This window comes from Phragmites australis, chromosome 4 (genome assembly GCF_958298935.1).
Source record: "Phragmites australis chromosome 4, lpPhrAust1.1, whole genome shotgun sequence".
Lineage (NCBI taxonomy): Eukaryota > Viridiplantae > Streptophyta > Magnoliopsida > Poales > Poaceae > Phragmites > Phragmites australis.
In genome coordinates, this window is record NC_084924.1 from 43,628,513 (window position 1) to 43,681,798 (window position 53,286).

The 53,286-nt window shown below is 46.3% G+C and overlaps 6 protein-coding genes across 13 annotated transcripts in view; 3 read left to right on the forward strand and 3 right to left on the reverse strand.

The window, feature by feature from the left end:
• Positions 1–722, reverse strand: part of LOC133916671 (uncharacterized) — a 2,912-nt gene extending 2,190 nt beyond the window's left edge. Inside the window, exons 1-2 of one of the 4 annotated variants that reach the window (XM_062360451.1) lie at positions 546–722; positions 347–440 (exon numbers count right to left, since the gene is read on the reverse strand). In XM_062360451.1, the coding sequence (XP_062216435.1) occupies positions 347–392 (46 nt within the window). In that variant the 5' untranslated portion in view covers positions 393–440; positions 546–722. Of the gene's footprint in view, positions 1–77; positions 461–545 lie in introns of all 4 variants that reach the window. The other 3 variants (XM_062360450.1, XM_062360453.1, XM_062360452.1) reach the window with 3 other exon arrangements.
• Positions 723–1,987: 1,265 nt separating this feature from the next.
• LOC133916673 (uncharacterized) lies at positions 1,988–2,831 on the reverse strand. The gene is made up of 2 exons (XM_062360454.1): positions 2,454–2,831; positions 1,988–2,344 (listed from the first exon to the last, which is right to left on the reverse strand). The coding sequence occupies exons 1-2, from the start codon at positions 2,696–2,698 to the stop codon at positions 2,212–2,214; spliced, it is 378 nt and encodes a 125-aa protein (XP_062216438.1). The 5' UTR covers positions 2,699–2,831; the 3' UTR covers positions 1,988–2,211.
• A 15,505-nt stretch (positions 2,832–18,336) lies between these two features.
• Positions 18,337–29,689, forward strand: LOC133916674 (uncharacterized). 5 transcript variants are annotated; one of them, XM_062360457.1, is made up of 10 exons: positions 18,848–18,984; positions 19,250–19,316; positions 21,158–21,346; positions 21,848–21,940; positions 22,136–22,318; positions 22,392–22,494; positions 22,581–22,766; positions 24,186–26,545; positions 27,991–28,607; positions 29,400–29,689. In XM_062360457.1, the coding sequence occupies exons 2-10, from the start codon at positions 19,278–19,280 to the stop codon at positions 29,401–29,403; spliced, it is 3,774 nt and encodes a 1,257-aa protein (XP_062216441.1). In that variant the 5' UTR covers positions 18,848–18,984; positions 19,250–19,277; the 3' UTR covers positions 29,404–29,689. The 5 variants fall into 5 exon arrangements, with proteins under 5 accessions (XP_062216442.1, XP_062216443.1, XP_062216440.1 ...); XM_062360456.1 differs by lacking the exon at positions 19,250–19,316 and having other exon boundaries at positions 18,341–18,984; positions 27,994–28,607; XM_062360455.1 differs by lacking the exon at positions 19,250–19,316 and having other exon boundaries at positions 18,343–18,984.
• An 869-nt stretch (positions 29,690–30,558) lies between these two features.
• On the forward strand, positions 30,559–32,182 carry LOC133916676 (uncharacterized protein At5g39570-like). Its single transcript, XM_062360460.1, has one exon. The coding sequence runs from the start codon at positions 30,705–30,707 to the stop codon at positions 31,938–31,940; it is 1,236 nt and encodes a 411-aa protein (XP_062216444.1). The 5' UTR covers positions 30,559–30,704; the 3' UTR covers positions 31,941–32,182.
• A 2,734-nt stretch (positions 32,183–34,916) lies between these two features.
• Positions 34,917–37,514, reverse strand: LOC133916677 (uncharacterized protein At5g01610-like). The gene is made up of 3 exons (XM_062360461.1): positions 37,261–37,514; positions 36,723–36,777; positions 34,917–35,607 (listed from the first exon to the last, which is right to left on the reverse strand). Exons 1-3 carry the CDS (start codon positions 37,345–37,347, stop codon positions 35,231–35,233), a joined length of 519 nt encoding a protein of 172 aa, XP_062216445.1. The 5' UTR covers positions 37,348–37,514; the 3' UTR covers positions 34,917–35,230.
• A 4,155-nt stretch (positions 37,515–41,669) lies between these two features.
• LOC133914438 (indole-2-monooxygenase-like) lies at positions 41,670–43,723 on the forward strand. The gene is made up of 2 exons (XM_062357542.1): positions 41,670–42,745; positions 42,848–43,723. Exons 1-2 carry the CDS (start codon positions 41,774–41,776, stop codon positions 43,478–43,480), a joined length of 1,605 nt encoding a protein of 534 aa, XP_062213526.1. The 5' UTR covers positions 41,670–41,773; the 3' UTR covers positions 43,481–43,723.
• Positions 43,724–53,286: the final 9,563 nt, after the last annotated feature.

The following is a 53,286-nucleotide window of genomic DNA, read 5'->3' on the forward strand; positions in this document are numbered from 1 at the left end:
GGAAAGGATCCATAACATATTCGAGCACGCAATCCCCATGGGATTACAACATATACAACACAAGTTCACAACATTACCATGTCTATCGGTTGCACCCAGACTTCCATCAGCAGCAGCGGTAAAATTTGCCAGTCACTGGCTGACAGATGACCACCAATCCCACTGCTACCACTCCAACCAAAACTTGAACCAACCCTAACCTCCCTTTCCTGTGCAAAACAACAAGGTATCCGGTTCCTGGCTTCCTTGAGCCGCCCTCAATGGCAACTAGATTATCTACGATGCGATTCTTCATCCTTTCTCGTGGTGCAAGGTGGAGATGTTGAGGTCGTGGGGTGTATCTAACCTTTTTGTACGAAACCAATCCAAGCCCCAAAACCTTCCGTATCCATACAGTCAAACACTTGCCATGATTCGACTGGAGCAAGAGCGCGTGCAGTCTGGTAACCAGAAACCCCAACTGGCACGAACGGCCCCGCGAAGAAATTAGACGCGAATCATGCGGATTACTCGAGGATTAAGTGAAGTTGGAGGTGGCGGCTTACCAAGGAGAGCCCAGATCTCTCTCTAGCAGAGCCTAGAGAGGGGTACGGGCGGGCAAGGGGAGGTGTCACGGGAGATCGCGTCCGGGTGCCGGGGAGGTGGTCATCTCGGCGAAGGCCGTCGCCCGCCGCGTCGAGGGGTCGCAGCCGAACGATGGTGGGGGGAGGAAAGGAAGGGGTAGGGGAAGAGGAAGGGGAGGAAGACCACGCCCCTGCGGCAGGAAGAGTGTTCTCGTGTATGTTCACGCAGCTCTGCTGACGTCAGATCATTGCCAATTTGCCATTGAAAAATGTCATTGTCGGAATCATGTAAAGGCTCACCTTAATTAGTTAATTGACAGTTGATGCGGCAAGAAAGCAAGTCATTAATTGTACTTGTTGTTTCTTCAGCATCATAGTACTAAGACCACCCTGGCCTCCATTCGCGAGTTCCGTTATTTTTAATATTTTAACAAATTTTTTTTACAGTTCTCTTCATCTTATGATTTACCGTGGATAGATTAAGAGTCTTTGATTGAGATATATTATTCTTATTTTTTATTAAAAATATATATTTAAATCACTTTATTTTATCGTATAAACTCTAAATCATATTTAGATTTCGAAGTTAGAGCTATACAAAATAAGACCTTAGTTGAGATATGGTGCTCACGACAAACGAAGCAGATCCAAGGGTTGGGGACTCTAACCACCTACTACTTCATAGTCAATAGAAGTATCTCGGAGCCTCTAAATAATTTTTTTGTCATGAATGAAAAAGAGGATAAAAGAAAAAAAAACGAAGAAGAGTGAGAGAGAGGTTGATGATCCTTTTTAGCTCCTCCGCATTTGCCAATGACGACAAGAGTATGGTCAATAGGCGATGGACCATCGGTGATGAGCGTGACCGTGACCTGTAGCGAGATTCTGCTGTATTGGCAGGTGCGTTGTCTTTTTTTTAAAGAGTTTTATTAATTCTCATCATTACATCAAATTAATATAACTGTATAAGGATTTACTTTTAGTTTCTACATAAATATAATGTAGCCACATGCGCGCTGTCTTGCTTCATGAACCAGAAAGGAGAGCAACGGCAAACGCTGGGTCGGGTCAGCTGGTCACAGATTAAATAGACAGGCTATCAATTCTGAATCATCACCTCACTCGGATCGTTTAGTACAATGTAAAGGTGGCTGCGGTGCTGCCGCCTCGTGATGCTATAAGCAGGAGCGGCCACGGTGGCAAACTACAAGTCAGGCACATCACAACACCAACGAATTGTGCCAAGTATGTCTGGTGCTTCCAGACAAAAGATGAGACAGTTACAAGAGAGCTCAGGTGTGGCCTGAGACTTCGGCCACTCCATGTCTCGACTGTTAACACACCTGGGCCTGAACCCAACCAAATCGGATAGCATTTCACTGAAGTACTGGTACGTTTTATCTTCAGAAAACTGACACCTCCTGGATCCCTCCAATCCAAATGTATTGCAAACTGCCGCTTATTTACTTGCGCTCACGTGTTTTCTCTTCAGAAAGAAAAACTGATAAAATCACAGAAACACATTCTGGTTTTATTCCAGGACACCGGTAGCACAGAGCACGAGAACCGATCCAGCACAAGTCTACAACCCCCTTTCTTGAGTGCTACGAACGACGATATGCAGTTCGCTCTTGCCAGATCCTAAGATTTACCTGCTACTGTCTTGGGATAACGAAAATACGAGGGCCACAGAGAGCGGAACGACGACGTAGGCGCCCAACTTGAGCCGCTCCTCGGTGTCCTTGGAGATGGCGCCGATGCGAGACCAGTCTCCGCTGTACCTGCAAGCGCCACGAGCTACCGTAAGGCCAGGGCAGGCAGATGCAATGGCCAATGGCGCGATACAGACAGCAAAATTCCGTTATCGACGAGTCGCAGCTTGCAGCTCACCCGGCGTCGACGAAGCCGAGGGCGAAGAGCGCGACGGCGGACCGCAGCAGGACGCTCTTGGAGAGCGCGCTACCTCTGGCTCGCTCCTCGTTCGCGGGCTTCTTCGCCCTGCACGGCCGGAGGCGGTAGGACCTGCGGCTGCGCGCTGCCCGCGGGGGCGCGTGCCGGCGCGGCAGCTGCAGCGCCGGTGTGGGCGGAGGCGGCGTGGGAGCGACGATCCTGGGGCCGTCGCACCACCGCAGCATGCCGTGCAGCCGTGCGGTGTACCCTGAAGTGCTGATTTTCTTGATCTTCTTTTCTCGTCCACACGTGTGTTTGCACTTATCAGCTCTGATATGCTGAAAGCACCTTGCGGCCAAACTACGGTTACTCAATCTATCTTTCTATCTATTCAATCTCAACGCCGTCACGTTCGCCTCTTCCTAGCCACTCCACGTCAGCATCAAAGAGTGAGCCGTCTGATCTCGCCACGAAGGAATAGAGACAATCGGATCTCTCTCATATGACATTTGCATCGGGTCCTTCTAGAAGCGTTGAATCATAGGCACCACAATCGAGTCCTCTCTTTAAAAAAAAACTTCCTTGCCATGCGTCACCCGGCCGCTCAGATCCGCCTTCCCACACCTCTCCCGCGTCCTCCGCTTCCCCGGCTGGCACCTCCATTGCATGCACACTCCTCTTCTGCCCATGACAGCCACTGCCACCGCGTCGTCTGCCCATATTCGACACGCCATCACCGTTGTTTTTTTGGTTTCTCACGCATGACAAACGTTTCTGCCTCCACATCCTCTCTTTCGCGGTCGCCTTTTGGCCCCCCAGGATCGAATGGGGGGAGCTCAACGTCAGTGTCAGTGTCATTGTCTCACTTGTACCACGAGACTTCTCGTAGGTCCACTTAATTTCTCAATTGCAATTGGCTCCTTCAAGCTTATTTAAGCAATCAATTTGACTATTTGAGTTTCGCATATCGCAAAGCTACAATGTAACATAGTTTCCACAAACAAAGCAGTTAAATTGTTTGAAATAGGATCGAGGCATTCGGTGAATCGAAAGATGTCAGAAAGTGGTGCTCAGGAGGATTGGCAGGACAAAGCGAGGTCCTGATATCAACGCTACTCTTATTGATGCTACCTTGAAAGAAGATGTGTTGGCCAAATCCTGTCACGTGGTTGTTTGTCAGTCAGTCAGGTAGTTTGTTAATTTGTTGTTGAGTCCCGTAAGTCCCATATGAGCCCACGTCTGCATGTGTGTGAGCAATGCAATAGAGTCCACGACGACCATGAGCGCATGTCCGAGTCCGTGGGATGGCACAACACATCCGAATTGATGCACAAAGCTTAGGCACGCTCGTCTTTCCATTTTTCGAGTTCGTGTGAATAAAAGGAAGAAGATCAGAAAAGGATGCGGCACTATTGCAGCGCAAATCGACCTCCCTCTCTCTCTATTCACGTGAGTTCTATTATTAGCTTCCAACAATTGGTATTCAAAGCGAGGTGAGAGATCCTAGTGACATGTCTGCATCGGTGCATGGTGCTTCGTGCACTCCTCCTTTGCAGCGAGTCCAACGTTCTCCTTCTCCACCACTGCGCTGACCTCGGTTCCACGACGATGGGCATCATGATGTGGTTGTGCAGTATGTGATGTGGGAAGTTGGTGGAAACCTCAAGCTATCCAACGCTCATGCACACAAACTACGCTGACTGGGCGGTGTTGATGCAGGTGATGCTCGAGGCACAAGGGTTGTGGATCGCTGTTAGTGGCGGTGTCGACTTCTAGGAAGACATAATGGCATTTAAGGTCATTCTCCTGGCAATGCCATCATACATGATGGGCATGCTCGCCACTAAGGGAAGCGCCAAGGCTGCTTGGGACGCGATCCGCATGATGCATGTCAGTATTGATCGTGTTCGCAAGGCCCAAGCCCAAACGTTGCATCGGGAGATTCACGCACCGGCGTTCTGCGATGGTGAGACTGTCGACAAGTTCACCATGCACATCAACGCAATCACCGCCGACCTGAACACACTCAGTGAACCCCATGAACAGGAAGCGGTGGTATGTAAGATTTTGTAGGACGTTCCATCAAAGTACAAGCAGATCACGCTCTCGATCGAAACACTGCTTGATTTGAAAACCCTCTCAGTCGAGGAACTCGTTGAGCGGCATAAGGCGGTGGAGCATCACCACGACGTTACGATCGTGCCTCCTTCTAGCACCACCAAGCTCCTCCTCACAGAAGAGGAGTGGCTTGCCCGTATGAAGTCGAGGTAGCAGGGCGAGGACCCTAAATTCAGTAGCGTGACACGACATCGCGGCAAGGAAGGCGGTGCGCGTGACACCAAGCCTGACAAGGACGATGGCGCGGGCGACAACAGCAACTCCATTGATAAGAACAAGTGTCACTATTGTGGCAAAAAGGGTCACTAGGCCCATCACTGTTGCAAAAAGAAGAGGGACATGGCTCACCTGGTGCAGGTTGAGAACGATGAGCTCGTGCTTCTATTGGTGGTAGCGCTAGCACCATCACCTGAACCTCAACATGGCGAGCATGTTTTCCTCAACGAGAAATGCATCGTCTTCAACCTCAGCAACGAACAAGGGGCGCATGACACAATTTGGTACCTTTACATTGGGGCCTCGAACCACATGACGACGATGCAACGACATTCTCGGACCTGGACCGTGCTGTCGGTGGTTCGGTTAAGTTCGGTGATGGATCAATTGTTGAGATCCATGGGCATGGTACGATCATCTTCGAGTCCAAAAATGGCCATCACCGTGCGCTGACAAATGTCTACCACATCCCACGTCTCCATAGAAACATACTTAGCATGGGCCAACTCGAAGAAGTTGGGTTCAAGGTTCTCACTCAGTGACAGCTACTCGCCAAGGTAAAAAGGACATCGCATAGTTCTATCGCTCACACCCGCACATCATGTCTGTATGTCCATTATCTATGGTGATGACTCGTGGCGCTGGCATGCCCAATTTGGACATCTTGGTTTTAGGCTCTCTAGAAGCTCTCTCGCGATGCCATGGTACGAGGGCTACCACACATCAGCCACGATGAGCAGATGTGCGACACATGCCTCGCCAGAAGTAAAGACGTGTGCCTTTGCCCCATCAAGCCAAGTACCATGCAGGCAAGCCACTGGACCTAGTGCATGGTGATCTCTATGGCCCGGTCGCTCCGGCCACGCCTGGCAGGAAGAAGTGCATCATACTCATCGTCAACGACATGTCCCACTACATGTGGGTCACTCTACTGGTGTCAAAGGATGAGGCGGGGATAGCGATCAAACAATTCTAGGCCGCCGTCTGAAGCATCTAGGCTCCTAATTCATGTTTTGGTAATTAATGATAATAAGACATTAGTGGACTAACATGTTTATTTAAGTTATAAAAAAGTTAGTCACAAAGGTGATGCGAAGCTAGAAGAAGCATGTGTGGAAAACATGAAAATGGCTAGCTCAAGGCAAAGTTATAATTGTAGGGTTTTTTTTTTGCTGGTCAAAGGAGATTAGAGAATAAAATTAACCGGATTGATAGGATAAGTGATGTACTATTAAGAGGGTTTGGTTTGCGTTTAATTGAGACATCTATAGTGACACAATTACTCAAACTTGCATTTCATATAGAGTGAGAAATATAGTTTAAGAGAAACCAAAGAAAGACGGTCTTTGGGGTGTTTCTGAGTTATGGTGGTCTGACCGCTGTATAACAAAGGTTGTTCTGTTCAAATTCAAGTGTCAAAGTCTGATCGAAGGGCTTTACCAGTCTGACCGCTGTATAACCATGTTTCAGATGTGTCCGGACCTCAGTCCTGGTCTAATTGTGGTGCGGCCCGGTCTGACCACCATGGAACAGAGGGGTTCAGACCCTCCGCTCTAGCTGGCGGTCTGACCATCGGGCATGGCCGGTCTGACTGCCCGGCAACATAGAGTTTTGACACTTTGTTCCCTGCTCGCGGTCTGACTGAGAGGGTTAGCGGTCTGATCGCCAGCCTGCGTCAGAAGTCATCATCATGACTTTATAGCCATTGAACGCCTGGTAGTCTGACCGCCAGTTGACCTGCGGTCTGCCCGCTAGTGTCGTAGATGCGTCAAATCAACAGAAATGGTCATATTTTGGAGTGTGGTCTATATATAGTCGCTTGGCTGGTTCAAGGGAGGTCTCTAGCACTTCAACACAATATATTTGAGCTCTTGTCCTCATTCTTTCCCTCGGCTTAGTTGTTGCATACTTTAGGGTGTGAGAGCATCTAATGCATAACTTTGAAGAGTTTGAGCATTAAGGAACTAATCATCCTTCAAACGAGTGTCATCGACATGTTACTCTTGGAGGTTGCACCTCCTAGATGATTTGGAGGTTGTTGCGTTGTTGAACCCTTCAAAGAAGATTGTGAAGAAGCCACAACGGTGATTGTGAGAGGCTTTGAGTATGCCTTACCGGAGTGGTAAAGTGCTACTCTACTAGAGTCAAGGTATTGAGTAGTTCATTGCTCTATTCCGGCTTAAGATCAAGTTGTTTGGTGTGAGCTCTTTCTCCATATGAGAATTGGATACTTGATAGAGAAACAGTTAGAAGCTTGAACTCACTTCAACGTGGATTAGGGGTGATCGATAAATCACCGATACAACGGGATAAACTTCGAGTGTCATCTCTTGAGCTATTTACTTTATTGTTGAGCTATTTAATTTCATGTAATTTATCTTATGCAATTTATCTCCATGGAATATAAATTGTTGTATGTCATCCTAGGATTGCAAACCTTGACATAACTCTTAGTTATTTCTTATTATTTTAGTGATATTTAGTTTGTTTCCGTAAGTTCTCTTGATCGCTTAGCAATTAGTTTTATAACCTCCTATTCACCACCCTCTAGTGGGTATCCTAGATCCTACACCGTTGAGCGGGAGTTGAACCACAAATTGTGCACATTTCGTACCAATCAGGGCGACGAGTTCACGTCAACAAGCTTCCTCAAGTAATGCGTCAACCAGGGAGTCAAGAGGTATATGACGACGCCATATTCCCCGTAGCAGAATAGCATCGTCGAGAGGCAGAACCAAACGGTGCTGTCAATGGCGCGGAGTATGATGGCAGCGCGAAAGTTATGATGGCAAATCTTTGGGGGGGGGGGGCGCAACCACGTCTGTGTGAAAGTGCATCTAGGCCCCCTAAGTGGGTTTTGGCTTATTGATGATAAAATGATTAAGGAACTAATATGTTTATCTAAGTTATGAACAGGTTTAAGTCTTAGTTGAGAAGACATATGACGTTTGACGCCTGTTGAAACGAAAGGAGAAGCAACTAAGAGTACTCAATAGGATTTAAATTCTTTTATTTTTTGAAATTGAGTCTAGGATAGCCGCTCTATTAAGAGGGTTGCATTTGATTGCTTGATTAGTGTCTCAATGCTCAAGATATCCTTTAGAACCAACAAGTTGAGAGACACACTCACCCACGGACACCGGGTTAGTTCTGCAAAAGTTCACTGAGTCCGGATACTCCGGTATTCACCGGATACTCCGGTACTCAGTGTTTAGTCTGGAGTCTCCGATGTAGACTCCGGCAGAGGGTGCTCGGTTCTGATTTATTTTTGGTTGAAAAAGACCAGAGTCTCCGGTGTTCACCGGATACTCCGGTAGTTGGTGGGTTTTGAGGCCGGAGTCTCCGAGGGAGACTCCGCCAGAGAGTCTCGGTTAAGTCTTTATTTTTATTGAAAAAGACCGGTAGGAGAAAAAGTTTTAACCGGAGTTTCCGAGGGAGACTCCGGTAGGGGTGTCTCAGTTAGCATTTATTCTTTTTGATAAAAGACCGGAGTCTCCAGTGTTCACCGGATACTTCGGTACCTGGAGAGGCCGGAGGGTCCGGCAAGTCTTCGGACTTAGTCTTTTTGAAAGCCCTGTCAGGACCGGAGACTCCGGTGTTCATCGAAGACTCCGGTAACTTAACAGAATTGTAACGGCTAGTTCTGACACGTTCTGTGACCGTTCTGACGCCGCTTTTGGATTTGGGGCCGGATACTCCGGTCAGGTCTGACAGAACAGTAACGTCTAGTTTTTTAAAGTGAGTTATAAATACTCCCACACCCCATGGAATTTAAGGCTTGCCATTGCTGGTGAACTCTAGACTCCTTGAGCACTTTAAGAGCATTCAAAGTCTCTCCAACCACCTCTAGTGCAAATTTTACAAAATTTAGTGAGTTTGGGTTTGGAGAGGGTTTAAGCCACTTAAGCATTGAGTTCTTCCTCGAGTATTCGCTGTGATCATTACTCTTGAAGCTTCGTGCTTATAGACGGCAATGCGTCGCCCGAAGAGCACCCAAACTTTGTGGAGTGCCACAGGAAATTTGTAATCAACTTCGAATTGAGTAAGGAAATTCTAGCTTGATCTTTGTGATCGCTAGAAGAGGATAGGGTTGGAAAAGACCCGGCTTTTTTGAGCTCCTCAACGGAGACGTAGACACTTCTTTGTGAGGTGGCAGAACTCCGGGATAATCTCTCGCGTTCTTATTTGTGCAATTTGCTTAATCGTGTGAATTTGTGATTCTTCATATAAATTGCCCTAGTGATCATCTTACTAGTATTAATTGTTATTTTAGCTCTGTGATAACTAGTAGACCTAGCTTCATCTATAGATTCTAGCTACTTGCTTTAATTCGTAGTTGTTCTTGATTTCCTGTATACACCGGAGACTCCGGACTAGACCGGATACTCCAGACCAAACCGGAGTATCCGACCTTCACCGGAGTATCCGGCAGATTTAATCCGCTGTTTTAGTTTTAATTTTCAGAAAAGCCTATTCACCCCCTCCCCCTCTAGGCACTTTCACTATGTTTCTCCTCAATAGAGCTCCAACGAATAGCCTTGAAGGGAAAACTCCCTATGAGGCTTGGCATGGTAAGAAGCCCACCGTGCACTTCTTGTGTGTCTTCGTTTGTGTCACTCATGTCAAGCCGACACGACTGAACACGGGCAAGCTAGACAACATGATCATCCCTATGGTCTTCATCGACTACGAGACATCCATGAAAGCATACCACGTGTTCGACCCCATCGCTAAGCGAGCTCATGTCATGCATGACGTCGTCTTCGATGAAGCGGCAAGCTAGGATTGGAGCACATCCAGCAACAAGTACACGATGCCAAACGATGACGCGTTCACCGTGGAGTGCACGATGCAGGACATGCCACAAGCAGGGTTTGCTTCCTCAGAGCAGGCAGTCGAGCCAGTGACTCTGACTCTTGCCTTGTCACACCCCATAGAAAGCGCACCAGCCACACCATAGGGCACTCCATGCGTCATGAACCAAGTGCCCGTGACTTGGCCAAGTGGGCGATGCTGAACGGAGCGACTGAAAGTGCATCTAGGCCCCTATGTGGGTTTTAGATAATTGATGATAAACAACTAAGGGACTAATAAGCTTACTAAAGTTATAAATAGGTTTTAGTCCCATCAAAGAAGTTAAATGACATTGGTGTCTTTCAAAAAGAAAAGAGAAGCGGCATGTAGTCACTCAATAGATTTAAATTGACTTTATTTTTGAATTTGAGTATAGGTATGTCGTACCATCAAGAGGGATGCGCATAAATAGACTTGAAAATGTCTCAGTGCTCAAGATACTCATTTAGACCAAAGAAGGGAGACACAAATCACCCTACAAACACCAAAAAATTCTTAGTCTGTATCTGGAGCCTCCGGTCTGACCCAGATACTCCATATTTTGGTGTGTCAAAACGGAGTCTTTGAGTCCAGATTCTGGTGTTTTACCCGGAGTCTTCAGGTCTCGGATACACCAGGATCTGTTAGTCATCCGGACCCTCTGAGTTGGGTTCTAGATAGGCCTCTCGGCTACGCGTTAAAGTGCTAACCCGGAGTCTCCGATTGAACCCAGATACTCCAGGTAAGTACAAAAAATACTGTAACAGCTAATTTTTTTTAACATAAGGGTATAAATACCCCCCCTTCCATTTATATGTTGTTGCTGCTGAACCAACTTGAGACAAACACAGTCATAGCCATTCAATAGCCCTCATAACTCCTCTAGTGCATCAAATCTTACAAGATTTTGATAGTTGGGTGGGGAAAGTGAAATTGAGTGCTAGTGAGCATAAATCCATCTTTTGAGCGCTTGAGTTCATCATCAAAGTCATCGATTCACGTTCGCTACTCTTGGGGGTTGGAGCTCCTAGACAGCTAGGCGTTACCCGGAGAGTACCTAAGCTTGTGGAGTGCCCCGAGAAGTTTGTGAATGTAATCCTCACCTCCGCAAGGGAAGATGAAGCTTTGAGTAAGTCCAAACTCGATCTTCGTGGTGGCTTGGTGAGGATAATGGTTGAAAGAGACCCGATTTTTTGTAAGCATCTCCATGGAGACATAGAATTGTTTGATCCGAACTTCAGGAAATAATTTTTTGTCTCCTTTACCTTCTTGCATACTTTCTCTTTCTAGTTGATCTTTGGGGAAAATTGTTCGATCTATATATTTACGAGTTTGTAGTTACAGGTGGTTAGTGAAAATGTCCTTAAGCTTGCATTGAAATCTGTGGTAATCCTTAGATTCAACTAGACTTGCTTAGGTGTTCTTAGTTTTTGATTTCCTGTTCCATCTGAACTATCCTGGTTAAGTTTGAAACCTCCGGACCCCAGAGTCTCAGGATTGACCTGATGTATCCAAAATCTGTAATCCGCTGTGAAGTTTTAATTTTCAGGAAACACCTATTCACCCCCTCACTATAGGTGACATCACATACATTTAGTATTAGAGCCTAATCTCCTATAAAGCTTCACCGCTTGGAGAAATTGAGGATGTTGGCGTTTGGAGAGAAAAGTCCAAAAAGCCCGAAGAGTCCAAAGGATGTTCTTTCAACTTCAGGTAATGGTAAAAGTAAGTGAGTTGCAATTGAATTCAATTATGATAAATTGAATACATCTAATTCTTATATATCCGTGTCATCCGAACATGCGCCATATTTTGATGGCACACACTATGCCACTTGGAGGCACAAAATAAAATTACATCTAATCTCTCTTCATCCAAGTATTTGTAAGATTGTTTGCATAGATTTTGAGCTACCGGATGAGGACAAAGAGCTTACTTTTGAGCAAGAACAAAATCTTCACCGCAATGCACAAGCCGTAAGTGTATTGCTTTGCGTCTTGAGCCCCGAAGAGTTCAACAAGGTGATGGGCTTGAGGAAGCCAAAGTGATATAGGATACACTCTAAAACGCATATGAAAGCACCACAAGCGTGAGAAAGTTTAAGATAGAATTGCTTGAAGGCAAATTGAGAAGATTTGTTATGGAAGATGATGACCCCCCCCCCCAAGCAATGTATGATCGTATGATGGTGCTAGTGAACAAGATTAGAGGGATTAGAAGTGAAGAGATAGATGATCACAAGGTGGTGCGAAGATTGCTAAGAGCTTTTGCATCAAAAAATTCCACATTGGTCACTCTTATCCAAGAAAGAAGAGACTACACAAGGCTCATACTAAGTGATGTGCTCGATAGAATTCTTGCTCATGAGCTCATGAAGGAGGAAGCTAATAAAATCAAGAACTTAGTCAAACAAAGCTCAACCTCCAAGAACAAAGAAGTACCATTCAAGGCAAATAAGAGCAAGTAAGTTGAAAATTCGAGCTTTAAGTGAATATGAGAGCTCCGATGATGAAGGGATTGTTTTCTTTGTAAGAAAATTCAAAAAATTCATGAAGAATGGTGGCTATAGCAAGCATAAAAGAGACATGTCCAAAAGAAGAACATCCAAGAGAGCTTGCGATGAGTGTAGCAAAGTTGATCACTTCATCACCGAATGTCCTAACAAGAAGAAGAACAATGATAAAGAAGAAAAGAAGAACAAGTCTTTCAAGAAGGATAAGTACAAGACCCACAAGAAGAAATATTCGGGTCAAGCTCATATTAGTGAGGAGTGGGACTCCAACTCTGACTCCGACTTCGATGATGAAGGGGTCGCCACCATTGTCATTCGCTCCTCTACACCGATAAAGTCACTTTTTGGTAACATGAGTGACGACGACAACACTCTTAAGTATCTCATGGCAAAAGGGCGCAAGATAAAATCATAACCCAAGCTCCTAGATAGTGATAATGATAGTGATTATGAATCTTTGCTTAAAAGTTTAAGTAAAAACGCCCGTATTTGCATGAGAAACTTGTCTAAAGTTCTAAAAGGAAAGTACATCCTAGGACTAACAAATGTTTCTTTTGAAAAAGATAGAATTTATAGTGCATGTCAAGCATGCAAGCAAATTAGAGCTCCTTATCCCATCAAGAATGTGATGACGACCATAAGGACCATACTTGATGAGTACAAGATCTCAGATCAATTTTGGGCGGGGGCCGTCAACAACTCATGCCATGCCATCAACCAGTTATATCTCCACAAGATCTTGAAGAAGACCATCTACGAGCTTCTATCCGGTAACAAGCCTAATGTATCTTACTTTAGAGTTTTTGGTAGTAAATACTTTATTCTAAACAAGAAAGTCAAATGTTCTAAGTTTACTCCTAAGGTAGATGAAAGTTTTTGCTTGGTTATGGATCAAATACCTATGCTTACCGTGTTTTCAACAAAACCACCTATTATATTAAAATCGCACATGACGTGATATTTGATGAATCTAACGGCTCCCAAGTGGAGCAAGTTGATTCTAATATTTTAGGTGATGAAGAAAATCCAAGTAAGGAAATTAAAAAGATGACCATTGGTGAAATCAAGTCTCAAGAACCTCAAGAGCAACAAGTGGCTAATAATGATCAAGCTCATCCATCTTCATCAACTCAAGTGGAGCCACCAACATCAATTCAAGATTAAGACCAAAGTCAAGATCAAGATCAAGCTCCTGATGAGTCCAACAAATTCCTTGATGATGATGAAGTGGATGACATTGAACCACAATCCTAAATGCCACATCCAAGAGTTCATCAAAGTATTTAAAGAGATCATCCGGTTGATAACATCCTTGGTGATATACAAAAGGGGGTAACCACTTGTTCTAGAATTGCATTTTTTGTGAATATTACTCTTTTATTTCCTCTTTGTAACATTTAAAGGTACAAAATGCACTTGGAGATCCGGATTGGGTGATGATTACGCAAGAAGAGCTCAACAATTTTAAGAGAAATGAAGTTTGGTCATTGGTGAAAAGACCCAATCAAAATATGATTGGTACCAAATGGGTCTTCTGCAACAAATAAGATGAGAATGAGATTGTGACTAGAAACAAGGCAATGTTGGTTGCTCAAGGCTTCATGTAAATAGAAGGTTTAGATTTTGGTGAGACTTATGCTCCTATGGCTAGGATTGAATCAATTCATATATTACTTGTCTATGCTACTCACCGTGATTTCAATTCTCTTTATATTAACGGTGTCATTTGATCCCATTAATATTTAGGTGGTGTTTGGTTAGACTAAGTAAACGCAAACCTAAAGGGAATATGGAAACAATGCTAATCCAAATGGTTTGAGCAAAATACTTGATTTGTTTGGTTGAACTTGGTAATGTTTTCCATTTCCACCACACTGTTTGATTGAGAAGAACTAACAGCACAACAGTGTAAATCAACCAGAAGAAGGATAAAAAATCATTAATTTCCATCAAAAGCAAGAAAATCTCTCGTTGGTGATATGGATAAAGCAACTGGAACCAAAAGCAAAAATCAACACAAATATCTTGTTGGTGACATGGATTTCAAATTGAACGACCTATCCTACATGCAAGCTCAGAAGGGAAGGGGAATCGAGTGGTTGCTGGATGAACCAGGGTGCCAAGATGTATTGTGCCACCTCAATCAGGAGCAAAGGAAGAGATAGTATTGGTGTTCTCACTCAGGAGCGGGGCGCCGTCGGGAGTGGAGAGAAGATCCATGGCTGCATGGAGGGCTCAGAGGTAGTCACGGCGAGCATTAGCGTCCTCGTGCTGAGGAGATTGTTGGCGGCACGGAGGATTCGTAGGTGGTCGCGGGAAGCGGCGACGTCTTCGTGCAAATCATTGATTTGGATAAAAACCGATGGTTAGCAGAGGATAGGGGATTTGAGAGAGAGAGAGAGATATGGGAAATGGAGGTAACTATGGTGAGATTATACTAGCGATGAGGTGGAGCTCTCTGTGGGGAAGGTGGAGGCACATGCAAGCAGAGGTGACGAGATGAGGCGAGTAGAGCCGATGTGATTCCAGTCGGGAGGGGTGGGATCAGTTATGAATAAACTAGTATCCGATTAAACAGTAGTTGATTATAAGCCAAATCGAACCAAACCGTTGTAATGGTATCTCTTAACCCTCTGTAATACATTACAATCACTTAACTAAACACCACCTTACAGTTATAGAGCATGAACCAAACACTATCCTGATTCATTTGGACCCTTTTCTTAAGTGAATTCATTTGGACCTTAATGCCAAGAGAAAAAAAAAATTAGCTATTAGGTGAAATACATTTCTAGTTGCATGCAATGAATATGGGTTAACTAACAAAGTGAAACTTGCATCTCTAAAAGACTAAAACTGGTTACTTTCTCACTGAACTCCATAACGCACGTTTAGGACATGAACCTGTCACATGGGTCAGTAGATGACTTAAGAAGGCTAGGCAGGTGGATAATAAGACTAACCAGTTTGCATGTGTTTTTTAATATTTTTTGCAACCTTTTCGTTTCCCTCACGCTAAGCCTCGAGCTATCATCTCATCCATCGGAACCCCCTTGTTGTTGGGGGTGGGATACCTGCAAAGACAACAAAGGCATGACGCAGTGATGTGGTAAAACTGGACCCGGATCCTATGTAGTTGGATGGTGAAGGCACATGAATAAAATGTGAGAGGTGATACACTTAGTTATAGTCGAATGCTATAGCGATAGTGCTATTTATAAAAATGCTATAGCGATGATGTAACATAAAATCTTGCTTATTCATTTAAGATTGAACGGCTCACACATAATTGAAGTCATCTGCCTTTAATTTCATGTAAAATTCGAAATTCTCAATTCGACCAAACTGATGTAAAGTAGCATTTTAAGGACGAATGCTAGAAAAGGGGTGGGCTAGATCATGATTTGGGAGGAGGAATGGAAGCATGTGAAGTGTAGCCTCAGACCCACATGTTAGGAATAGGTGGCTGACTTTGTCAATCTATCTTCATACTTGATTAACGACTAACGATTTTGTAATATTTCGAATCGTAATTGTATTGTAATTACTTCTACCAAAATTGTGGCCAAAGCTGGATGACTTGACATACTGAGTTAGTAATTAGATTCAGTAATTAGGATTGTACCCCATAATCCAATCTCTAACAAGAGTAATTAAAGTATGCACCTACGAAAGGTATGAGACGGCAATTTACAAACATTTTGACCACAACCATATTATTCTTATTTGTTGTATTTTTTTCAAGAATGTTATTTTGGCGTATTTCTATTACTCGATTCACAACTAACGAGGCACTATTGTTTTTCAATTTATCCTTCCACCTAAATACACGCAATCGGGAATTAAGATTTAGGACTGTACTTCATATTCAAATTTCTAGCATGTACTACTAACTACTCACCTGAATTGCACCGACACATTAGAGCTAGCAATGAGTCGAGTCGGGTTTGAATAGAGCAAAATCATGGTTGATCCGAAACTCGTTAGCCTCACTATAATCTGAACCCGACATAGGAAGTGGGCGAAAACCAGCATCCGAACCTGCACCTCATAGGTGTGGGTCAGGTTTCGGTACCCGTCGGGCACTCAAATCTGGATCTTGGAAAGCCGGTGGAGACGTGTGAGGAACGATGATGTCCTAAGAGGTGGGTGAATTATGATACTTAAAAACTAATGACTTCAAAAACTTCACGAGATAAATTTATCTCAATTTTTATCTAAACGTGCTATAGATTTATCTAGTATATCTACTTTACTACTCAAGAGGATTACAACCTATTCTAGCAAGGTAAATTGAAAGTATGTAAATACAGAAACGTAAATAAGGTAGAGAGACAAACTCAGCATAAGAGATTTTTATCCCGTGTTATTGGTGGCACACAAGCCACCTCTAGTCCAAGTTGGAGCTTCACAAAGGATATGCCCCTGGTCGTCAAGTCTCTTTCGATCACGACTCTTGAGATACTAAGTCACCAAGATAAGGTCTCAAGTATTATGAGCCATCAAGCCACCAAGGCGAGATCTCACCACTAACATTTCTTTCGATCACTTGTGTGTCATCTTCACTTCAGAGCTTTAGTCACAAAGATAAGGGTCTCTGCGTTCCCGTACAATTTTCTTACTGCCGCTTCATACCAAATCGGAGGGTCAACAAGTTACCGGTAAATCAACAAGACTCCAAGACGCCAGCATACCTCTCGGTACACAATTGGATCACTCATTAATCCACTCTCTACCTAGCAACACTTCTCTGTAGGTCTATAAGCACTAATCACTCTCTAATGGTGTGATTAATTGCTTTGGATGAATACTTTAAGTACTTTGATGGCTTGGATGTCTTTTTAAGTGTATATGAGCTTATTTGGACTCTAGAACATTTAAATAGCCAAGTGGGTGGACATTTATAGCCTCAAACTCACCAAGTAGATGTTGCTCTAATGGCTCAACTTTACTATGAATAATAGATGATCCGGTGATAACAGTAGTACAAGCATCGGACCATCCGCGCGTGTACAACCTCAGAAACTAGCCATTAGAATCCACTCAGAACCACTTCTGAACACCGGATTATCCGGTGTATACTTCATCTCCATTACCAGACTATCCGGTGTGTATATTTGAACCTGATTAAGCCAACTTCTTCATTGTTCAACAGTCCAGTGTATTGATTTTCTGATCATCGGACCTTTCAGTTTTTATAGCTTCATCTTCTTTGAGTTATGGAAAACACTCCGGTGCGCACTGTCTTTTCATTATCGGATCTTTTAGTATATTGATCTTCAGTCTTCGACAGTTGCAGAGCTTCTGTTAAATGCTCCGGTGTATACTAATTTTGATCACCGAATTTTTCGGTGAGTACAATATCATTTCAGCTTAGTTTTTCATCATTCTAGAAAATGCTTCGATGTGTACACTTGTGGTATCATCGGACTATCCGGTGTAGTCGTTTTTCCTAAGACTTCTCCAATTCAATATTCCGGTTTCGATAGCTTCTTTATGTATTGCATCTATGAGACCTTCTAATCATATATTCTCGACGAACATGTAGTCCCAATGACTATGTTGTTATTAATCATCAAAATCATAATCATGGTCTAATAGAGCTATTTTTACTATAAGATGAGGGCGCGGGGCGACGTGACACCGACGACGATGGCACGGGACGAGGCTGTGGAGATGGGACCAGCGGGGAGGCCGGGTGCTACGACCAAGGCGGGGTGACAGGCGGGGAGGCGGACAAGAGGTCGAGGAGGGGCAGTGGCCGGGCGAGGAGGCTGTAGAGGTGGGGCCGAGCAAGGAGACTAGGGCACAGAGGTTGGGTAGCCATGGCTGGGAGGCTAGGGTGGGGAAGCGGACAGGAGGGCACGACGACTGGGCGGGAAAGCTGGTGGTGAGGGGCGGTGGCCGAGCAGAGAGGCCCGAGGTCGAGCGAGGAGGCCTGAGGTCAGGCCGTCGAAGTGGGGAGCACAAGAGGTGGAAGGGAGGGTGAAGAGACCGAGATAGTTTGACGGGCTCGTTTGATATTAGGTTGAGAAGGGCCTAAGAGGGTAGGGTAGGTTCCAAAATACCGACTAATCCAATTTTCAGCCCTACGACCGATCGCAACATCCGGAAATCCAAGCCGACCGCGTAGCACGGCGGCTGCTCCCGCTCGAGGGCCCCGCACGGCTGAAACCCCAAAGCACTGCCCTCGCGGCCACGCCACAGCGAAGTGTTTGAGACGTCAGAGGTCAGTCAGGTCAGTACTCGAAAAAAAAAGAGGTCAGTCAGGTCACACCCGCGGCCGGGCACATCCCCGCGCCCACGGCCCAAACCAAACACCGACCCGCACCGCGCGTCCCCTCCCCTCCCCTCCCTTCCCAGCCCCTCATCCTCGCCGACCACTGCCCTCCTCACCGCCGCCGTTGCCGCAGCTAACCCTGCTCAGCGGCCGCACCGATCTGTCTCTCGCGCTAGGGTTTCCGCCCGCCCGCCTACTGCGGCTCCATCGGCTCCGCTCGATTCGCGCCGAGGGGCGGCTGCTCCGTGCTCTGAGCCACCCGTCCCCGCTACAGCCCATTGCTGCCGGGGTGCTCTGCGGTCGGCTGCTGTTGGCGTAGGGGGACTAGTGTTTGGCTCCGCCAGGCGGAGGGGGCATTGGTTTGGCGCCGCACGGGGATGGTGCCCAACGGGCTCCTGCCCAATGCGTCGGCCGGGGTGACGCGGCGGCTCGATCCCGAGCGCTTGGCGGTCGCGGAGGGCCGCACGGCCGAGCTGATCGCGCGCATCCAGCCCAACGCGCACTCCGAGGGGCGGAGGCAGGCCGTCTACCACTACGTGCAGCGGCTCATCATGAACTGCCTCTCGTGCCAGGTATCATACTGGCTTTACTAACTGGTCTGATTGCTCCGGCAGGTAATAGAAACTAGTGGCGTGTAGTGTGTCACTGGTGTGCACGCGTTTTGAAGTGGAGAGTAAGTAGAGCGCTGTTGTAGGCATGAAGATTGCACGATGGATAGCTAAATGAGACCGGTGCTGTATAACTGTGCAGACTAGTGGTTGCTGGATTGAAGAGAGCAATAGACCATAACTGATGCTTTATTTTATTTTATTCAAATGTGTGGTTGAGCAACTGAAGCTGATTCTGGAGAGAGAGCTCTGATGAAATGGTGGCTTCTAGGACAGTCGTGTCCTGTTGTTCAAAGGTCATAACTTTTTTGCTTCTGCTAATTCCTTGTGCAGAAGAACAGGATGGTATCTGGTCATTTAACATGCATACTTCTAAATCTGTTATTTGACAACTTGTTTAGAAGCATGAAGTTTTCATCCAATGGGGGTGACTTGCAATTTTTTTTTCTCTCGAACATGCAGGAGAGCTGCATATCATTGCATTAAGGGAGAAAAAAAGGTTTCAAGTACACCCAAACAAACACCCATTTAAAGAAGTTTACAAAACTTGCCACGAATTGAAACAAATGACCATAACGACAACTAATTGCGCCAAGGTCAACTCACACTTAGTTGTAACAAACCTTTAGCACCCGCGTCACACCACAGCCGGGCCTCATCTCCAGCTTGGCGCATGACTTTGCGGACACTTGTCGCACCATTAAAGACACAATCATTACGATGCTTCCATAACAACCAAGCCCCTAGAATCACCAATGAGTTGAACCCACACTTCATCGGTTTGGTAATCATGTTGCATGTCCTCACCCACCAATCACTAAAAAATACATCATCCAGCTGAGAAATTTCTAGGAGGCCAAATCATATGAACAGAAGGAACCAAACTTGTCTTGCGAAGACGCATGTGGTTAAGATATGTTGAATGGATTCATCTGCTTGATCACAAAGTGGGCATCTCTCTGGATGAGGCAGTCCCCTTTTAGCCAAACAATCGGCCGTCCAACGACGATTGTGGACAACTAGCCATAGAAAGAATTGGCACTTCATTGGAGCCTAGGTTTTCTAGACGAGTTCCCATGGTTCAAAATGAATAGCACCATGGAAGAAGGTGTTGTATGCTGATTTGGCCGAATACTATCCAGACTCTGTAAACCTCCGCCGGTGTTCATCCTGTACCTCTGGATGAAGCATGACATTAGCCAAGATATCCCATACATCTAGGTATTCTGTGAGAGCACTAATGGAAGGTGCTCCTCGTATATACTGAATCCAACGGCAACCAAGAAGAGCTTGCTGAATCGTGCGTTTATTAGCAATCCGCCTAGGGACTAAGGCTGCTAGATTGGGGGCAATATCAGAGATCACCTGCCCCTGAAGCCATCTATTGGTCCAAAACAGAGTGGTGCTGTCATTACCCACCAAAGAAACCACCAAAATTGAGAAGAGAGCCTTCACGTTTGCATGGACAGGCACTTTAAAATCTGCCCATGGCTTGTCCGGCTGTGTTTCTTGAAGCCACAACCAACGCATTCGTAAGGCCCACCCAAGGGTTGTGAGATCATGGATGCCAAGTCCTCCAAGCTCCTGTGGCCTACAAACTTTTGCCCAAGAAACACTGGCAAAAATTAATCTGTTCATTTGGGAGATAATATGACTGGAGACCCTGGACAGTGCATTATTGAACTGTATGCCTCTCTTTATACATCCTGTGACATGGGATGTAGCACACGTCCAATGTGGCAATACCATGTTACTGAAGGTTTGTCAAACTGCAGAGTTGACCTCTGCAGATAATACAATGTGAAAAACTTGCATGTCTTTGTCAGAAAATATTGAGTAACTCATGTTTGACAATCATATATCAGTAGCCATATGTGGATGTCATAAAATTCTGGTTTGCCTGATGGCATGAGCATTTGTAGTAGCCTAGCAGTAGCATTGAGAGACCAATTTTACCATATTTAATTTTTCTTGGAAGATTGAAATAGACTTGTTTGTTTGGCTTATGCATGTCAAGGGGACTTGTCCACTAGTATATTGAAAGTTCCCTGCTCCTATCTTCATTACTTCATTATCCTGCTGGTTAAATTTTCTTCTCAGAGAATTGATCTCTCTGTCTGCGTGTCTCCCTCTACAGGTTTTTACCTTTGGGTCAGTCCCTCTCAAGACGTACTTACCTGATGGTGACATTGATGTCACTGCTTTTAGTAATAGTGAAGAACTAAAGGAGATTTGGGCAAATCTTGTCCGGAATGCATTGGAACACGAAGAGAAGAGTGAAAATGCTGAGTTTAGTGTAAACGAAATTCAGTATATTCAGGCAGAGGTATTTTTCCCCTATGGTAATTTGATTGATGTTATTTTCTTTTTGTTGTTGTATAGGCACCAGAATTTCTCCATATCAAGTTATTCCTCTGTTAACTAGGTATCTGCAGTAGAGTTTCATTTAGCATTGTGCCGTACGTGGTGTTGAAGTTATTAACAGAAGTTGCTTGTTGTACTTTGTGCTCAGAAAATAACGCAACATCTCATGTTAAACTTCAGTTGAGTCATATGTCCATTGCTCCTTCAGTACAGTTCTTTGCACGGTATAATGTGGAAAATAAAGTACTGCTAGATCTGCTAATCTGTTATTAACATTTAGGATTATGTATTTGAAGATACTTCTAGTGTCCTTCTAAGTACACAAAAAAGGCATCTGATATCTTTTTCTTGCTCCCCTCCCTCTTCTTTTTGGGAATGCATCATGTTTTATGATTTGGGACTTATATCATGATGTTTTTCATCCATTTATGTCATTCTCATATGTTTCATGTACCATGCCCAGGTCAAGATTATTAAATGTCTTGTGGAAAACATTGTTGTTGACATCTCATTTAATCAAGTTGGTGGACTATGTACACTTTGTTTTCTTGAACAGGTGTGTTCTTCTTTTCAAAATCCAACTTAATGTGTAGACACAGACAAGCTGCTCAAAACTTTATCATTTGTATCTTAAGACTGTAAAACTTTATTGTCGACTTGATAACTGTGTTTATTGCATTTAGGTACCTGGATCAAAGATGCTTTGATTTTTCTGCCTGTACTTGCTTTTAATGTTTCTGCATTTTAATAGGTCGACAACTTGATCAATAAAAAACATTTATTCAAGCGGAGTATCATATTGATAAAGGCATGGTGTTTCTACGAGAGTCGTATTCTTGGAGCGCACCATGGTCTTATATCTACTTACGCATTGGAGATCCTGGTTCTGTACATATTTCATATATTCGATAATTCTTTTACTGGACCACTTGAGGTGACTTACTTGCTCATGTCTTTGTATATCCTGACATGAAGCCAGTGCTTATTTACTATTTGTGTGTGTGCAGGTGCTATACCGTTTCTTAGAATTTTTCAGCAACTTCGATTGGGAGAACTTTTGTTTGAGCTTGCGTGGCCCAGTTCCTATAAGTTCACTTCCAGACATGTCTGGTAATCTAATATGTATTACTTTGTTTTGCTAGATCAATGATTGATTCGAAAATGGTTCTTTTGATCATTAATGTTATGTCATGCAGTGGAGCCTCCGTGGATGGATAGTGGTGAATTGTTGCTGAGCAAGTCCTTCCTGGATGATTGCAGTTCTGCATACGGATTTATGCCTCACACCCAGGAAAGCCAGGGCCAACCATTTGTCTCAAAGCACTTCAATGTCATCGATCCTTTACGTACAAACAATAACCTTGGAAAAAGTGTCAGTAAAGGTACTATTAGCCTACTTTAAGATTAACTTATTGCTTATTGGTGAATTGAACATAGTACAATACTACAATTGATGGTATATTTGTTTTTATTTAATGACATTTGTAATACTAGACGATCATATCGTGCATTGTGCACATGGTAATTAATTATTATTTCAATGTTTGATTGTTGTTGCTATTTCTTTTATTCTTTTCCGGGAAGTGTTTTTTTTAGGGAAAACTTTCTGGGAAGTGTTGTGGTAGTATTCTTTTGCTGTCATTGCAGCTGTTTGATTGTAAGCATAATTAAGAAATTCTCTTCTGAGATTCCAGTCAATTTAACTTCTAGTTAGTGTGCATTCGCTGGTAGCAGAAGGGTCTGTTCGGTAAAAACTTCGCATAATTGTTATCTATACAACATGTTGTAGCTTGCTTGCTGGTGGAATCTCACCATTCTACTGATGTATGTATATAAAGTAATCAGCAAATCAACCCTAATGCTGACAATAAGAACTGCCAGTATTTGCCTATGCTCTAAAAGGTTCTCTGTAGCTATAATTACTAGGTTGTCTGGTCTGCCCTGGTCTAACTCTGCTAGATTTCTGGTCCTCAAACAAAATACCAGCCTTATGTTGAAGCTGTATGTTCTCACAAGCCCCGTAATGTTAATGACATCATGATGTGTCAACATTTGAATGTTGTGATCCAAATTTGTTTGCCTGAACACGGCGAAATCTTTTTGCTTATTGAAGGCCAAATGGGCCAGCATTTTGAAGCTCCATGTGTCCCTCCTTTGTAGGTGTCACTAGAAAATTCTTGTCTAATTGGTAAGAGATCCAAACATGCCTTAAACAGCAACTTGGTCTCGGTGCCATTACCTTTTTGGTTTGTTATAATTAATGTTAGTACTCAGTGATGGCTACTTTGAATCCCATTTATCAGCATTTCGTGCTGATACTTCAGTCGTGGACTTTATAATGCTATTTTAGAATGTGACTCATAATAGGACCTCCTTGACCAGTATTGCGATAAATGCACTTGTCATACTTCTACTCATTCTTACATATATGGACTTGGAGAGTATGTGGTTGATTAAGAGCAGCAATCTATCTTACTTTGATTGTCTAGCAATTTAATTATAATAAATTCTTCCTTGTTATGATGTATACTCTGTGAAACGTACTCTTGTCAGTATTTTATCTTATTGGCCATGTGATGCTAATGATAGATCCAGTCTCTTAAGAAAATTCAAGTGTATTGATTGGACGATTACCATCATTTTGGTTATGTTCAATGAACAGTTTTATCTCTGCAACAACAACAACAAAGCCTTTGTCCCAAGCAAGTTGGGGTAGGCTAGAGATGAAACCCACAAGATCCAACTAAAAAGAACAACAAAAACACATCGCCTTTTGAGTTGATATATATTTGGTTTTGCAGGCAATTTCTTTAGAATACGCAGTGCTTTTGCATTTGGAGCGAAAAGGCTGGGAAAGTTACTTCAATGTCCAAAAGAAGATTTAATTGCTGAATTAAATCAATTCTTCACAAATACATGGATAAGACACGAGAGTCACAATCGTCCTGATGTGCCTACCCCAAGTCTGGTTGATGTGCGACCTCTGAAGGCTGTTCCTGCTGTAGTGTCAAACAGTCACCAAAGTGTAACAGCATTCAAGAAAAAGGTTGAAAGTCCTAAGCTTCATGCTAATCAGGATAATCTTACTGAAGTTGGTCATAGTTATCCTGACCCTTCTTCTCAGGCACTTGACAAAAGTGACCTACACTGTCGGAATACGCCAAGAACAATTAATCCTTCTGTTTCTCATGCGCAGCACCAAAAAGTTTATGCAACTCAAGGCAATTTCAAGGTCTCCGAACAGCTTGAAAGAAACAACTCTGCTGGATCGATGCAAGGTGAAAGGGATAAGAGAGTGCCAAATGCTCTTTTTGTCAACGACATAAATGGGCAAAACAGGTTTAGATTTGCAAGAACTCGATCAAGTCCTGAACTGACAGATTCTTCTGTTGAAGGGTTTCACGGTAGGTGGACTAGAGTGGCTGATATGGAAAAATCTCTGAAGGTTGATTACAGTAGCAGAAGAAGTATCTTGATTCCAGAAGTGTCTAGCATCCACATCACTAAGTCTTCGCAGGATGAATCAGTGTCTTCCATGAACAGTTCATCTCACCCTAGTGCAAAAGCAGCTTCTGATTCAAATAGTGTTTCGAGCAGCTATCGTGAAGATAATGGTTTTGTGATGAACGAAGAACTTCCTTCTGTCTCTGAATCATCGAAGATGCACCATGATGAACAAGTTTTGGTTAATTTAATGGCATCAGCAAAGTTGCATGGCTTCGATGGACAGGCTCAATTGCCAATGCAAATACCTTCTCATCTGTCTGCAGCACATTCCCCTTTACTGGCTCCAACAGCTTTTCCTCAAAAGCATTTGGCCGGGATTCCACCAGCTAGCTTAATTGGAACATCATGGTTGCCCAATATGCAGCTCCTCCACGGATTTGTTCCACCACCTATGACCCGTTACATATGCAACCCAACTTTTGCATCAAACATTGAGGATGGTAATGAGAGTGAGAAGCCTATTATATCAGATGCAAAGCATGATACTGGCAAAAATTGGCATGAGTATGGTGCTGGATTTTCTAGACACTTAGATCCTGAAGGAAGAGATCCTCACATCTATGATATTGATGGCAAGGAACATTCCTCTTTGCCTAATGGTGTATGTGGTGCCCCCTTGGAAAGGCAGATGGAATTTACTGTTGGGGATTATGGTGTAGATGACGAAAACTATACCAGCATGTTTCAGAGTCAAACAAGTAGAGAAGCTGACATAGTTTGCTCTATGAGGAGTGGATATGTGAGTGTTCCTTCACATGCCAGTTCTTCCAGAGGCAAAGCTCTGGATGTGAGTTCATGGGGAAAAAGGCCTGCCTTTGCAGCACCTGCCACAACCACACATAGCAAGACTGGTTGGCAGATGGGAAATACTACAGAGCATCTCCTAACTGAAGTTGATAATGGCCCCAGAAATGGGGCAGTAGTACCAATCATTAATGAAGCTTCTGAGATAGTAGCAGGATCCGACTCTTTTTCGACACAATCAAGAACTAGTCAAGTACCAAATGATTTTGATCCATCACAGATTGGCATGCCTAATCCAGTGTTTGCACCTTTTCTTATTGGTTCCCCTCAGCAGAGGCAAGCTGATAGCTCTGGCCTGACTTTTGTTCCAACAGGTCCACCAGTTCCTTTTGTTGTGCTCCCATTTGTTCCAGGGAATAGTGATGGTTCTGTTCCCCAGTTTGAGAGAAGTGAGGGAATTGATCAGATTCCTGCCAATATCGCAGGTCAAAATTTTAGTTCACTTAATGATGTTCACCAACTAGATACCAATGCTACCTCAACAGCATCATGCAGTATTATGGCTGAGCCATCTGATGAACACAAGCCTGACATCTTGAACAGCGATTTTGATAACCATTGGAACATTTTACAGTATGGGCGAATCTGCCAGAATGCACGTCCTCTGGGTCCTGTTTTATACCCTTTTGCGGTCCCACCAGTGTATTTTCAGGGCCATGCTCCATGGGATGGGCCTGGAAGACCAGCTGCACCAAATGTTAACTGGACACAGATGGTGGGCCCTGGTCAACAAATTTTTCCTGTGATGCCTCTACAACCTACTACAGAAAGAGCTACTGGCGTTCTCCAGCATTATGGAGAAGATGCACCCAGATACCGTGGAGGCACGGGAACCTACTTGCCCAATCCTGTAAGATCCTAACAATTGTTTCAGTATATTATCTCATGCATAGACAACTTGTTAGTAATAGTATATCAAAAAATGAAAAACTGAATAAGCTTGATCCTTTATGCTATCACACTATTACAATTTTAATACGTGGTTAACTGAAAATACTAACACTATCAATGTAAACTTTGTACTGATTCCAGCTTTTTAGGCAACTGTTATGGGCTTTAGGTTCTTGGCATCTATGTTCCATTGTTCTTTAACAATCTAGTTGGAAAAAAGGCTACATAATCAAAAATAAATTAGTCTGTTGAGTTCACCATGGGAATTGTTGTAGCATCAGAATGTATATCTTATAAAGATTGATGGGAATAGAAGATCTGTGTTTACCTAGAGGCTGGGAAATACTTGTCAGGGAAAGGTAAAATGTGAATAGAAGATCTTGATCTATCCCGTCCATTGAGGTTTAGGATTTATCCCACCCCAGTAGACTCAATTGAAGATTGTGACAGCTCTTATTTTGTTGGATACTACCCGTCTAGTGAGTTTTAAAATTTGAACTTGCTAATAACAATTATGAGTCTACCTGCCAGATTCATGGGAAGACCCCCTTTATCTCATCACGAATATCCTAGAGCTTGGGCTCCAGAAAGGCAGAGTGAACTGTTTTCTACTAGGTGGCTAGTTTTGAGTTGCTTATTGGTGAAACTCTGTCTGTACTAGTTGGTTTTAATTAGTATTCAAAGTTAGTGTAGATCATTCTGAAGCTCATATGCTGCCACAGTTTTGACTGGAACCAGCTGTTTTATATCTTGAAAGCTTCGAAACTAGTAACTTTGGTGCTTGTGAGCACTACAAGGAAGATGCAACTTATATAAACTTGTTCGGAACCATAATCTTGAAAGGATTCCGATATCCAATTTTTTTTTTGTTGATCTAGTTTTTCCCTACTAAGCAATCTTTCTTTGAAGAAATGCTTCTTTGTAATTAAGTTTTACCTGGTTTTAGTCAACCTGAAGCTCATGTATTACCGACCAACAGCGTGAGATCATAGCATGGTAACTATGTGGCATTGATAATGATGATTGGTGGCACCGTAAGGACGTACAAAAGATAACTAGTGTTGAGTGTTTAATCATCAATAAATGAAACATCTAGATATTTATAGGTATATAAACTGGAGGGGTTCAGAGGTGGGGATGAATCGTCAGCTAAGTGTACTATGGCTAATCAGATTTATCAGTTGTCACATGATGAAAGCCATGAGTTCATTTCATGGCTGAATTGAAGATATTCTGGATTATGGGATCTCTAGGTTATTCTTTTGGTAGCTCTACCTTTTGTGCCTCTAGGGCACTATGATTTCTTTGTTTCGCAAGAGAAATTTATTAAGCAATGACTAATGAGCTTGGTAGTCTGAACTGGGAAATACTGAGTCGTCAATTATGTGGCTTCTGTTATCTTAGAAGGTTCCATTTAGGAACCGGCACTCAAGTTCAAGAAACTACAGAAGAGGTTATAATAGTGACAGGAGCGACCATAATGACAAGGAAAGAAGCTGGATAAACTCGAAAAAACGGAGTCCAAACCGCAGCTATGGACGTAGCCAATCGGAGAGGTCTGGCATGAGGTCTGGTAGACAGGCCACTGATGAGAGTCAATCTGATAGGCAGCGGCGAACCTATAGAAATGACTCATACAGGCATGGGGCAGGTGCTCAATATCTTGTGCAGGGCCATTCTTTTGGATCCACAAACTCTATGCGCAGAACAGGGAACGTAGCACAATGGGTTTATGCACCACCAGCTACAGCTGCAAATGGTGCTGGTGCTTTATCTGGCCCTCCAGGACCGCCATTTTTTATGGTGTGCTCATCTGAACCAGGTGTAAATCATGGTGCTTCCTCATCTGAACCAATTGAACTTGGTTCACTTGGGCCACTTCCCACAGCAGATGGTGATGACATACCACAATCCATACGTCAAGTAACGCCTAATGGGTTTTATGGGCAAAGGCGTGGTCCATATAGGGGTGGTTCCTCTCATTCGTGTCCTGATCAGCCGTCCTCACCTCAGCCTCGCTGGTAATACTGGCTGCTATATTCTTTGTTGATCACTGTTTCTATTTTCAATGTTTTAAGTATGAACAGTCAGAAAAATTCGAATCATTATTGTGTAAGGAACTTCATCTTATTTGTAAAAATCTTGTGGTGCTTTCTTATATATAAACAGAGTAAATACATGATAGCAGTTGGTATCAGTATGGTAGTTCTTTAACCTATAGCTAAAATTGACGGATGGCGAAGGATGGCTGAAAGCCTGAAAATTTGAATCTGTTACATTCTCATGTGTTGAAGAATCTGGTAAGCAGGGATTGAAGAGATAGGCTGCTTCATAGTTCATATTATTTGAAAAAAAGAAGATAAATAGTATATGCAAGCCACAGGAATAAAGTTTCAGTTCATTTAATTTAATGTTCATCCCTCATTGATCTTTCAGATTTTACTGAGATCAGTTCATGGTTACACTTGTGTTACAACGATTGTTGTGATGGTGATAATACGCCAGTGCTCATTTTCAGTAGCCTGTGGCCTTCAGGAAGTTTTTAGTACTTAAGAGTGTAAGTGTGTTGAACTGCCACTCATAACAATTAGTAGTAATTACTAGTAAATCTGCTCCTGATATCCAGTTTCAAAGGCAGAAATTACCGCATAACCAAGTTAAACTGGTACACCATCCGGTAAAATGGTTGCATTGTGTAATTATGCTATCAGTTATAGAAGTTGCTTCTGTGAGTTAATTTACTTAATTACCTTCTAGTATTTAGCATAATTTGTTGCACCAAGCTGAAGTTTGTATTTCTTTTCCCTTCCAAGGTAGTTGAGCCCTGAAATGGTGCTTGGTCACTTGGTTCTGTCATGTAAACCTTGGGACAGCAATATTTTGCTCCACTGCTTGGATGGTTGGGCAATCAGCCACTGACAAAAACACGCATGTACCCTAGCTGGTATCTTAGTGCTTTGTGATGTCTCACCAGTACTGAATACTATCAAAAGAGTCGTCAATGATGGAAAGGTTGTTTTATCGGCCACTATTTACTATGATGCTTCCTGAAATCAAAGAACAATCTTCTGAATAAATCATGGAACCGGCAAACCCAGAATATCTTCTGGGCAAACCCAGAATATCTTCATGCAGAATTGAACTAAAGATTATGAGCAAGGATTAACCGAGAAAGTTCCTCCTTTGTCATTCAGTATATCTGCATCGAAGATAACAATTAGGCTGAATGGAGCAGGAACAAGCATTTCCGTGTCAATGTGAAATACAAGCCTGGAAAATTGTTGGATTTTACTACCATTGTCTGGACCTGTGTAACTGAAAGCTAATAATGGATTCCTGTAAGCAAGATCATGTAATTATTAGTTTACATACAACAAACTTTTCACTTAGATGTATTAGGAGTTAGGAGAACCCTACGTGACAAATTATCGTGGTGTTTCTAGCTAGAGGGACATAACTGTTCCAGAATACTCTCACGCACGAGTAAAATTGATCCTCGACTTTTATTAACCTGTCCCATATGTGCGTCATGTAGTGGTTTATACTGTTATAGGGATTTCTGCTGATTTCTAGATCAGTAACGCACTTCCAGTTCTCCGAGGCTGGCATTTCAAGAACTTGGTATGCATTTGGTAATTCATCTCTCAGGGCATAGTAAGTCTTGTGTATGTTGCTGGAGTTTGTGTGGGTAATCTGAAGATTAGCATGACAAAGTGCCTATTAGACCCTGAATGGCTGTTTAGCAGAGCAGTGTTTCACCCGTCGGCTACTGCAATTTTTCTTTTCTTTCCTTTTTCTTTTTAACCATGACTGCAAGTTATCGTGTTACGCGGTATGCCGGACTAGCCACTCAGGGGCGCCAAACATTTAAGGTTGGAGGAAGTCAGTCGGATATTCCAACCCGTGTCTGCGTCCTAGACCTCTAATAAAAACTCCGGGAAAAAGATTTAAAAAAATAAAAAAACTAATCTTATAGTCAGTTCTTAGAGAATCAGTTTTTTTAATTAACAATTCAGAATTAGCCTTTTGCAGAAACAAACAGGCCCGGCTCGAGCTGGAAGCTTCGTGCGAAAGCAGTAGTGGTCTGTTCGTTTCGTCTCTCTCCAGATCCCACCGAAATGGCCTCCTACGACGGCGACGAGGTCTCCGGCCGCCGCAGCCCGCCGCCGCAGCACCGGCCTGCTTCCGGCGGGGGAAGCGGGGACCTGGCGTCGAGCGCGAAGCTCTTGGCCGAGGCGGCGAAGCTGGCCCTCCAGGACCACAGCCTGGAGAAGGTGGACAAGGGCCGCGTCGCCGGCGCGGCCGCGGACCTGCTCCACACCGCCTCCAAGTACGGAAAGCTCGAGGGCAAGCCCGTGGGCGGATACCTCGAGAAGGCCGAGGGGTACCTCCACCAGTACGGCCGCAAGGATGGGGGCGCCGGCGGAGGCGGGAAGCATCAGGGGGAGGAAGAAGGCAAGTACAACAAGAAGCCCGGTGGTGGTGATGGGGGTTCGGGTGGGAGCCATGGAGGTGGTAGGTATGAGGAGGAGGAAGAGGGGTACAAGAAGAAGCCTGGTGGTGGGAGGTATGAGGAGGATGAATACAAGAAGAAGCCTAGTGGTGGTAGTGGCTATGGAGGTGGAAGGTATGAGGAAGAGGAGGAGCACAAGAAGAAGCCTAGCAGTGGTGGGTATGCAGGGGGGAGGTACGAGGATGAAGATGATTACAGGAAGAAGCCAACTAGCGGTGGTGGCTATGGAGGGGGAAGGTATGAGCATGAAGATGATTACAAGAAGCCTATTAGTGGTGGCTATGGTGGGGGGAGGTATGAGCAAGAAGATGACTATAAGAGGCCTCCTAGTGGTGGCGGTGGCTACGGTGGGGGAAGGTATGAGGAAGAAGATGATTATAGGAAGAAGCCTAGTGCCGGTGGATATGGAGGTGGAAATAGGTATGAAGATGAGTACAACAAGAAGCCAAGTGGTGGCCACGGCGGAGGAAGGTATGAAGAAGACGAATACAACAAGAAGCCTAGTGGTGGTGGATATGGGTATGGGACTTCGAGTGGTGGAGGCCATGGAGGAAGGTACGAAGAAGATGACTACAACAAGAAGCCTAGTGGGCACTCAGGGGGAAGGTATGAGGAAGAGGAGGGGTACAAGAAGACTAGTGGCCATGGGGGAGGGAAGTATGGCAAGGAGGAAGATGACAAGAAGAAGAAGCATGGCGATGATGAGTCAGAGGGCGGTGGCATTGGAGACTACCTAAAGCTGGCACAGGGTTTCATGAAGAAACAGGACGGGGAGGGTGGCAGTGGTGGTGGTATGGGAGACTACTTAAAGCTTGCAGAAGGGTTCTTGAAGAAGCGTTGATTAATCTTCGCTGTGTCATGATTTGGGAGGACTCGTTGTGTTTGGTTAGTCCCTCCCCTCGTTCTGCTTAATGTCTACAAGTTGTTAAAGTTTCAACAATTTCTATCCGAGGATGTAATAAAAGTGCATTGCTCATGTTGTCTGTGTGTTGTAACATGAATGTTTCATGTGCTACTTATGATGCTGGGAACATAGAAGTTTGGATGTATAATTGTTCATGGTTTCTGTTAGTTTTTACTTAAGTGCTATTGTTAATGGTAAATGAAACTGTTGAATATATGTTGATTCATTTACCATTTTGATTGGTTGCTATTTTGAAATTAATGTGTCACAGAACTGGATTTCAATTCAGATAAACCTGAGACAAAGAAGCCATATATGTTTCCACTTGATTGGTGGTGGTTCTAGGCTAATAGCCTTACAAAATAGCCTCTGTAATGGATAGATTGGACTATTGTTCTTATGTGCATCTAACTGCTCCTTTGCTGCCTGTCGGCTCTTATCTTATTGAAGTAGTTGCTGACTCTTTCCTCGCAGTGCTTGTGCTTATTGCATGCTGGTTCTATGTCAAATAATGATAGTTTTGGGCATCTGTATACGGTTAAATGGCTTAGTATCTAACTGGAACTAATGCCTTAAAATAAATAACAAGTCATCTAGGCAAAAAGCTAAGAGGATTGTTGAATTAGACCCTCAGCTTGTGTCATGTCATCAGCTTCAACCAGTGTAACAGTTATAGTATTAATAGTATTATGCCTTTCCCCAACTCCATGTCTAGTAGAAAAGGCACAAGTGCACCACTCAACCAGAAGGACCTTTACAACCAGACGGCATCTTCCTTTGTCCACTATGGTGGAATATTTCCACAAATGGCACTTTTTTGCGGCTGCCTGTTTATACTATCAAGCAGTTTATTCCCTTTTATTTGTATGGTCCCTCAATACTCTGATTCCAAGACCCTCATTTATTTAACAACCCCAAAGAACTCCAAGCGATTGAACAACTCCGAACCTTATGGTATCATTTTAACCCAATGGCCTCTGATTTCTTAATACTGATTCAGACTCTCCGTCCCTCTCACCTATGAACTTTTCTTCAATGGTTCGACCCAATAGATTTTGACATTAGATGTGATAAGAGTAACCATAGCTACCACGCTTCCGCTGTCCAGTGCAGCCAGTGCTGTGCTGGTGTTAGAAGCTGCTATGTTTTGCGTACCAGTATACCACCACGATGTAAACAAAATTGACACGGTCCGTGCTGTTGGTTCAACAGCTGACCTCGATGGACCATGATGCTTCCCATTGTAGCCAGGCCACTTTGTCAGTACATCGAGATTATTGAGGGCGGCTCCAAACAGTTTCACTTGTGATCAAATGTTTCTCTCACTACTGCTCATGATGAGGATCACGGAGATTGAAACAGCCAAAACAACCAAGAAAATCCTTCTAGCATGTACACTGTAAAGGTGTGCACCAGCCAAGCAAGTTTATGGTAATCACTTTGCTCATGTTGATCAATCTGGAAGGCAGTGCGCCGGTCAAAGTGAAGGTGAAGCTAGCACAGACTTTTTGAAGAAGCAAAGCAAGGTCAGCATGCTGGCATGAAGTAGTCAGAAGAAGGTAGCATTGGGAATTACATGAACCTAACGCAAGGGCTCGTGAAGAAATACTGAGCTGATTTCCTCAATCGATGGGTTACTGAGAGTTGAATCATCCTTTATGTCTGCAAATATTGTATTCATCTTAGCTCACCTATAAGTGGTTGCTTGGTTATGGATATTCTTTGGTTAACAATATTGCTGTTGCAGATGGATTTCAGTACATAATGCAACTTAATTGCTAGAAGATGGATCTTCTTTTTTAATAAATTGGCTTATGTTCACAAGAGTTTTCTGCTTCTAATGCTAAGGAATAGCAATGCAGTGCTGGTCAAGAGAACTTCAATTAGGGTTCATTGAACTATCTGGAAACATCAATTATTTAGTATTTAGCAATGTACCTTCCATTTAAAATCCTTTGCATGTAAGAAGCGTTATTTTGATTTGGGTATTTTGCTTGTTTTTTGTTCAACAGAGACTAGTAAAAAACTACACCATAGGATAGGAATTGAGAGCATGTATACAAGGGTCTAAAAACCTGAAGTATCTGGATAATGGCTGACTGGACCTGGATCACGTTCCAGGGAACCTGCCAGTTTATCTATGAAAAGAAGTCAGTTCTCCAATTTTATTGACAATTCCTGATGATGCTACCTGATTCTGTTATCATTATTGAATTTCACTTAAAAAAATACAGCTGGATTGTTGTGATAGTTCTGTCTGCAGATGAATTATTTGGTGGAGTTGTAATGAGGACTTTATCAATTATTCAATTTTTATATTACACTATATTCAAAACCATTTATGTACCTCCGTAGTTTAGTTTATCTATTTGTCGATTGGTGAAGTCATCTGTTCTGGCATCATGATACTCTCAGGATACTCAACCAGTCTGACAGAAGTTCATCGACCTATCATTGGCCATCTCCCAGAAGTTTACGCGTCACTCAGATTTAGTTTGATTCTCTTGAAGTTGGGCCTGGTTAGTTATGCCTCACGCATATGTTAGTTTGCTTCTTTCGATACTGGACATTTGCTACTCATTTCATATATATTTATTTACAGGAAAACATATACCGAAGCCCTTCCTCACAACAGCCTCTTTCGTTATGGTTTTCTTATAATTTGTGTACCATCTATAGCAGCTAGGTTTGTTCATTGGATAACACGGCCATGCCGATGTATTTTGCAGTTAAGTTTTACCCTTCTAGCATCACCTATCATTTACGAATAACATATTGCTGTACAAATGTACAAAAATACCATCCAAGTTACCTATCTCTACATAGTCCTCCTGTCATATGTAGTAGATCACGTACAAAACATGTACTACCATAAATTTCCATGTCTGGAAGCTTGTTGAAACCAATTGTGCAACTCAGCAAAAAACCAACCACATGCAGTACCAAACAATACAGGAACACATGTACCCTAGAAGCAAGCAAGGCAGAACAAGAACACATGCTGAATGCTCACATTAGTACATTACTGAAGCATCATACATGTGAAAGACTGATCAGATAACATGCACGGGTGTCTTCTGTCCGCAAGAACAAATTCTCCATGTTTCCAATATACAAATCTACCGAACCAGATCACATCAGTCACCAATCTGTCCTCGAGGATCACACATCACAGGGACCCAAAAAATGGCAAGAATGATACGGTGGATAAGACGAATGGACCAAGCTCAGAACTCATCAACAGAGACAGCTTCCCGGGGAACCTCATAAGCATCCTTCTGCCTCAGCTTCTTCACGCCAGCAATGAAGCACACCTTGTCCGACTTGTAGCTCTCGACGCTCACGCTCGTCACCTTCACCCACACGACCACCTTGGTCTTCATGCCTTCGATCCCAGAAAGCTTGCCTCGGGACAACGTCGCCTTGACACGAGGCGCGTACCGTACCGTGGAGGAGTCCTTGAAGCTCACCTCGCAGGGCTTAGACAGGTGCACCACCAGCTTCGACCTCGATTCGTCGAATTCGTAGCAGATGATATTCCGAGGGAAGAGGCCAGGAGGGAGGTTGTGATCACGCAGCACATCAGAGAGTGGCTTGTTTTTGCCTGGATAGGAGGAGAAACTGTGGTCAGTATATATTTTCGCAATATCAATTATCAGTTTGCATCTGCTTTTCCGTATGAACAGATCTAATTGTGCAACGGTGCTACGGGATGAGGTTAACAAAGTGATAACAAACAGAATCCAGAAGCAGAAAGTGTTGGGTCTTGAGAGGAAATGTTCAACTTCATGGAGCAAGTTTGAAATGGAATTTCAAATGAAATGTAGCAAGTGAAATATATGATCCTATACAGACTAGAAGATACCCACAACATTCAATTGATCATCACATAAATTGCAACCAAGAAAACAGAGATAGTTGTGATTATACTCTATGAGCAATGAACAATCTTAATAAATCAGAAGAGAGACATCAAACAGTAATGCATAACTGTGTGCTCTACAAGATATAAATTAGACATATAAATTATAAGCACATTATTGAGGAGACCTGTATTTGGCAAAAAGGCACGCAAGAAAAATAATCCAGTTTGCAGGCAGTCTTCGTCAGAGCAAAGGTATTGAATCTTCTATGGGCAATGCTTTCAGATGAGAAGTTGTTAAGTTACATTATTGATTGCTTTAACTGGAGCCTGCACGACCTGTACAGATTAGACGCTGCTTGGAAGCAAGAACTATGAAATTGAACAGGCATTACAGGCTGGCACATCAACTGGTTGTGGTTGGTGCTTCCTACGACCAGGACATATATTGCACAGCCTTGCTAATGCCGCCAAAGCCTTCAGGAGGACCAACGCAGAACAGCAGGAAGTCATTTCAGTTTGGCCCCCATGTGCACTATACTTTGCAGATCAAAAGGGTGCAGGAAATCAAAGGAAAGCTAGATCCAGATCAAAGGTTAGGAATCAGGCAGCTAGTACATATAATCATATTAAAGAAAGCTCTTTTCCATATTACTTTGGTTTTACGCATGAGGCAAAGAAAGCAGCATTTGAAATTGTACAACTACCAGCGATGGACACTTGTACTAATGATGTTGCCAAAACAACATAACATGGACCTAGAATGTTGTAATCAGTCATGTAACTTCTCTTCAGATTTACTCTTATTTTCACAGCCACAAAACCAACCGTGGTACGGAACAGAACAGTACTAGTACCTTTGAGCTTCTCGAAGACCCATTTTGCCTTCTCCTCCACAGTGCTCGAGAAACGCTGCAATAAGATTAAGATTGTCAGTTTCATTTCTCAACGCTAAATCAAACGAATTGCATCTAGAATGTGGAGTCATAGTAAATTGAGAGCTTTGAAACTATCTGCATGGCAAAGAGGGCTAGTACAGTTAAATCAAAGAATGCACTTTTCCTTTATCACTCCACTTGGAAAATTTGTAAAATAGGCTGACATATAGCTAATCAAAACAACATAGTTTTGCTGCTCCGAGTAAAACGGCATGGGAACGAATCTAATCCAACCCCAAAAAGAGGGAGATGTTAACGAAAAACTCCGAGAACTACCGATAAGAGTCGTCGATACTAAGAACAATCGAAAAGAATAGCTCACATTGTCACAACCAAAGTACTATTTTCTCCCCTAACTTCCTAACGGGAAGATAAAAGGCAACGGATCCAACGCAATGGCCTCGAGCAACCGATTACACAGAGAGGAGACACGGAAACGAGAAATGGCAGTACTCACGGAGATGTCGTCGCCGATGGCGGAGAGCTCCTGCTTGGCCTTGCGGGAGATGGTGAAGCTGCCGAGCTTGGTGAGAGCCTTCTCCATCCTCCCCTCCACCCGGCCACCCGGCTGAACCCCTGGCGTGGTGCAGCGCCTGTGCGAACGGGCTGACGAGGGCGGCTGGCTCTGCACTGAGGCCTGGGTAGGGGCGCCGCAGGATGGGCGACACAGGACAGAACCCGGTCCAAAGCTGCAGTGCTCGAACCTGAACCGGGAGGACCCCGATAAATAGCCAACGGCTCGCGAATCGAAATGGTGGTGGACCTGCGGCGCCGGATCCTTTGCGACCGTGAGGCCTGCTTCCAATTTTGCTGCCGTCACTTCGTCCCGTTTCTTTCTTCTTTTTCGTTTCTTACTGCTGTACCGGGAGATAGACAGACAGCGATGAGTTTTCAAAATAAAAAGAACACGACATTGAAGCGTATGACGGCATTTATTGCCGAAATTTGAGCTGATCGTTGGTCACGTTAGTTTTTGCCCATGCTAAACTCTCAAAAGAAGGAATCGCAACAAACAAATTTGAGCCGAATTTGCCCCAAGGGTGGTGGATATGAGCAGCAGAAGTGCAGAAATATGATTTAAGTCTGTTTGGTAGAATTTTTTTTATCTAATTTTTTTTGGGGTGATTCTCTGGAGTAAGTAGTTTTGTGACGAAAAATGATTTTACAGTGATTCTTTAAAATAAAATATGTGGAGGAAATAATTCTGTACGAGAAGTGAATCAGAAAAAATTACTGTTTTTTCAGCTCCCTAGCTTCTAAGTTCATTTCAAAGATTTACTCCTACGAATTTTACTTTAAAAAAACCTAAAAATTAAAAGCTGCTATTTAACAAAACTATTTTAACTTCAAGTAAGAAACTACTTAAAAACTATACCAAACAAACCTTATATTCACCGGGAGAGTGAACGCTGCTTCACCGCGAGTCTGCGACCCGCGCGTCGGGCATGGAACCGGTTTCTCTCGCGTAGCATACTCGCGTGTCACGGGCGAGGATCCCTCCGCCAGCGGGCATGCCTGTGACCGGCAGTCAGTTCATTCGTCACGAGATGGCGCGCGGGAGGCACCGCGCCACGCTGAGGCTGACCCGAGCGTTCCTTCGTGGGAGCGGAGTGGCCGTTTCGCTTCAACGGCCGTCGCGCGGCCGCTTCCTAACTGTATCGTCCCCGCGACCCCGTGTGTCGTTTGAGCAAAGCCGCGCGGGTCAGGCTACAATAAAATGTGCCCCTGCTAGAGCAGGGAAGGGCTTCTACTGCACCGCGACGAGCCCACGCTAACACGTGACGATACAGTTAGGTCAGAGAATCTTCTTCCATGAAGTAGACGTCAGACTAGAAAGTGCCGAGACATCCACACTACCGGGTAGGATGATCATTGTCAGGCAGCAGTATTTTAGCGTGATGCACAGCAGAACATGGTTGTCCTCCATGTTGCTAGTACTACCATTGTACAATAATTTGTTGTAGTAACTTTGATTTTTTTTTTAAAGTTCATATATATCTAAAACTTTCCCATCATTAGATATATCGTGAAATATACTTTATTAATATGATATATTTTTAAGTATTTATAATTTTTTTAAAATACATGATTAAAAATTGCTACAATAAATTATTATTGACAAGTAAATGAAAAATAAGGTAGCAATATTCTCTCGTCGTCTTAATTCTTAATTCTTCAAGCCCAGACTTGCAGACTAGCACGAGCGAGTAGCTTTAGAATTCGGCTGCTTCCCTGTGGCTGTGGCCTAGCGCCGGTTCGCTGAGCTAAATAAATAGCCATACTAACTTGGGTCGATGCGCATAGACCTGCACTATGCTCTCTCGATTTTTAAAATATATTTATTTTTATTAATATTATAAAAATTAGGCCCTTATTTGCAAAATTCACACAAATATACCCTTGTCGCCCACCACGGGGTGAAAAAAAACTCACTCTTTAGTTAGTGATTTTTCTAAAAATCAATAAAATATCATGTTCCAAATAATCACATAAAATTCTTAAAAATATGATTTCTTCAAGTGCTCTATAAATTTTCAACTCAAACAATGAATTTTACAATGACAAACAAAAAGGACAAATTAAGAAAACAAAAACTTATCTTTTTTGCTTCTCATTGTACAAACATTATTTAGGCTAAAATTTTGTGGAGAACTTTAATGTACAATCCTCTACACCACTATTTTTTTTTCAAAATTTTGTGACTATTTGGATAGTGCTTTGAATATTTAGAGCAAAACAACACAATTTTTTTTATGATTTATGGCAAATGTCACCCAACAAATGGTTTATTATGCTTGTGGGTTAAGCGACATAAGTCTATTTCTGTAAAAATTTCAAATGAGGTCTAATTTTGTAATATTAATAAAAAAATAAATAATATTTTAGAAAATACATTAGACACAAGGAAATATGTAACCTGCAAGCTGCAAGCCCGCAAGTTATATCCACTTGCCCTGACGGACAACCTCCGTATTGTTGGACGCAGGTGTGGAGGCGCCAAGCTGAAGCCTTCCTTGCTCCCCATCCCGACACTCCTCTTCAGTGCTCCCTCACCTGGTAGCTTAGCTGCTACATAAAAATATGTCTCCGAAAGAAAATAAACTGGTACACAAAAATATTAAAGATGTTATAAAGAAGAAAAAAAGAATCTAAGTAGGATCCACTTGGATCCGAATCCGTTAACTTCGGTATCTCAACGTCATGACACGTGGATGATGGATCCAGCGATTGCACGTCGTGATTTTGGGGTGCCCAAGTCAGAGGAACCAGATCCAATCCAGTTGTACTCAAATCTAAGTACACTATAGCTTCATAGTTTACCAATTTTTGTTAGGGGGCTTTCTCCGCGTCAAAGTGACTGAGAGCAGTGAAATCTCAGTCAACCAATATTGGCTGTTGGATAAGCATCTATGGTTCACCTCTTTCTTCTATCTCCAATTGACGACACTTTCTATCTCTTCTACGCAACAGTGAACTTGCCTTCCCTCAATCGTCTCCCCCGGATCCGTGGCCACCATCCTGACCATGCTAACTTGTCTCTGACAGGTTGTTTGTTTTGCCTCCCTCGCCGCAAGCACTGTCCACCAACGATCTTCGACCATCTGTGGCCGTTGGCACCCCACCCGTTGTCTAACGTCACCGCCGGTCTATTTGCCTCTTAAGACCTTCTCTCTGAGCCCGGGGACACCCGAAACCCTAACGTCCCTCAAGCCTAAAGTCCTAAACATCGCCGACAGTCACCCAAATCCCAGGCCCAAAGTCGTCGACTAAGATTTCTTGAGTTCTCAGTCACCTGAGACCGAGACATTCTGTTTCTGTTATGCAAATTTACATTCTCTGAGCATCCAATTCAGTTTCGTTCCCTCTCTTTTCTTACGAGTGCCTATGCTTCTGGCTTGCTTGTGTTAAGTCCATTTAGTTTTAATGTCATTCGCTTGTCTTCTCTTGGCTTTGCTCTAATGTTTCTCTTGTATCTCTTCCAAAAATCACTCTCTTGTGCAGGGACCAGCAGTGCACTAGTTGTTTATAGATATTTTAAAAGACTTGTCTGGAGATATTAAAGTCGGGCCCTTGTGTGTCTCATTGTCTCCTTGACCATGCTTGTGGTCTGAATTATGTTTGAAAGATATTTGTGTGTTTACCTACTACAACTCGAATCGGTTCATTTTGTGCCCATTTATATACCCTTTTGTAGCGTACCAGATAGGATACAGCAGCATCAAAGCGCTAGCCCGGTTGGTAAGGATAGCGCTCGCACGACACAAGCATTCGAGTCAATTCGTATTCGAGCCTGAGCGCTCGCATGGGTATACACAGAGCGGTCTCGTTCGACCCCACTTTCAAATAAGGTTGTGAAAATGGATCTCACTGTTAAAAAAAAAATCCAGATAGGATGCAAGTTTTTTTTTTTGTCGATCTAAAACTCACTCTTTTAAACTAAAAGTGTTATTTCACCTAATTGCTACTTTATTTTCTTGATGATTACATGGTGTAATTTTCTTTTTATGAGCTAGAGTGGGTCATTAAGCACCCACTTACATCCCAGTACCAGATGAGCTACCTACTTGTCAATTATCATTTTTAATGGGTTGTGTATATGTGCGCCACTGGTTTTTCCCGCAAGATTGTTTCTCCATCCACGTGTTTCTTGTGTTCTTGTTTGAACATGCTTGATTTAATCGTGTTTGCACTATTTCTTATTAACCAAACATTATGGATACATATATATGCACTTCGACCAACCAATTACCAATTTACCATTGACCACAACCATATAATCACATTTCGTCTTCCCTTGCTACATTGCCATCTTTGGCTATAAAAGGCACCTAGAAGTCTCAAGTAGCAGCACTCATAATTTTCGGAACAAGAGCAGCTCTCAAATTATTCCATAAACAGCTTGGTTTTTACTAGCTATCACTACACACAAGTTAAGATCGATAACCCTCGGTTAACGTTGAAACATAGCAATGGCTCACGTATTGCTGGTACTGGTACACGAGCTGATCCATCAAGGAGCAGCTCCACGAGCATTCTTCCTCGCCTTGCTCTTCGCTCTAGTGCTCGTGCCGCTCCTTCTCTGCTTTGCTGCGTCAACAAGGAGAGCGAGCGGTGATGGTGAGCTGCTGAGCGAGCTCCCTTCGCCGCCGGGCAAGCTCCCCGTCATCGGGCACCTGCACCTCATGGGGGCTCTCCCCCACGTCTCCCTCGCCGGCCTGGCCGCCAAGCACGGCCCCGACCTTATGCTCCTCCACCTCGGCGCCGTGCCCACCGTCGTCGTCTCCTCGCCGCGCGCCGCTGAGGCCGTCCTGCGCACGCATGACCACGTCTTCGCGTCGCGGCCGCGGTCCATGGTCGCGGACATCATCATGTACGGGGCGTCGGACTCGTGCTTCGCACCCTACGGCGAGCACTCCCTCAAGGCCAGGAAGCTCGTGACGATGCACCTCCTCACCGCCAGGAAGGTGCGATCCCAGCGCCCGGCCCGGGAAGAGGAGGTCCGGCTGGTGATGCGCAGGCTCGGCAAGGCGGCGGCCGCGCGCGCGCCGGTGGACATGAGCGAGCTGCTGCACTCGTTCGTGAACAACCTCATCTGCCGCGCCGTGTCGGGCAAGTTCTCCCAGGAGGAGGGCCGAAACAAGCTGTTCCGGGAGCTCACCGACATCAATGCGGCGCTCCTGGGAGGGTTCAACGTCCAGGACTACTTCCCGAGCTTGTCGAGGCTCGAGCTGCTCAGCAAGGCGGTGTGTGCCAAGGCCAGGCGGGTGAGGAAAAGGTGGGACCATCTGCTCGACGAGCTCATCGACGGCCATGCAACCAGGTCAGTGCACCGTGAGGATAATACAGAGGCCGAGCAAGAAGATGGCGACTTCATCGACGTCCTCCTGTCCCTTCAACACGAGTATGGCCTCACCAGGGACCATATCAAGGCCATCTTGATAGTAAGTGTTAGATTGGTACTATATGTCGATCTACCATGTCCATATATGCATCTCTAATTTATGCGATGATCGATTCAACACCATCCAATGGTGCCATTTCAGGACATGTTTGAAGCGGGCACCGACACCTCGTATATGGCTCTAGAGTTCGCCATGGCTGAGCTCATGCGGAAGCCACACCTTATGGCCAAGCTACAAGAAGAGGTGAGGGGGAGTGTGCCCAAGGGGAAAGAAATAGTCACAGAAGACGATCTCACTAACATGGCCTACCTCAGGGCTGTCATCAAGGAGACACTCCGGCTGCACCCATCAGTGCCTCTTCTTATCCCACACTTCTCCAGATACGCGTGCAGCATCGATGGCTACACAATCCCGGCCGAGACACGCGTCATTGTCAATGCCTGGGCACTTGGCAGGCACGATAGCTATTGGGAACTTGCAAATGAGTTCCTACCCGAGAGATTCATGGCTGGGGATAATCCCACCACCAACATTGATTTCAAGGGTAACAGCTTCCATTTCTTGCCATTTGGCTCAGGACGAAGGATGTGCCCAGGGATTCACTCTGCAGTAGCCACCTTGGAGATTATGCTAGCAAACCTCATGTACCATTTTGATTGGGAGTTGCCAACAGGGTTGAAGGAGGACATAGATATGACAGAGGTGTTTGGAATAACGGTGCAAAGAAAGGAGAAACTCTTGTTAAGTCCTATTTGTTTTAGCTTTAAATTTTGAAAGGTAGTTTTAAAAACTGAAATTAAAATAAACAATCTGCTTTCATAATTTGCTTTTCAAAATCTGTTGGACTTAATCCTTGTCATGGGTCTTGGGGACTCGTTTCACCCTAGTGCAGAAGCAAGAAGTTCGTATACGGTTCGTATACGGCTATAGCGCCGTTCGTATGTATGCTGAGTTCGAGTCGAAGTTAGAGTTCAGAGTCGGATCGTGAGATGGCACGATTCGTGTTAGGATTCGGAGTTAGCAGGTCACTATAAATTTGAGTTGTAATCTCTAATTTGTAAGCAAGACACAGACTCGTGCAAATTACAAGTTGAATAGAGTCTAAAATTTCCTCCAGAGAGTTTTTGTCTTGTTTTATTGTTCTCATCGAGTTTCTGTTGTTTGACGTTCTATTTGCTTCTTGTTGAGATACGCGAGTTCGTTCTCGCCGAGTAGTACGCAAATTTCAGGGCGGAGAAGCCACTGGAGCTGCTACATGCTAACCTTTGCGGTCCGATCACACCTTTGACTCTCATCGATAACAGTTACTTCATGTTAATTGTTGATGATTACTCACAGTGGATGTGAGTGTTCGTGATCAAGTCGAAGGACCAAGCTTGCTCCGTATACAGAAAGTTCAAGTTGCAAGCTGAGAACACGAGCGGGAAACGCATCAAGACATTGAGGACTGATCGCGGTGGTGAATTCCTCTCTGCTGAGTTCACCCAGTTATACGAGGAGGCTGGGATCAAACGGCACATCACCGCACCATACACGCCACAACAAAACAGCGTGGTGGAGCGGAGGAATAGAACCGTGATGGCGATGGTGAGGTCCCTCCTCAAAAGCATGAACGTGCTTGGAAGGTTTTGGGGGGAGGCGGTGGGGCAAGCGGTGTATCTGCTAAACTGCTTGCCAATGAAGGTGTTAGACGAACGAACCCCGTTCGAGGCTTGGAACGGAAGGAAGCCGCAATTGGCGCACCTTCGTGTGTTCGGCTGCACTGCACACGCAAAGATGACAACGCCATTTTTGAAGAAGCTCGACGACCGAAGCCAGCCGATGGTGTATTTTGGCGTCGAGGACAGCTGCAAGGCGCATCGTCTCTTTGATCCAAGACGCAGGAAAATTCATGTAAGCCGTGATGTTAAATTCAATGAAAGCATGGAGTGGAACTAGTGTACAAGAACAGGTGGCGGAGAGCCGTCTGATTTTGATGTTGAGGAGGCGATTAGAACTGAGCCGGCGGTGGGCAGTTCTGTGCTACTCGCGGGTGGTCTGGCAGGTGTGCCAACGACAGTGGCACATGATGATCAAGCTCTTTCATCGACTCCGCTGGCCGGCGAGGTGACACCGGAAGGACCAGTAACCAGGAGACGCGCTGCGACACACACGACAGCTGACTCTCAAAAAACCCCACCAATCTAGTGGTGCTGCCAGCACCTGAATTGCCAGTGGATGATCGAGCCACACCGCTATTGAGCGAGAGTAGCAGCACAGATGAAGGACATGTTCGATACAACCACATTGATGACATCATGAGAGATTCTCCAAGGGTCGATCTCGATGAAGACATGGAAGCTGTGGTCATGCTCGTGGAGACGGAGGAGCTGTCTTGCTACCTTGAGGCTGCTGGACAGCAGGTCTGGGAGGACGCCATGGACAAGGAGATCGAGTCCATAGAGAAGAATAACACATGGACTCTCACAGCGCTGCCGGCTGGTCACAAGCCAATTGGGCTCAAATGGGTTTACAAACTGAAAAAAAAAACTCAGATGGAGATGTGATCAAGCACAAGGCAAGGTTGGTCACGAAGGGATATGTGAAGCGGCAAGGAATCGATTTCGATGAAGTGTTTGCACTGGTGGCTAGGCTGGACACCGTACGCGTCATCCTTGCTGTTGCAGCCAACCGAGGTTGGCAAGTTCATCATCTGGATGTCAAATCGGCATTCTTAAATGGTGAGCTCGAAGAGGAAGTATACGTTACCCAGCCGGAGGAATTTGTAGTGAAGAACAAAGAGAATCTTGTGCTCAAACTCAGCAAGGCGTTGTATGGACTCTAGCAAGTGCCACGAACTTGGAATATCCGGCTTGATAGAAGCTTAAAACAACTTGGATTTGTGAAGTGTGCTCAAGATCACGCCATATACACAAGACGAACATGCCGGCATGGAGTTAATGTTGGAGTATATGTTGATGATCTCGTTGAGACATGAGAAAGTCCAGAAGAGATCATGGGATTCAAGCAGCAAATGATGAGTGAGTTCGATATGACCGATATCGAATTGCTCAATTACTATCTCGGAATTGAGATAGTGTAAGAAGATGGGCAAATTACAATCAAGCAAACAACGTATGCGAAGAAGATCCTTGGTCAATTCGGTATGCTGGATTACAATCCCACAAAATTCTCCATGGAACAGAGGGCATAACTGCATAAGGATCCAGATAGACAATTGGTTGATGCAACTGAGTATCGTTGCATCATCGGTTGCCTAAGGTATTTACTCTATACAAGACATGATCTTTCATTTGCTGTCGGGGTGGCAAGCATATTCATAGAGATGCCCACGGTGATGCATTACAAGGCAGTAAAGCAAATTCTTCGGTATATAAAGGGCACCATGCATTATGGTATTGTGTATACCAGAGGAGGAGAAACAAAGGTGATCACCGGCTACACAGATAGTGATCTATCTGGTGACATGGATGACAGGAAGAGTACTAGAGGTATGACTTTCTACATTAATGACAGCTTGGTGACATGGAACTCGCAAAAGCATAAAACAGTTGCTTTGTCTTCCCGCGAAGCTGAGTTTATATCGGCAACAGCGGCGGCATGCCAAGCACTGTGGCTTAGAAGTCTATTGGGGAAGCTGACAGGAGAAGAGCCCAAAGCAGTCAAATTATTTGTTTATAACAAATCAGCGATTGCTTTGATGAATAATCCAGTGTTTCATGACCGCAGTAAACACATTGATACCAAGTTTTATTTCATCCGTGAGTATGTTGAAGAAGGCTAGATTGAGGTAGATTTCATCTGCACGGAGGAGCACCGAGCTGATGCTCTAACGAAGGCATTGCCGGCGGTGAAGCTGGCGGTCATGCGACATCTTTTGGGAGTTCGTGATCCTGACCCACGACAAGATTAAGAGAGAGTATGTTGGACTTAATCCTTGTCATGGGCCTTAGAGACTCGTTTCACGCAGTGCGGAAGTAAGGAGTTTGTATACGGTTCGTATATGGCTATAACGCCGTTCGTATGTGTGCTGAGTTCGAGTCGGAGTCAGAGTCGAGAGTTGATCGTGGGTGTCGGTGTATTTAGAACCAGGGGTCCCTAAGTCCCGAGGCCAGGCCGGCCATCCACCACATGTCACCACCCTGCAAGGTAGGTAGAAGCTAAGTCCCGGGAGAAGGTGCTCGGGGCCGCCGCTTCTGGTTCCCGAGCACCCTAGTTCCCCGATGATTCGCAGAGCCCAAATACCAAGAAGGAAGTGCTCGGGAGAGAGTGCTCGGGGCTGCACGTGGCAGCCCCCGAGGACTCGGTGCCCCGAAGGTCTCACCGAAGTGCTCGGGAGAGAGTGCTCGGGGCTGCACGTGGCAGCCCCCGAGGACTCGGTGCCCCGAAGGTCCCACCGAAGTGCTCGGGAGAGAGTGCTCGGGGCTGCACGTGGCAGCCCCCGAGGACTCGGTGCCCCGAAGGTCCCACCGAAGTGCTCGGGAGAGAGTGCTCGGGGCTGCACGTGGCAGCCCCCGAGGACTCGGTGCCCCGAAGGTCCCACCGAAGTGCTCGGGAGAGAGTGCTCGAGGCTGCACGTGGCAGCCTCCGAGGACTCGGTGCCCCGAAGGTCCCACCGAAGTGCTCGGGAGAGAGTGCTCGGGGCTGCACGTGGCAGCCCCCGAGGACTCGGTGCCCCGAAGGTTCGCGCAAGATCATTCAACGACCCGAAGTGTCCCGTCGTCAGGGTGTCATCCAGTCAAAGGCCCAATGCCGCATTTAATAGGCACGCGCGGTCTGACATCCTGACATCCTGACATTCTCAGCTGCCCACGCCCCAGTGTCAGACCCTGCCATGCACTGGCAGGGGGCCGTGGGTCCATTAAATGCACGGGTCCCGTCCCGTTTCATCCAGGTGCCTCGGGATAACGTTGCCAGAATCGAAGCGCTCCGCCTGCCACCCTGCCCTGGCAGAAGAACAAGACAGGGTGGGCGCACTGGGCACCTCTGAGGCTACCCGGTGGGCCCCTTTTAGGGCGACCCGAGGCTTCCGCAGCAGCTGGTGGTCGAAGGCGCGCCGCATTTCTCCACCGCCCCTGTCACTTCGCCAAGATGAAATGATTACGCCTTTCTCCGTGGCACCTTGGCATTCGTGTCCCCTCTTTCCCATTCAGGATATGTTGAGGTCGGCGCGCCTATAAAAGGAAAGGATGGAGAACACTAAAAGAAGAGAGCAAGAGCCCCCGACCACAAGACGACCAAGAGACCAGACAACCAACAATCTCCGGCGAACCAAGCCAAAGATAGATCGACAGACACTCGAACCAGCTCAAGTTAAGCTAGAACAGAAGAGCCTCAAGCTCTTTGTAAACAGTTCTCCCCTTAGAACCAGATATCTCCTTGAAGAATCCCCTTCAAGGATAAATATAGCGCTCATACAGGAGTAGGGTGTTACGCCTCCGTGTGGCCCGAACCTGTCTAAAACCCGGCGTACCCACTTTTCCTTGCATTAGGGTGATCGTCTCCCACCAGCCATCGCATTTATTTCCGTTCCCGATTATTTCCCACACAAGCTTTTCCAGGATCATCCCCCCGGCCGAATCTCTAAAAAGGGGTCTCTCGGGATCCCTGCGACAGGAGTTCACTCTCCGACAGCTGGCGCGCCAGGTAGGGGGGAATATCCCTGGATTGTTTGTTTCACTTTTTTCTCCACAGGAAAAGATGGCCGGTGGGCACCGTCTCCAGCGTTCCGGCTCCACTTCCAGTAACGGAACGCTGCCCCACGAAGAAAGCCCCGTCGCTGCTGCGTACCCGCGGCAGCCGCCATCCACGCGTGCGGTCTTTCCCGCCCAAGGGGATCAAGGCGCTGGGCCCATCAGCGCCGCCGCCGCTGCCGACGTACTTTCCGACCCCCAGCAGGTGGTCGGGACCCCGGCCGCCAGGTTTGCCTCTGGACCACGTCGGGTGCCGCCTCGGCGTAGGCTCGCTTTCAGTGAGGCCAGCCCAGGGAGCGCGTTGCTTGCGGCACAAGCTCTCCTCCGACACCCGCCCATTCAGGCCACGCCAAACACTCCGGAAGGCCGGTGGATGCAAGATGTCGTCGCTTTGGTCGGCACTGCTCGTCGCCAGGTGCAGGCCGGGAGTCCTCGCGCCACTTCTCAGCACGGTGCCGCCAGAACCGGCTCCTCAGCGGGCAACACCCGCACGGGCCGAGGGGTCTCCAGGCGGAGTGCCGTCCCCCTGGCCATGTCCGGAGCCCGGGACCTTCGTTTGCACCTTGACGAGCGGAGGGGCCACGAAGATGCCCGAGTCACTCTCGAACGTCAGCGGGAGACCCGGCAGGGGGTTGGGGCAGAGGACCAGGCTTCCTCTCTCCCGGCCCATGACCACCGGGGATCCCCGGCTCGCCGCTTCTCGCCACCGAGAACCCCCGCTCGTGCTGCAGGGTACGGCACCGGTTGCCGTGCCTTCACCACCGAGCTCCGCCGGGTGAGGTGGCCTTCCAAGTTCCGCCCCGAGCTGCCGGAGAAGTACGACGGGTCCATCGACCCCGTCGAGTTCCTCCAGATCTACAAGACGGCCGTCCAAGCGGCCGGAGGCAGCGAAAAGGTGATGGTAAACTATTTTCATGTTGCCTTGAGGGGTTCCGCCCGCTCTTGGCTTATGAACTTACCCCCAGGATCCATCAGCTCCTGGGATGACTTGTGCCACCAATTCGTGGCCAACTTTCAGGGCACGTTCGCACGTCCCGGTTTGGAGTGCGACCTCCACGCCGTCCAACAGCAGGAAGGGGAGACGCTACGGCAATTTATACAGCGTTTTAGCCAGGTTCGCAACACTATTCCGCGAGTGGCCCCCATGCTGTTATTGTTGCTTTCCGGCAGGGCGTCCGTGACGAGCGGATGCTCGAGAAGCTAGGTACGCACGAGATCGAGACCCCTGCGGAACTTTTCGCACTGGCCGATAAGTGCGCCAAGGCTGCGGAGGCCAGGGCGTGGCATGCTCCTCGCCCCGCTCCCGATCAGCCAAGTTCTTCCCGCTTTGATAAGCGGGAAAAGAAAAACAGAAGGAAGCGCGAGGCAGCTCCCGTCGAGCCAGCCCAAGTCCCCGCTCACAGGGTACCGCAAGAGCCCGATCACCGGCAAGAGCGTCAGTCGGGTGTCGATCGGCGCCCCGTCAAGGCCCCTGCTCGGGCTCCTCCTCGGGCCTCTGTGCCCGCGAGGGCCCCGGCCCCGGCTAGGGCGCCAGCTCCAGCAAGAGTCCCGGCCCCTGGCCGAGCTCCTATTCCAGCAAGGGCCCCCGCTCCCGCGGGGCCCGAGCCAGGTAAATGGTGTCCCATACACCTGACCAGATGGCACGATCTCACAGAGTGTCGTACGGTCAAAGGACTCGTGGAGCAGCGCCAGAGGGAGCGCGACGAGTCCCGCGGAGGAGGCGATACCGAGGTCGTCCCCAACAACGCCGAGCTCGGCTTCCAGGAGCCCGAGCATGCGGTCGCCTTCATCGACGGGGGCGCTTACACACCCTGCTCGCGCCGTGGCATCAAGGTCATGCGGCGCGAAGTGTGCTCGGCAACCCCGAGCGAGGAGGCCACAAGACCCCTGAGGTGGTCGGATGCTCCGATCACGTTCAGCATGGTTGATCACCCCGTCAGTACTGCAGCCGTGGGACGGCTACCTCTGGTAGTGTCTCCCACTATCTGCAATGTTAAGGTCGGCAGAGTGCTGATCGACGGTGGTGCCGGCCTCAACCTCCTTTCCAAAGAGGCTTTTGAGAAGCTGCAAGTATCTTCCCGACGCCTAAAGCCGTCCCTCCCTTTCTGTGGAGTAACTCCCGGGCACTCCCTGCCCCTCGGGCAGGTTGAGTTGCAGGTCGAGGTGGGCGAAGATGCTACCCAGGTTGTCCGTATCGGCAGCAACCTGGGCGGCAAATAGGAAAGCGCGCTCGTCGCCTTCCTCCGGGCTAACGTGGACGTGTTTGCCTGGCAACCGTCCGACATGCCCGGGATCCCTAGGGAGGTGATCGAGCATCACTTGGCTGTGAGTCCGGACGCCCGCCCAGTGAAGCAGACGGTCCGGCGGCAGGCGCCAGAGCGCCAGGAGTTTATCCGCGAGCAGGTCCGCAAGCTCCTCGACGCCGGATTCATCCGAGAAGTCCTCCACCCCGACTGGCTAGCAAACCCAGTCATCGTCCCGAAGGCCAACGGCAAGCTTCGCATGTGCGTGGACTACACCGACCTTAACAAGGCTTGTCATAAAGATCCCTTCCCCTTACCTCGCATTGATCAAATCGTAGATTCAACTGCGGGATGTGATCTTTTGTGCTTCCTAGATGCAAACTCTGGGTATCACCAGATTCGCATGGCCGTAGGGGACGAGGAAAAAACTGCTTTTACTACCCCGGTGGGGACTTATTGCTACATGTCAATGCCTTTCGGCCTGCGCAACGCTGGATCATCCTTCCAGCGCGCCATTCGTATGGCTCTTAACTCGCAGGTTGGCCGCAACGTCGAGGCTTACATCGACGATCTCGTGGTCAAAACCCGAGATCGCGCCACCCTGCTCAAGGACCTTGCCGAGACTTTCAATAGTCTCCGCTCTACCCGCCTCAAGCTCAACCCGGAGAAATGTGTCTTCGGGGTGCCGGCGGGCAAGCTCCTTGGTTTCTTGGTCTCTGGCCGAGGAATCGAGGTCAATCCGGAGAAGATCCGGGCCATCGAGTAGATGCGACCCCCGGTTCGACTCAAGGAGGTCCAGCGCCTCGCCGGCTGCATGGCCGCCCTCGGGCGCTTCATCTCCAAGCTCGGGGAGCGAGGGCTCCCCCTCTTCAAGCTTTTGAAGAAATCCGGTCGTTTTGACTGGACGTCGGAAGCCGAGCAGGCCTTCCACGACTTAAAAAAGTACCTTACCTCGCCACCCGTTTTGGTGGCTCCCTCCCAAGGTGAGCCCCTACTACTTTATGTTTCGGCCACTCCTCAGGTCGTGAGCATAGTGCTGGTGGTGGAGCGTGACGAATGTTCAGGGCCGGGTGCTGGGTCCCAGCTCCCAGAGGCCCCCGACCGTTCACTTATCCTCGCGGCTCCCCCTGGGCAAGGGGTCGAGCCCGAACACACTGCTCTTCCTAGCCAAGGAATCGAGCCCGAGTGCCCGGCTAGCCCCGACCATACCACCGACCCTGGGGGCTGTGGCAGCCCCCCGGGTGGGGCCACCATCCGGGCCCGCCGGGTACAGCGACCGGTGTACTTCGTCAGCGAGGTCCTCCGGGAGGCCAAGACGAGGTATCCCCAGGCGCAGAAGCTACTCTATGCCGTGCTCGTCGCCTCCCGGAAGCTGCGCCACTACTTCCAGGTGCACAAGATCTCGGTGGTTACCACTTATCCACTGGGACCCATTCTCCGGAACCGGGAGGGCACCGGGCGCATTGTCAAATGGGCGGTTGAGTTGGCGGAGTTCGACCTACACTTCGTCTGTCGCCAGGCAATCAAAAGCCAGGCACTCTCCGACTTCTTGGCAGAATGGACGCCCGTCCCCTGCGTCATCCCAGAAGAGATCTCTGCCTATCCTGGGCACGACGCGCCCGGGTACTGGGTTATGCACTTCGATGGCTCCCTCTCGCTGAAAGGCGCAGGGGCCGGAGTGGTTCTCACCTCCCCAACAGGTGAAGAGCTCCGGTACGTCGTACAGTTGCAGTTCCGCGCATCCAACAAAATGGCGGAGTATGAAGGTCTCATCGCCGGCCTCCGGGCTGCGGTGGGGCTCGGGATTCGTCGCCTCCTGGTCAAAGGGGACTCCCAGCTGGTCGTCAACCAGGTTTCCAAGGAGTACCAGTGCACGGATCCTCAAATGGCAGCGTACGTGGATGCAGTCAGAAAGCTCGAGAGACGCTTCGACGGCCTCGAATTGCGGCATATCCCTCGCCGCGACAACGCTCCGGCCGACGAGCTCTCTCGCCTGGCCTCCTCACGTGCGCGCGCCCCTGCCGGAGTCTTTGAAGAAAGACTCGCACGGCCTTCCGTCCTGCCTGCCGAACAGGATGAAGGGGAAACCTCGAACTCAATTCAGGGGACCCCGGCGGTACCCTCAGTGGGAAGCCCCGTCAGGGCGCCGCCGTCCGGCGAGTGCGCTGTGCTCGCCGAATGTTCTCAAGATGCCTCGTGGATGTCTGACATCCGAGGGTACTTGAAAGAAAAGTTCCTACCTGGGGATGAGGCGTCTGCCGAAAGGGTTGCTCGGCAGTCCAAACGCTATGCCATAGTAGATGGGGATCTCTACCGACGTAGCGCAGGAGGTGTCCTCCTGAAATGCATCTCTCGGGCAGAAGGCGGCGATCTTCTCGCTGAGGTCCACGAGGGCGAGTGCGGTGGCCATTCATCGTTCCGCACGCTGGTCAGGAAAGCCTTCCGGCAAGGTTTCTACTGGCCTACAGCTCTCCAGGATGCTTCCGAGCTGGTTCGGCGCTGCAGGGCATGCCAGTTCCATGCAAAGCAGGTTCACCAGCCAGCTCAGGCTCTCCATACCATTCCCCTGTCATGGCCTTTCGCGGTCTGGGGTTTGGACATTCTGGGTCCGTTCCCCCGAGCAGTCGGGGGCTATGCATACTTA

Coding starts and splice junctions, on each gene's coding strand:
- LOC133916673 (XM_062360454.1), bottom strand. CDS start 2,698: ATGCTGCGGTGGTGCGACGGCCCCAGGATCGTCGCTCCCACGCCGCCT. Junction 2,345..2,453: donor CTCGGCTTCGTCGACGCCGG/GTGAGCTGCAAG, acceptor TGGCGCTTGCAG/GTACAGCGGAGACTGGTCTC.
- LOC133916674 (XM_062360455.1), top strand. CDS start 18,790: ATGGTGCCCAACGGGCTCCTGCCCAATGCGTCGGCCGGGGTGACGCGG. Junction 18,985..21,157: donor TGAACTGCCTCTCGTGCCAG/GTATCATACTGG, acceptor CTCCCTCTACAG/GTTTTTACCTTTGGGTCAGT. Junction 21,347..21,847: donor TTCAGTATATTCAGGCAGAG/GTATTTTTCCCC, acceptor TACCATGCCCAG/GTCAAGATTATTAAATGTCT.
- LOC133916676 (XM_062360460.1), top strand. CDS start 30,705: ATGGCCTCCTACGACGGCGACGAGGTCTCCGGCCGCCGCAGCCCGCCG.
- LOC133916677 (XM_062360461.1), bottom strand. CDS start 37,347: ATGGAGAAGGCTCTCACCAAGCTCGGCAGCTTCACCATCTCCCGCAAG. Junction 36,778..37,260: donor CCATCGGCGACGACATCTCC/GTGAGTACTGCC, acceptor ATCTTATTGCAG/CGTTTCTCGAGCACTGTGGA. Junction 35,608..36,722: donor GGTCTTCGAGAAGCTCAAAG/GTACTAGTACTG, acceptor CCTCCTATCCAG/GCAAAAACAAGCCACTCTCT.
- LOC133914438 (XM_062357542.1), top strand. CDS start 41,774: ATGGCTCACGTATTGCTGGTACTGGTACACGAGCTGATCCATCAAGGA. Junction 42,746..42,847: donor ATATCAAGGCCATCTTGATA/GTAAGTGTTAGA, acceptor GTGCCATTTCAG/GACATGTTTGAAGCGGGCAC.